This window comes from Triticum dicoccoides, chromosome 1B (assembly GCF_002162155.2).
Source record: "Triticum dicoccoides isolate Atlit2015 ecotype Zavitan chromosome 1B, WEW_v2.0, whole genome shotgun sequence".
Lineage (NCBI taxonomy): Eukaryota > Viridiplantae > Streptophyta > Magnoliopsida > Poales > Poaceae > Triticum > Triticum dicoccoides.
The window spans coordinates 560,040,084-560,112,172 of record NC_041381.1 but is presented as its reverse complement, the minus strand read 5'-3'; the positions used below and the strand labels follow the sequence as shown (position 1 = coordinate 560,112,172).

The window sequence follows — 72,089 nt, the reverse complement described above, 5'->3', positions numbered from 1 at the left end:
CTCTGGTGGTGACGCCGGCGTGGGCTCCACGATGACTTCCATCCTGCCGTTCTGCTGGTCTTGGTCTTGTTGCAAAATGGATGCCTTTGCTTGATGCTCTCGCCTGCGCTTGCCCCCTTTGCACCAAAGAGGAAAGAAGGACACAGTGTGGGCTGGCGCCCGCCTGGCGCCCTTGGTCGTCATGGCTCGCTTCATGGGCACCTCGCGAGGTACCCCGCCTTGATCTCTCTGCCTCCTCGCGAGCCAGCCTAACGAGGCCGTGCCTGAGGAAGCCTCATGTCGTCCGCCCCGCGAGGCTTGGCCCCTCGCGAGGGTCTTGAACTCGTGTTGATGAAGATGGGCCCTGCTGGGCCGGCCCTTGAGCCACGCCGCAGGCCGCAGGCAGGCAAGTCTTGGGACCCCCGTTCCCAGAACGCCGACAGTAGCCCCCGGGCCCAAGGCGAGCCCGGACTTGGCCGAGCAGATAGGCGAAGGGGCAAGTGCGAAGCGCCGCAGGCCCTAATAGCATGCGGCCTCGGGCGCCGCGTGGCAGCTGATTGGACATGGGCGGCCCCGCTCCCCCATGACGCCTCGGCAACTGTGCGAACCGCCAGGTCCCTGCATGCAAAGCGGGTCATGATTACCTGTGGTCGTGGAGGCAGGCGGTTGGCCTCCTCCGGCTATAAGTACGGGGCGGCGCCTGCCCTTCTGATCCATCCCTTCTTGCTTCTCCTTTTCTTTCATGGCTCCGCCAAAAAGGTTCTCGGCCGCAGAGAAAGGTAAGGCCCGCCAGGCGGAACTTGACTCTCCTCCACCCAAGCACGGTCGAGGCCGTCCCCGCAAGCACCCCGCGACCCCCATGGTGCCCCCCCGCGGTCGCGGAGGCGATCTTCCGCACGGCGAAGAGCGGCCGACCGCCGCTGGGGGACGCGTTACAGCCGTGCGACCCCCTAGGCCACGCTCCCACTCGACAGAGGTACTGTCGGAGTTCGTTGTGTGGGCGGCGGAACCGGCCAGCACCCGGCTCCAACTCCCCCGCTTCCTCCTAGGCGAGCTTCCGGCTGGGGCCGCGGGCGGCCTCTGGCTCCAGGCGGATGGCTGCTGCGGCCGAGCCTCCTGGGCTTCGCTGGAGGTCTCCTCGGCCGGGAGCTTGGCCCTGACTCGTGGCTGGCAAACGTTTGCCCGCACGCGTGGTCTGATCCGGCGGTGCACCCTGCACTTCTAGTTTGACGGTGATGCCACCCTCTACGTGAGGGTGTTCGTGGAAGATGGTCGCCGCGCTGGATGTTGCCCCGAGAGCGACGACCGCGGCCGTGGGTCCAGCCCCGACGATGATGAAGATGACAGCGCGCGTGCGGTCGGTGGCGGTCGAGGTTCGTCGAGCTTTGACGGCTCCTCTTCGAGCAGCGGCTCCTCCAGCAGTGGCCGCGATCAGCCTCCGCGCCGCCGCGCCCGCCTGGAGGGAGGTAGCGAGCCTGCCCGCCATCGCGCCTCGGTGAAGCGCGAGACGGAGTCCTCCTGACCTCCGGAGGCGGTTTGAGTCTCCCTCGCGAACTGATGCCGGGCGAGTCGCGCCTATTTTGTTTTCCCTTCCCTGCGCAAAAATACAGTAGTGTAGGGCCCTGCAAGGGTGTGCTAGGACTATTGCTTCTTAATTATTGTACTGCTTCTGTCATTTTGGTATTTGTGCCCTCATGCCGTATGCTAGTGCGCATGAATTACTTAACTTGGGGGGAGGGCCTGTCGCGACCCTTGCTTCTCGTGGCCGAGGCTTTGTCGAACGTTCCATGTCCTGCGGGGGTTAGTCTGGAGAGGTAGTTCCCGGCCTTAGCCGTGGAGGCGATCGACCCAGGCCCTGCGTTCGTGTCGAGATGCCTGAGGGGCACGGACTGGAGGGGTGCTCCTGTAGTGGACCCGGGTTGGGTAGCCTCGAATGACAAGGGCAGAAAACACTCACGAGGGTGCCTGTGGTAGCCCCTCGCGAGACTTGCGCGAGAGAAATCGGGGCAGGAGAGCAAAAAAGGCAAACGGTCACAAACCAAAGACGACAACAACTTCAACAAAACCTCGAATGGGGATGAACAGCCGACTGCAGAAAGGAAATGAGAAAAGCCGCGTCCGGCACCTAATCTAGTCTTCGACGTCTTCTCACCAGCGCGGAGCTAAGTGCTGCCACTGGGCATGGGAGGGAGTCCCAGGGCCTGAGGCCGGCGCTCCTGAGACTCCGGGGCATGTACATCCCCACTCATTATTACGTGAGAGTGTCACGGGCGGCGAGCTTCACAGGCACTGGCCTTCTTCACAGGCTCCGGGCCTTTCTCGTGAGGATAGACTTCACAGACATTCACCTTCTTCACAGGCTCCGGGCCTTTTCCAAATTGCGACAGCTTCACAGGCATTTGCCTTCTTCATAGGCTCTGGGCCTTTTCCAAAAGCAACAACTTCACAAGCGTTCGCCTTCTTCATAGGCTCTGGGCCTTTTCCAAAACGCAACAGCTTCACAGGCGTTCGCCTTCTTCATAGGCTCTGGGCCTTTTCCAAAACACAACAGCTTCACAGGCGTTCGCCTTCTTCGTAGGCTCTGGGCCTTTTCAAGGGTAAAATCTATGGAGGTGCTGGATGTTCCATGCATTCTGGACGGGCACCCCCTCCTGAGTCTCCATGCGCGCGGAGCCGGGCCTGGAAACATGAACAACCTTGAACGGGCCCTCCCACATGGGAGAGAGCTTATACAGTCCCTCCCTGGAGAGGACTCGCCTGAGCACGAGGTCTCCTACCTCGAGTGTCCTGGGGCGGATGTTGCGGCAGTGGTATCGCCATAGCGCTTGTTGGTATCTTGCTGCCCGGAGCGCAGCCTCCCGGTGACGCTCCTCCCCCAGTACGAGGTCCGTCCCCCACATGGAGTCCTGCTGCGCCTCGTCGAATGCCAGGACCCGCGCGAAACGACATCTAACCTCGTGAGGGAGGACCGCTTCAGCTCCATAGACCAGGAAGAATGGGGTCTCGCCAGTTGGCTTGGTTGTGGTCGTTTGGATGGACCACAACACAGACCGAAGCTCGTCGTGCCAGCCTCGGCCACAAGCCTCCAACTTCTTCTTGAACGTCCTAGTTTTGAGGCCCCTCAGGACCTCCGCGTTGGCCCGCTCGGCCCGACCGTTGCTCCGGGGGTGCACCACTGAAGCGTAACATATCTGTGTTCCAAGGTTAGCACAGTATGTTTTGAAGAGATTACTGGTGAACTGTGAACCGTTGTCGGTGATGATGCGGTTGGGTACCCCGAACCGGCTCATGATGCCCTTGATGAACTTGACCGCAGACCCCGCGGGGATGGTGCAGACAGCTTCCACTTCCGCCCACTTGGTGAATTTGTCCACGGCGACGTAGAGGTAGCGATAGCCCCCTGGCGCCCGAGGAAATGGGCCCAGGATGTCTAGTCCCCAGACTGTGAATAGCCATGAGAGGGGTATAGTTTGCAGACCTCCAGCCGGCTGATGGATCTGCTTGGCATGGAACTGGCAGGCCCCGCAAGCCTTCACCAGTTCGACAGCATCATTGAGTGTAGTGGGCCAATAGAATCCACTACGGAACGCCTTGCCAACGAGGGTCCGCGATGACGAATGATGCCCACAGTCTCCTCCATGTATATCCGCTAGCAGTTCCTTCCCTTGCTCCCTGGTGATGTAGCGCAGGCACACATCATTCGGTCGCCTGCGGTAGAGCTCTCCGTCCCTGATGCAGTATGCTGTGGCCTGCCGCGCCACGCGCTCCGCTTCCTCCTCCTCTGGCAAGATCCCTTGTGTCAGATAGCTCCGGAGCTCCGTGACCCAGCACCCCTCCTGAGGCTCCATTGTCAAGAGCAGACGCGCCCCTGAGGCCGGCCCGTAGACTGCGGCTCCCGAGGCTGGCGGCTGGGGGAGCTCCTCCCGAGGCTGCACCACGCTCGACAGTGATGGCGTGGCTGAGGGCTTGAAGAGCCGCTCTTCGAAGATGCCAGGCTCCTGAGGCAGTCGCCTGGACGCTCATTTGGCGATGTCGTCGGCCTCCTGATTGGTGCCACGGGGCACGTGCTGTAACTCCAGCCCCCAGAACTGCTTCTCCATCCCGCGGACCTCCGCAAGGTAGGCTTCCATGTGCTCATCCCTTGGCTCGTATACTTTGTTGGAGAAGTTGACGAGGAGTTGTGAATCACCTTTGATGGTAAGGCGTTTTACTCCGAGGGCGGCCGCGGCCTTCAGGCTCGCTATCAGGCCTTCATATTCTGCTATGTTGTTGGAGACCTTTTCTCCGTGTTGGAAACAGAGCTGCACGGTGTAGTAGAGCTTGTCTTGGGTAGGGGATATAAGTACCGCACCACCCCCCGCGCCATGCCTGGAGAACGCCCTGTCGAAGTACATGACCCAACCGTCCGGCGCCTCACTTCCCAGGGAGAGGGATTGGTCCTCATAAGCCTTTAGGCCCAGCGCCTCTGTCCACTCTGCCACGAAATCTGCCAAGGCGGCCCCCTTGATGACTCTGGTTGGGCTGAATTCGAGCTGAAACGCTTGCCGTTCAATGTTCCACTCAGTGACTCTTCCAGCTGAGTTGGGGCTCCTGAGCACCCTCTCCAAAGGGTATGATGAGACAACCTTGATGGGGTGACCCTGAAAATAATGCCACAGCTTGCGCGAGGCCACCAATAGTGCGAGGAGAAGTTTCTGAGGAATGGGATATCGCGCCCTTGCGCCCCGCAACACTGTGCTGACGAAGTACACAGGATGTTCAACTTGGTTGGGAGTGCTGGTGTCGATGGCACCCTTCGGAGACCGCGGCGCCTCCTGAGGCAGGGGAGCCCCCAGCGGCTGGTCGCTAGGGGGAGTGGTTCCCGCTGTCCCGAGCGTGTCCCCTAGCGGCGGCTGATCCTTCTCGGCTGTAGCGGTGGTCTGTGCCGGTCTTTCTTGTTCGTGCTCCGCCCGGACCCAGGTGGATGCCATGGCTCTGTTCCGACGCTCCTCCCTAACAGCCACTAGGGCTGTGCTGGCGGAGTAGGGAGTGGCTGCAAGGTAAAGCACCAGGGGCTCCTGAGGACGCGGGGCCACCATTACCGGTGGGCTGGTTAGGTATCTCTTGAGGTCTTGGAACGCCTTGTCTACCTCTTCAGTCCACTCAAAGGGTCCCTTTTTCTTCATCAGCTGGAAGAAAGGCAGCGCTCGCTCTCCCAGCTTGGAGATGAAGCGTCCCAGTGCTATCACACGCCCAGTGAGCTTCTGCATTTCTTTGAGGGTCTTTGGAGGGCTCGTGTCCTCGACCGCCTTGACCTTCTCCGGGTTAGCCTCAATGCCCCAGTGGGACACGAGGAAGCCCAAGAGCTTGCCTGAGGGGACCCCAAACACGCACTTCTCTGGGTTGAGTCACAGGCTCACGGCGTTGAGGCTCGCGAAGGTTTCCTCCAGATCTTGTATCAGGGTCTTGGCCTCGCGAGACTTCACCACAATATCATCGACGTAAGCCTCAACGTTTTTCCTGAGCTGTGGCCCCAAGGCGATGTGCATCAACCGCTGGAAGGTTGCTCCTGCATTGCGCAACCCGAACGACATGCACGTGTAGCAGTACACCCCACACGGGGTTAGAAAGGCAGTTTTCTCCACATCTTCCACCGCCATCTTGATCTGGTGATACCCAGAGAAGGCATCCAAGAAGCACAACAGGTCCCACTCAGCAGTGGAGTCGATGATCTGATCGATGCGGGGGAGCGGGAACGGATCTTGCGGGCAAGCTTTGTTGAGATTGGTGAAGTCGACACACATACGTTCCTTCCCTCCTTTCTTCGGTACGACGACTGGGTTGGCCAACCAATCCGGGTATCAGACCTCGCGAATGACCCCTGCAGCTTCCAACTTGCGGGTCTCTTGGATGATGAAAGCCCGCTTTTCCGTGGACTGCCATCTTGCCTTCTGCTTCATGGGTCGGACATTGGGGCACACATTGAGGTGGTGCTCGATTACACCCCTTGGGATCCCCGCCAGCTGATCGGGCTCCCATGCGAATACCTTCTTGTTTGCGCGCAGGAACTTGACCAGGGCCTCCTCCTGCTCGGGCTCGAGATTGGCGCCTATGGTGAAGGTGGCGTCAGTGGATCCATCCTCGTCAACCAGCATATGCTTGGTTTCTGCCTTGTCTTGGGTGAACAACTGCTTCTTCTTGGCCGGCGCAGCTCCCTTGGGCTCGGGGGTGTCTGAGTCGGCGGGCTGTGCCGACGCCGCCGTCTTGAAGGTGATCTTGAGCACTTGCAACGCATCCCCGGTGTCTCCACACACGGTGAGGACGCCACTGCTCCCGGGCATTTTCATGAGGTTGTACACCGGGTGAGTCGCAGCCATGAACCGGGCCAGCGTCGGGTAGCCTAGGATGGCGTTGTACGGGAGGCCGATGGGGGCGATGTCGAAATTGATTAGCTCCATGCGGAAGTTGTCGTAGGTGCCGGAGGTTACCGGGAGACAGATCTGACCCGCCCCCGACGCCCAAGAAGGGCCGGCTGGGCCGGAGCCGCTCTGGTGGTATGTGGAGGAGGCTGAAGGCTTCAACCGAGAGCACGCTGAGGCCCGAGCCGCCGTCGATGAGAGTCCTGGTGACGGCCACCTGGCAGATGGTGGGGGTGCACAGCATCGGGAGCGCGGCTGAGCAGGCTGAATTGGAGGGGTGGTCCTTTGAGCTGAAGGCCAGATCGGCCTTGGGCGCCGACCGACCTGAGGGAGCCCCCTGCCGCGTGGAAGCGGCGCTGACCTGGCGGACGAATGGCTTGACGTGGCGGCCCGAGGGCGGCGCCTGCGAGCCGCCCAGGAGGGCCACGACGACCGGAGCGGATGGCGCGCCGCTCATCGCAGGGCGAGTCGTGGTGTCGGCGGAGAGCGGGTCGGCGGAAGGAGAAGCTCCGGCACACCCCTACCTGGCGAGCCAAATGCCAGATTTCGGGTTCCGGCAGACCCTCTAGATTCGAACACTGGGGTGCGCGCGGAGATATAGTCCTCTGCCTACCTGCTCCTCACCGCCTCGCTATGAACTAAGTAATCAAAGGAACAACACAAGAGACGCATGGTTTATACTGGTTCAGGCCACCATTATGGTGTAATACCCTACTCCAGTGTGTGGTGTGGTGGATTGCCTCTTGGGCTGATGATGAACAGTACAAGGAAGAACAGCCTCGCGAGGGTCTGTTCTTGGCAGGTGCAATGAACTGCTCAGGGAGTTCAGTTGCTCTCTCTACCGGTTTCTAGGTGAGGGTCCGATTGATTTCTTCCTGCCCTACCTTGTGGGTGTCTAGTCCTACTTATAGGTAAAGGCCCTGGGCCTCTTCCCAAATATTGAGCGGGAAGGGCGCCAACAATTGGCCATTTTGAAGGGGAACATCTAGTACACTTATCCTGACTAAAGTTGGTCCTCACCTGCCAAAGGCTCTGGTGGTGACGCCGGCGTGGGCTCCATGATGACTTCCATCCTGCTGTTCTGCTGGTCTTGGTCTTGTTGCAAAATGGATGCCTTTGCTTGATGCTCTCGCCTGCGCTTGCCCCCTTTGCACCAAAGAGGAAAGAAGGACACTGCGTGGGCTGGCGCCCTTGGTCGTCATGGCTCGCGTCATGGGCACCTCGCGAGGTACTCTGCCTTGATCTCTCCGCCTCCTCGCGAGCCAGCCTGACGAGGCCGTGCCTGAGGAAGCCTCGTGTCGTCCGCCCCGCGAAGCTTGTCCCCTCACGAGGGTCTTGAACTCGTGTTGATGAAGATGGGCCCTGCTGGGCCGCCCCTTGAGCCACGCCGCAGGCCGCAGGCAGGCAAGTCTGGGGACCCCCGTTCCCAGAATGCCGACACCCACGCCCGTATTGATGAGAATCCCGGAATAAGGGGACACGATCTCTGCTTTGACAAGACGTGCCAAGGAAACCGCCTCGCTAAATGCGCTGAGGAGGGACAGTAAAATGATTCGAATAAAGGCTTGGCCGTGGCATGATGTCATGCTACGAAATACGTCAGCAGATTACATTTGTACAAACATTATTCTCTCTACGGTGGTACGTGGAACTTATTTTGCAGAGCCGGACACTATCCTTGTGTTCAAAATCTTCTATGAAGTATTCGGAGGAGGAACCCGCCTTGCAATGCGGAAGACAATTTGCGCGCCGGACTCATCGTCATTGAAGCCTGGTTCAGGGGCTACTGAGGGAGTTCTGGATTAGGGGGTGTCCGGATGGCCGGACTATAACCTTTGGCCGGACTCCTGGACTATGAAGATACAAGATTGAAGACTTCGTCCAGTGTCCGGATGGGACTTTCCTTGGCGTGGAAGGCAAGCTTGGCGATACGGATATGTAGATCTCCTCCCATTGTAACCGACTCTGTGTAACCCTAGCCCTCTCCGGTGTCTATATAAACCAGAGGGTTTTAGTCCGTAGGACGAACAACAATCATACCATAGGCTAGCTTCTAGGATTTAGCCTCTCTGATCTCGTGGTAGATCTACTCTTGTACTACACATATCATCAATATTAATCAAGCAGGAAAAGGGTTTTACCTCCATCGAGAGGGCCCGCACCTGGGTAAAAACATCGTATCCCTTGTCTCCTATTACCATCCGCCTAGACGCACAATTCGGGACCCCCTACCCGAGATCCGCCGGTTTTGACACCGACACCCAGTTTTTGCCATGAGAGTCCACCATACCTACCTATGGATTGAGTAAGATCCTTCAAGTAAGTTTTCATTGGTGCATGCAATAAAAATTTCTCTCTAAATATGTATGATCTATTAGTGTGAAGAAAATAAGCTTTATACAATCTTGTTATGGAAGCAATAAAAGCGACGGACTGCATAATAAAGGTCCATATACAAGTGGCAATATAAAGTGACATCCTTTTGCATTAAGATTTTGTGCATCCAATCATAAAAGCGCATGACAACCTCTGCTTCCCTCTGCGAAGGGCCTATCTTTTACTTCATGTCTTTTACTTTATGCAAGAGTCAAGGTGATTTTCACCTTTCCCTTTTTTCATTTTATCCTTTGGCAAGCACCTCGTGTTGGAAAGATCCTACTATATATATCCAATTGGATGTAAGTTAGCATGAACTATTATTGTTGACATCACCCAAAGGTGAATACGTTGGGAGGGAACACTATAAGCCCCTATATTTCTTAGTGTCTGATTAAAACTCCATAACCACAATTATTGCATGAGTGTTAGCAATTGTAGAAGACTATATGATAGTTGGGTATGTGGAGTTTGCTAAATCAAAGCTCTGACATAGACCCTTCCTGAAAATAAGATGAATTGCAATTGTTTGATGACTGATAATGAAGTTTGCTAGTTTTCAAGAAAGTTTATGGTCTATGCTCTAACATGTGAATAGCTTGTTACTTGATTGTGAGAAGTTTTTTGAGATGAGCTACTATTATGACATATAAACATGCTAGAAAATGTGATTGAAATTATCATTGATCAAACTTGTGCACTTGCTAGGATTCACACTTCATAAATTCTTTCTTTTATCATTTACCTACTCGAGGATGAGCAGGAATTAAGCTTGGGGATGCTGATACGTCTCCAACGTATCTATAATTTATGAAGCATTCATGCTATTATATTATCTATTTTGAATGATTATGGGCTTTATTATACACTTTTATATTATTTTTGGGACTAACCTATTAACTGGAGGCCTAGCCCATATTGCTGTTTTCTTGCCTATTTCAGTGTTTCGAAGAAAAGGAATATCAAACAGGGTCCAAACGGAATGAGACCTTTGGGAGCGTGATTTTTGGAACAAACATGATCCAGGAGACTTGGAGTTCAAGTCAACGGAGCTTCAAGGTGGCCACGAGGGAGGGGGCGCACCCCCCTACTGGGCGCGCCCCCTGTCTCGTGGGCCCCTCGAGCATCCCCCGACCGACTTCTTTCACCTATAAGTCCATATACCCTAAAACCTTAGAAGACGAAGATAGATCGGGAGTTCTGCCGCCGCAAGCCTCTGTAGCCACCAAAAACCAATCGGGACCCTATTAGGGCACCCTGCCGGAGGGGGGATCCCTCACAGGTGGCCATCTTCATCATCCCGGCGCTCTCCGTGACGAGGAGGGAGTAGTTCGCCCTCAGGGCTGAGGGTATGTACCAGTAGCTATGTGTTTGATCTCTCTCTCTCTCTCTCTCTTGTGTTCTCTCTATGGCACAATTGATGTATCGCGAGCTTTGCTATTATAGTTGGATCTTATGATGATTCTCCCCCCTCTACTCTCTTGTAATGGATTGAGTTTTCCCTTTGAAGTTATCTTATCGGATTGAGTCTTTAAGGATTTGAGAACACTTGATGTATGTCTTGCCGTGCTTATCTGTGGTGACAATGGGATATTCACGTGATCAACTTGATGTATGTTTTGGTGATCAACTTGCGGGTTACGTGACCTTGGGAATCTATGCATAGGGGTTGGCACACGTTTTCGTCTTGACTCTCCGGTAGAAACTTTGGGGCACTCTATGAAGTACTTTGTGTTGGTTGAATAGATGAATCTGAAATTGTGTGATGCATATCGTATAATCATGCCCATGGATACTTGAGGTGACAATGGAGTATCTAGGTGACATTAGGGTTTTGGTTGATTTGTGTCTTAATGTGTTATTCTAGTATGAACTCTATGATAGATCAAACGGATAGAATAGCTTCATGTTATTTTACTACGGACTCTTGAATAGATAGATCAGAAAGGATAACTTTGAGGTGGTTTCGTACCCTACCATAATCTCTTCATTTGTTCTCCGCTATTAGTGGCTTTGGAGTGACTCTTTGTTGCATGTTGAGGAATAGTTATATGATCCAGTTATGTTATTATTGTTGAGAGAACTTGCACTAGTGAAAGTATCAACCTTAGGCCTTGTTTCCTACCATTGCAATACCGTTTACGCTCACTTTTATCGCTTGCTACCTTGATGTTTTTATAATTTCAGATTACAAATACCTTTATCTACCATCCATATTGCACTTGTATCACCATCTCTTCGCTGAACTAGTGCACCTATACAATTTACCATTGTATTGGTTGTGTTGGGGACACAAGAGACTTTTTGTTATTTGGTTGCAGGGTTGTTTGAGAGAGACCATCTTCATCCTATGCCTCCTACGGATTGATAAACCTTAGGTCATCCACTTGAGGGAAATTTGGTACTGACCTACAAACCTCTGCACTTGGAGGCCCAACAACGTCTACAAGAAGAAGGTTGTGTAGTAGACATCAGCGCGCACGTGTCTTAGTAGAGGCGTGCACGTGTCGTAGTAGAGGCGCGCACGTAGCATGTACACGTACGTACAATGACTAGTGTGCAAGAAAGAAAATACGGCCACGTACGTACATATGGGCGGGGTCTCGAACACCTACTCGCGCATACGTACTGCCAGGGCTCGTGTACATGGCTGGGTCGGAACGGAGAAACAACATCGTCGTCGTGTTCATGGGGAGCCAACCGGCTGGGTCGGAACGGAATGCGTCGTCGTGTTCATCGGGAGGGCTTGGACGGAACAGGCGATGGAAACGAGGCCTAGCGTACCGCAGAATGGAGTAAATGGCCTTGTGTTCGACCGGCCACATTCGAAACGGGATCATGTTCATCGGGAGGGGTCTGGCATACCGCAAAACGGAGGAAACGAACCTCCTACGGTCGAATCGGGGGTCCTGTTGATCGGGAGGGGTGTGGCGTACCGCAAAACGGACGAAGCGGACTTGTGTTGGAGCGCTACGGTCGAAATGGGGGTCCTGTTCATCAGGAGGGGTGTGCCGTACAGCAAAACAGGACTCCACGGGATGCTATTCATCTCCACCATCGACCTCCTCCAGCCTCCACGGGCTACTATTCATCCACCGTCAACCTCCTCCAACCTCCACCTGCGACTGTTCATCCACGAGCTCCTATTCATCCAGCCTCCACCGCGCGCTACTCCACCGGCTACTGTTCAACCACCCCTCCACGGGCTCCTGTTTAACCACCCCTCCACGGGCTACTGTTCATCCACCCCTCCACGGGCTACTATTCATCCAGCCCTCCACGGGCTACTATTCATCCAGCCCTCCACGGGGTCGTCCGGTTCATCCAGCCCTCCACGGTGTCCTGTTCATCCAGCCCCAACCGGCTCGATCGATCGGGGTCCTATTCATCCAGAGGCACTGCCGCGGGTCTTGTTCATCCACCCCACCACTCACTGTTCATCCACCCCCCCGCAACGCTCACTGTTCATCCAAACCCCCCTACAACACTCACTGTTCATCCAGAGGCAGCATCAATCGGTTTTAGTTAGCAGCAGTAGCGAAGGAATCGCTCGATCTCTCGGGTTCAGTAATGCGTAGCCTGCAGTGCAATCGCTCGGGTTCAGTTAGGCGACGCCTCACTCGGGTTCAGTTAGAGCCCAACGCCTCGCACACACGCACGTACGTGTACAATAGAAACGCGCATCGCTCGGCCCCCGACCACCCACCATAACCGGGAACTCCCCGAAATTTTCCTCGCCCTTGCATCTACCACGGTTTTTTCTGTCATGGATGGCCCAAAGAATGTCATGCATCTGCGTCTCCGGCCCGCCCAGGACGTAAAGCCCATTTTCTGTCATAATTTTTTGTCATAAAAGTAGGAGCCCAGCACATCTATGATGATACCGGGTTTTGTCACAATTATCGTCATAGAAGTGTCATAAGTATGATAGAAAAAAAAATTTGGTTTGGCCCAAAATGTCACGGATGTGTCTTTTTTTTGTAGCGACACCTCGATCATATCGTCCTAGTGCTTAGGCGAAGCCCTGCGCCGGTAACTTCATCATCACCGTCACCATGCCGTCGTGCTGACGGAACTCCCGCTCAGCCTCAGCTGGATCTATAGTTCAAGGGACGTCACCGAGCTGAACGTGTGCAGATCGCGGAGGTGCCATGCGTTCGGTAGTTGATCGGTTGGATCGCAAAGACGTTCGACTAAATCAACCGTGTTACATAACACTTCCGCTTTCGGTCTTTGAGGGTACGTGGACACACTCTCCCCCATTGTTATGCATCACCTAGATAGATCTTGTGTGATCATAGGATTTTTTTTGAAATTACTATGTTTCCCAACACGTGCACCTTCCTGACTCTATATTCCTCCCATATACTTGTCCTGCAAGATAAAAATTCATTATATATACTTCATGTTGTTTTGACCTCTGTATCGCAAGTTTCTCCTCTATCATTGTTTCGGGCTATTTTTCTGACATGATTTTGAGTTCCCGCGCATCATGTCTTCCTCCTCCTCCAGAAACATGGAGGGTCATGCTTGGTTGCTGAAGATAGAGCTAGAAAGAGAGCTAACTTGGGAGATCATGATGGAGGAAGGATCAAGAGATTCTATGGAGGTGCAACCCCCACTTCGGAGCGAGGCACCCTGGTTGGCATCTCCACCACTCCTAATCCATGTCAAGCCATGAGGAGTATGAGAAGCCAACCATATCCTGATGTGCCAAAGGGGCCTGCTCTAAGGAGGCCCCTAGGCAGGTTACATGGAAAAAACTTTCAGAACTTAATTGATAATTATGGGGTTGAGAATACTTCCTGCATGCATATACCTTCCAATTGGGATCATCGTTTTTAAGGCATCTCTAAGGTGTCGCCTAGGCGAAGCTTAGGCGTCAGGGCGCCCTGCGAGCTCAAGGCGTCCAGCTTGCCTTAAGTGCTGGCGTAAGGTGTCCGCCTTAACCTTTAGAGCGTCTGAGGCATCTGCTTAGGCGTCCTGGTTGGTGCCTTAGTCCATATTGGACGCCTTAAGCTTGCCAGGGAAGCAGGGGAGCAGTTTAGGCAGGAAACATGGTTTTGGAGGGAAACAGAGGAAGTTGTTGGCACCAATAGATAAGAGGGGGAGAGAGGGGGAGAAACAGCCCCCAGTCCACTCGTTGCTCCCGTTCCTTCTCTCAAGTGGCTCATCTTCAGCAGATCTGATCCCTCCTCTGCAGCAGATCTTCTTCGGCAGCTCCTCCCCCTCTTCTCCAGCAGCTCCTCCTCCACCTCTCCAGCAGCTCCTCGTCCTCCTCCTCTCCTCATCCTCCTCCTATCAAGTAGCTCCTTCTCATCATCATCAGTACAACACCAACCACTCTAGTTGCTCGCCAAATTCTACTATATTCTGCTACTTAGAACTCTCTAAGGCGTCCACCTTGCCTTATGCCCTGGCACTTAGGCGGTGAGGTGCCCCCCAGCGCCTTGCCTCACCTTACCGCCTTAAAACATTGATTGGGATATCTCTCATCCAAGTGAAAGTGATGCACATAAAAGTTCTCGGTGTCCTAAGAATAAGCGCATAATGGCTGAAGTTCGAAACAATGCTGACTTGATTCAACACCAGCTTCGCGAGATCAAGAGCTTGAAGGAGATTCTTGAAGGAAATATGCACTAGAGGCAATAATAAAGTTGTCATTTTATATTTCCTTATTCATGATAAAGTTTATTATTCATGCTAGAATTGAATTGATCGGAAACTTAAATACATGTGTGAATTCATAAACAAATACTATGTCCCTACTAAGCCTCTACTAGACTAGCTCATTGATCAAAGATGGTTAAGGTTTCCTAACCATAAACATGTGTTGTCACTTGATAAAGGGATCACATCATTAGGAGAATGTTGTGATGGAAAAGACCCATCCGTTAGCTTGGCATATGATCATTCAGTTTATTGCTATTGCTATCTTCTTGTCAAATACATATTCCTTCGACTATAAGATCATGCAACTCCCGGATACCAGAGGAATACCGTGTGTGCTATCAAACGTCACAACATAACTGGGTGATCATAAAGATGCTCTACAGGTATCTCCGAAGGTGTATGTTGAGTTGGCATGGATCGAGATTAGGATTTGTCACTCCGTGTGTTGGAGAGGTATCTCTGGGCCCTCTTGGTAATACACATCATAATAACCTTGCAAGCAAAATGACCAAGGAGTTAGTTATGAGATGATGTATTACGGAACGAGTAAAGAGACTTGCCGGTAACGAGATTGAACTAGGTATGAAGATACTAACGATCGAATCTCGTGCAAGTAACATACCAACAGACAAAGGGAATTATGTATGTTGTCATAACAGTTCGAGCGGTAAAGATCTTCGTAGAATATGTAGGAACCAATATGGGCATCCAGGTTCTGCTATTGGTTATTGACTGGAGAGGTGTCTCGGTCATGTCTACATAGTTCTCGAACCCGTAGGGTCCGCACACTTAATGTTTGTTGACGATATAGTGTTATATTAGTTATATGATTTGGTGACCGAATGTTTTTCAGAGTTTTGGAGTGCACCGGATAGTCATCGGATCAGCGGAAGGGGTTTTGGACAACCCCGGGAGGTCTATGGGCCTAATGGGCCAAGGGGAGAGACACACCAGCCCACAAGGGGGCTGGCACGCCCCTCTCCCTGGCCGCCGGCCCTAGGGAAGGAAAGGGGGGAGGGTTAGCCCCTCCTGCCTTCCCCTCCTTGTGGGAGAAAGGAAAGGGGAGGGCGCCACCCTCCCCTGCCTTTCCCCCCGCGCTTAAAATGGCAAGGGGGCATGGCTAGGGGGAGGAGCCCAAGTGGGATTCGGCCCCACTTGGGGCGCCTCCTGGCTGCCTCCTCCCTCCCCCACCTATATATATGTGGGAGGGGGCGCCAGACAAAGCCTCGACAATCTCTTAGCCATGTGCGGCGCCCCTCTCCAAAGTTTCGTCCCTCGGTCATATTTTCGGAGTGCTTAGGTGAAGCCCTGCAGAGATAACATCATCACCACCGTCACCACGCCGTCGTGCTACTGGAACTCATCCACTACTTCGTCATCTTGCTGGATCAAGAAGGCGAGGACATCATCGAGTTGAACGTGTGCTAAACGGGGAGGTGTCGTACAGTCGGTACTTGATTGGTTGGATCGCGAAGAAGTTCGACTACATCAACCGCGTTACTAAACACTTTCGCTTATGATCTATGAGGGTATGGAACACACTCTCCCCCTTGTTGCTATACATCTCCATGGATAGATCTTGCGTGTGCGTAGAATTTTTTTTGTTTTCCATGCAACGTTTCCCAACAGTGGCATCCGAGCCAGGTCTATGCATAGATGATATGCATGAGTAAAACACAAAGATTTGTGGGTGGTGATAGTCATACTTCTTACCACCAACGTATTATTTTGATTCGGCGGTATTGTGGGATGAAGCGGCCCGGACCAACCTTACATGTCCACGCACATGAGACCGGTTCCACCGAATGGCATGCAATTTGTTTTGCATAAAGGTGGCTGGCGGGTGTCTATTTCTCCTACTTTATTTGAATCGAATTTGACTATGGCCGGTCCTTGAAGAAGGTTTAAACAACAAACTTGACAAATCACCGCTATGGTCTTTGCGTAGTTAAGAACGGTTTTTTCTAGAAGCCCGTAGCATCCATGTAAAACTTGCAATAACAAAATAGAGGACGTCTAACTTGTTTTTGCAGGGCATGTTGTGATGTGATATGGTCAAGACGTGATGTGATATACGTTGTTGTATGAGATGATCATGTTTTGTAATATCAACAACCGGCAGGAGCCTTAGGGTTGTCTCTTAATTATTATATGAAATGCAATCGCCATGTGATTGATTTACTTTATCACTATGTGTTAGCAATAGTTCTAGAAGCAATTGTTGGCGAGACGACCCCGATGCAACAATGGAGATCAAGGTGTCGAGCCGGTGACAATGGAGATCATGACGATGCTTTGGATATGGAGACCAAAAGCACAAGATGATGATGGGCATATCATGTCACATATTTTGATTGCATGTGATGTTTATCCTTTATGCATCTTATTTTGCTTAGAACAGTGGTAGCATTATAAGATGACCCCTTCACTAAATTTCAAGATAAAAGTGTTCTCCCCGAGTATGCACTATTGCCAAAGTTCGTCGTTTCGAAGCACCTCGTGATGATCGGGTGTGATAGACTCTATGTTCACATACAACGGGTGTAGGACAGTTTTGCACATGCAGAATACTTGGGTTAAACTTGATGAGCCTAGCATGTACAGACATGGTCTCGGAACATTGGAGACCAAAAGGTCGAACATGAGTCATATGGTAGATATGATCAACATAGAGATGTTCACCATTCATAACTACCCCATCTCACGTGATGATCGGACATGGGTTAGTTGATTTGGATCATGTATCACTTAGATAACTTGAGGAGTGTTTATTTAAGTGGGAGTTCATTAGTAATTTGATTAAATTGAACTTAATTTATCATGAACTTAGTCTTAATAGTTTTGCATATCTATGTTGTAGATCAATGGCCCGGGCTACATTCCCCTGAATTTTAATGCATTCCTATAGAAAGCTAAGTTGAAAGATGATGGTAGCAATTACATGGACTAGATCCGTAACTTGAGGATTATCCTTGATGCACTGCTAGGTGACAATCCCGCTCTCGCTAATCGAGACGTTGTGAACACCTGGCAAACGCGGTCTCATGACTACTCTATAGTTCAGTGTGCCATGCTTTACGGCCTAGAACCGGGACTTCAAAGACATTTTGAACATCATGGAGCATATAATATGTTCCAAGAGTTAAAGTTAATATTTCAAGCGAATGCCCGGGTTGAGAGATATGAAGTCTCCAACAAATTCTATAGCTGCAAGATGGAGGAGAACATTTTTGTCAGTGAACACATACTCAAAATGTCTGGGTATCATAACCACTTGACTCGGCTGGGAGTTGATCTTCCAGTTGATAGTGTTATTGACATAGTTCTTCAATCACTGTCACCAAGCTACAAAGGCTTCATGATGAACTATAATATGCAAGGGATGAGTAAAACGATTCTTGAGCTCTTTGCAATGCTTAACACCGCAGAGGTAGAAATCAATAAGGAGCATCAAGTGTTGATGGTTAACAAGACCACTAGTTTCAAGAAAAAGGGCAAGGAAAAGAAAGGGAACTTAAAAAAGAATGTCAATCAAGTTGCCACTCCCGAGAAGAAACCCAAAGCTGGACCCAAGCCTGAAACTGAGTGCTTCTACTACAAAGGGAATGGTCACTGGGAGTGGAACTGCCCCAAATACTTGGTGGATAAGAAGGATGGCAAAGTGAACAAAGGTATATTTGATATACATGTTATTGATGTGTACCTTACTAATGCTCGTAGTAGCGCCTGCATATTTGATACTGCTTCGGTTTCTCATATTTGTAACTTGAAATAGGAGCTGCGGAATAAACAAGACTGAAACAATTCTGCATCTAGTACTATTACTCCACACATCGACCGCTATCCAGCATGCATCTAGTGTATTAAGTTCATGGAAAATGGAGTAATGAAATAAAAATGATGACATGATTTAGACGAGATTCGTTTATCTATTGTGGAGATATAGATATCATCTTGTTATCCTTAGTAGCAACGATACATACGTGTCAGTTCCCCTTCTGTCACTGGGATCAAGCACCGTAAGATCGAACCCACTACAAAGCACCTCTTACCGTTGCAAGATAAATAGATCAAGATGGCCAAACAAAACCCAAATATCGGAGAAGAAATACGAGGCTATAAGCAATCATGCATATAAGAGATCAAAGAAGACTCAAATAACTTTCTTGGATAAAAACATAGATCTGATCATAAACTCAAAGTTCATCGGATCCCAACAAAGACACTGCCAAAAGACTTACATCATATGGATCTCCAAGAGACCATTGTATTGATAATCAAGAGAGAGAGAGAGAGGAAGCCATCTAGCTACTAACTACGGACCCGTAGGTGTACAATGAACTACTCACGCATCATAGGAGAGGCACCAACGGAAGTGGTGAACCCCTCCATGATGGTGTCTAGATTGGATTTGGTGGTTCTGGACTCTGCGGCGGCTGGATCAATATTTCTTCGACTCCCCTTGGATTTCTGACATATTGTGGTATTTATAGAGTAAAGAGGCGGTTCGGGGGCAACCGAGGTGGGCAGCACCCACCTGGGCGCGCCTGGGCCTCCTCGCGCGCCCTGGTGGGTGCTGCTCCCCTCAAGCATCCCCTCAGGTGCTTCCTTGGCCCACTGGCTTTCTTCTGGCCCAAAAAAATCCTCCAGAAGTTTTGTTGCGTTTGGACTTCATTTTATCTTGATTTCCCGCGATGTAAAAAACATGCAGAAAACACCAACTGACACTCGGCACTATGTCAATAGGTTAGTACAAAAAAATGATATAAAATGACTATAAAATGATTGTAAAACATCCAAGAATGATAATATAATAGCATGGAACAACCAAAGATTATAGATATGTTGGAGACGTATCAGTTACTGGTACAAACCCTCAGCCCCGAGGGTGGACTACTCCCTCCTCATCGTGGGGGCCGCCGGGATGATGAAGATGGCCACCGGTGATGATCTCCCCCTCTGACAGGGTGCCGGAACGGGCTCCCGATTGGTTTCCAGTGGCTACAGAGGCTTGCGGCGGCGGAACTTCCGATCTAGGGTCTTCCCGAGGGTTTTCAGAATATTTGGGAATTTACAGGGTGAAGAAGGGGTACAGGAGGCCACCGAGGTGGGCACAACCCACCAGGGCGCTCCTGGGGGCCCAGGCGCGCCCTGGTGGGTTGTGCCCCCCTAGGGGCACCCCCTAGGTGCTGCTCTGGCCCAATGGTTCTCTTCTGGTCCATAAAAATCGTCAAAAAGTTTCGCAGCATTTGGAGAACTTTCATTTCTGCACAAAAAACAACACCACGGTAATTCTGCTGAAAACAACGTCAGTCCGGGTTAGTTCCATGCAAATCATACCAAAACCATATAAAGTTATTTTAAACATTGCATGAATACTTCATAAATTATAGATACGTTGGAGACGTATCAGCATCCCCAAGCTTAATTCCTACTTGTCCTCGAGTAGGTAAATGATAAAAGAAATAATTTATGAAGTGTGAATGCTAGCAAAGTGCACAAATTTGATCAATGGCAATTTCAATCACTTTTCCTATCATCATAACATCAATTCTTTCTTATAAAACTTCTCATGTTATAGTAGCAACCAATTCACATGTTAAGGTCCAAACAATTAATTCTCTTGAAACTCAACAACCTATGTTCTCAGTCACCAAGCAATTGCAATTCAACTTATTCAACAGAGTCTTAGTAAGAGCTCCACATACTCAACCATCATATAGTCTTCTATGATTGCTAACACTCACCGCATACACATGAGCAAAACGTTTCAACTGGACACATAGAAAGATAAGGGCTTATAGTTTCGCCTCCCAACGTATTCACCTCAAGGGTGATGTCAACAATAATAACTCATGCTACCCATATTCAACTAGACAAATGTGCCTAGATCTTTCCTCACCACATGATGCTTTCCAAAGGAGAAAAATAAAAAGGAATAGAGAGAAAAACTTTAACTCTTTGCATAAAACTAAATACTGAAAAGTAAAAGATAAGCCCTTCGCAGAGGGAAGCAGAGGTTGCCATGCGCTTATTTGTTTGTATGCTCAATCCCTTAGTGCAAAAGAACGTCACGTTATATTGCCCCTTATGATAGCAACCTTTATTATGCAGTCTGTTGCTTTTATTCTTTGCCATCACAAGTTCGTACAACGCTCAATTTTCTCTTACACTAAATGATCTAACACTTTTAGAAGCCATTTTTATTGCCTTATTGCACCGATGACAACTTACTCGAAGGATCTTTCTCAATCCTTAGGTAGGTATGGTGGACTCTCAAAACAAGATTTGGGTTTAAGGGTTTTTGGATGCACAAGTAGTATCTCTACTTGGTGCAGAATTTTTGGCTAGCAAAGATAAGGGGCAAGCACCACATGTTGAAGGATCTATGACAATATAACTTCTATGTGAATATGAACAAACATAAATCATTACATTGTCTTCCTTGTCCAACATCAACAATTTTTGCATATAATATTTTGATGGGGGCTCACAATCACAAAAGATTTCCAAGATAGTGTATTTGCACGTGAAAGTTCTCTTCCTTATACTAATTATTCGTGAATTGCTTGTGTGACCAATATTGTGATTGTCAAGCATCAAAAGCTTTCACTTTCTAAACCCAATATGAAGCGACTACTAGGCATGATATGAACATTTAATTTCAACTTCATGATATTCAATTCATTCAACAATTTACTCATAGGATATAAGTGAAGCACAAGAGTAAATGACAAGCTACTCCAAAAAGATATAAGTGAAGATCAAGCGAGTAGTTGTGTAAAATGGGTAGCTATTTGATGACTCTCTCTTATTTAAAAAATTTCAAACCTAAGCATTCTATTAAAACAACAATCAAATCAAAACAAAATGACATTCCAAGCATATCACAACTCATGTGAAGAAGCAAAAACTTAGGCTCAACCGATACTAACCGATAATTGTTGAAGAAGAAAGGTGGGATGCCCACCGGGGCATCCCCAAGCTTAGATGCTTGAGACTTCTTGGAATATTAGCTTGGAATGCCTTGGGCATCCCCAAGCTTGAGCTTTTGTGTCTCGTTAATTGCTCTCATATCACGGTTTCCTTAAATCTCAAAACCTTCATCCACACAAAACTCAACAAGAACTTGTGAGATAAGTTAGTATAAATTAGTGCAAAACCTTATCATTCTCTACTGTAGAAAATTACTAAAACTATTATTCAACATTGCATACTAAATGCATCTGCATATTTAATACTCATGTCCACAAATAGAATCATTAAACAACCAAACATATGCAAACATAACAGCAATTTGCCAAAACAGTACAGTCTGTAAAGAATGCAATATTCATCATACTTCCCTAACTCCAAAAATTCTGAAAAATTACCACATTTTAGAAAATTTATCATAGATTATTTTGCAAGAAGTTTTAGCATTTTATCATATTCTGACTTTTCTAGGGAATTTTTGCTATAGCAATAAACTTTCTGTTTTGAAACAACAACATGTATACTTGTAAAATAAGCATGGCAAAGGCTATAATTGCCACTTTTATTGAAATAAAAGATGCAAAACATTATTATAAATAACAGAAAGCAAATCGTAACAAAATAAATTGATGCTCCAAGCAAAACACATATCTTGTGACGAATGAAAACATAGCTCCAAGTGAGGTTAGCGATAATGTTGGAGACGAAAGAGGGGATGCCATCTGGGGCATCCCCAAGCTTAGTTTCTTGGATATTCCTTGAATATTACCTTGGAGTGCCTCGGAAATACCCAAGCTTAGGATATTTTCACTCATTATTCTCGTCATATTGACATGTCATCCAAAACTGGAAAACTTTAATCACACAAAACTTAACGGAACTTCGTGAGATAGGTTAGTATGATAAAGAGCAAACCATTTCACTTTAGTACTGTCAAAGACAAGATTCATAATTGTTTCCACACAATTCCTACTGTAGCATATCATTTCCATAATTTATATTGAGCAATATAAGCTATAGAAACAAGGAAACAAGCAAACTATGCATTGAAAACAGAATCTGTCAAAAACAGAACAGTCTGTAGTAATCTGTACTAAAACCATACTTTTGCTACTCCAAAAATTATGAAAAAATTAAGACCACGTGAGAAATTTGTATATTAATCTTTTGCAAAACTAATCAACTAAAAATCACTCCTCTGTTAAAAATGAGAGTTATTTTTGTGAGCACAAATGTTTCTGTTTTTCAGCAAGATCAAATCAACTATCACCCAACATGATCCCAAAGGTTTTACTTGGCACTTTATTGAAACAAAAACAATAAAACATGATTACTACAGTAGCATAATCATGTGAACACACAAAAACAGTAGATAAAAGTGTTGGGTTGCCTCCCAACAAGCGATTTTCTTTAATGCCTTTTAGCTAGGCATGACGAGTTCAATGATGCTCGCATAAAAGATAAAGATTGAAGCATAACAAGAGCATCATGAATCATAAGTTCCTCTCTCATAATAATTTTCAGTAGCATAAAGAATAGATTCATCCATATAACCATCACATAAAGCATCGTTTTCATGATCCGAAAGCATAGAAAATTTATTACTCTTTATGGCATACATGTCATCATATTAATCATCATAAGTAGCAACTTTGTTCTCATCATAGTCAATTGAAACCTCTTTTAAAATAGTGGATGTATCACAAATAAATCCATGATCTCTCCAAATCCACTTTCATCAATATTTTAATAAGATTCAACACCCTCCAAAATAGTGGGATCACTACTACCTAGAGTTGACACTCTTCCAAACCCACTTTCATCATTGTAATCATCATAAATAGGAGGCATACTATCATCTAAATTTTATTATCGGAAGTCGAAGGAATCAAAGGATCATATTCATTATGCAAAGCATCCCCAAGCTTGGGACAAGCATTATTTTCAGCAAATAAATTTTCAAACATTTCATACTCATCAAACATAGCATCCCCAAGCTTGTGGTTTTGCATATCATCATAATCATTCTTATCATTAGCATGAATGGCACCAATAGCATAGTAAACATTATCATATTCTTCCAAGCAAGTGCCAAAAAGATTTTCAAGATCATAAGAGTATGAGACATTGTCTTCCCAATCATAATCATCACAACAAGAAGTAGGCATCACAAAATCATACTCAATATCATCATCCTCCATCAACATATTTGATTCACTTTCTTGAGGCACAATGGTGATAGGAGCAATATTACTTGGGAGAGTTACCTTTTTACCTCTATTTTCTATTCTTTTCTTTTTCTTCTTCACCACCTCACGTGTAGGTTTAATCAATTTTTTCGAGCTTCTTGTTGAAGAGATTGATTGGATAGGAAGCTCCTCCTTGTTACCCGATTCATCATAATAAACACTAGGAGGGTATTGGGAAATATTTTCCCTTTCATTAGTACTCTCTTCATACTCTATTTGTTTTCTTGTCTTTAGATAGTTGGCAATATAAGGATTCTCAATGCAATTTACCGCGCAGAACATATAAATTTCCTCTAGATCAAAATCAAGAAATCTCTCAGGGTTATATGGAATATTCTTAGTTATACATTTCATTTCTTCATAACCCAGAAGCAAACTAAGTTCATTATGATGTGCAAGGGAAATGAAGTCATCACAATTTTTGGACACGATTTGATCATGGAACAAATTGCATTGGAGATTTAAATGACCACTTTCATTGCAAAGTTCACAACGATGGCGAAAAAATTAAATTTTTCAGCACAACCATATAGCTTCTCTTGCAACCATTTTGTTTCTAAATACTTATGCCTCTTGCAAAATCTATCTTCCCTTTTTGGTGTGCTTTTGCACTCCCAATTCATTCCGCAAAAAATGACATTCTTATAGGAGACATCATTATCATGGCTAGTGCAATCATCATTAGCATTTTGTATATTCAAAGAATTCATACTAACAACATTGCAATCATGCTCATAATTGAAATAATTTGTGCCAAACGTTTTATTGACTTCTTCTTCTAAAATTGAGCACAATTTTTTGAACCATCATTTTCAAGAAAGATATTATAAAGATGATCAATAATATGATGCAACCTCAATTCCATTTTTATGTAGTTTTCTTTTATAAACCAAACTAGTGATAAAACAAGAAACTAAAAGATTCAATTGCAAGATCTAAAGATATACCTTCAAGCACTCACCTCCCGAGCAACAGCGCCAGAAAAGAGCTTGATGTCTACTATGCAACTTTATTCTTGTAGACTTGTGTTGGGCCTCCAAATGCAGAGTTCTGTAGGACAGTAGCAATTTTCCCTCAAGTGGATGACCTAAGGTTTATGAATCCGTGGGAGGTGTAGGATGAAGATAGTCTCTCTCGAGCAACCCTGCAATCAAATACAAGAAATCTCTTGTTTCCCCAACACACTCAATACAATGGCAAATCGTATAGGTGCACTTGTTCCGCGAAGAGATGGTGATAAAAGTGTAGTATGGATAGTAGATATGAGTTTTTGTAGTGCAAACAAAAAACAACAACGTAGTAAATAGTAAAACAGAGCAAATGGAAAATGAGGCCTAGGTTGCATACTTTCACTAGTGCAATCTCTCAACAATGCTAACATAGTTGGATCATATGATTATCCCTCAAAGTGCAATAAAGAATCACTCCCGAGTTCCTATTAGCGGGGAACAAAAGATAGAAATTATTTGTAGGGTACGAAACCACCTCAAAGCTATTCTTTTCGATCAATCTATCCAAGAGGTCATACTAAAATAACAACAAGCTATTCTTTCTGATCGATCTAATCAAGAGTTTGTACTAAAATAACACCATATGATGCATATCAACCAACTCTAATGTCACCTAGATACCCCAATGTCACCGCGGGTACCCATGAGTTAATTATATGATATGTATCAAACAATTTTAGATTAATAATACTGAATCCACACAAAGAACTACAAGGAGACCCCAAAGTTTCTATTGGAGAAAAGATAATAAAAACCTGCATCAATCCCTATGCATAGATTACCCGAAAGTCACCTCGGTAATCCTCAAGTTGAGTGCCATAACTTATATCAAGTGAATCAAAATAATACCCCATTGTGACCACGGGTATTCATATGCAAGACATATATCATGTGTTCTGAGATCTGAACATTCAATCCGACAAGACAAAACTTTAAAGGGTAAAGACTCAATTCATCACAACAAGTGTAGAGAGGGGAGAAACATCATATGATCCATCTCCGTTAACAAAGCCCATGATACATCAAGATCGTGACATCTCAAGATCATGCGAGAGAGAGACTAAATACATAGCTACTGGTACAAACCCTCGGCCCCGAGGGTGGACTACTCCCTCCTCATCATGGTGGCCGTCGGGATGATGAAGGTGGCCACCGGTGATGATCTCCCCCTCCGGCAGGGTGCCAGAATGGGATCCCGATTGGTTTTCAGTGGCTATAGAGGCTTGCGGTGGTGGAACTTCCAATCTAGGGTCTCCTTGAGGGTTTTCAGAATATTTGGGAATTTATAGGGCGAAGAAGGGGTACGGGAGGCCACCGAGGTGGGCACAACACACCAGGGCACGCCTGGGGGCCCAGGCGTGCCCTGGTGGGTTGTGCCCCCTCGGGGCACCCCCTAGGTGCTGCTCTGGCCCAATGGTTCTCTTCTGGTCCATAAAAATCATCAAAAAGTTTCGCGGTGTTTGGAGAATTTTCATTTCTGCACAAAAAACAACACCACGGTAATTCTGCTGAAAACAACATTAGTCTAGGTTAGTTCCATGCAAATCATACCAAAACCATATAGAATTATTGTAAACATGGCATGAATACTTCATAAATTATATATACGTTGGAGACCTATCACTAAGGACGAGGTGACGATGCACGTCGGGAATAGTTCAAAGGTCAATGTGATCGTCGTTGGCACGCTACCTCTACATCTACCTTCGGGATTAGTTTTAGACCTCAATAATTGTTATTGGTGCCCGCGTTGAGCATGAACATTATATTTGGATCTTGTTTATTGTGAGACAGTTATTCATTTAAATCGGAGAATAATGGTTGTACTATTTATATGAGTAATATCTTTTATGGTCATGCACCCTTGATGAATGGTCTATTCTTGGTAAATCTCGATCGTAGTGATACACATATTCATAATATTGATGCCAAAAGATGCAAAGTTGAAAATGATGGTGCAACATACTTGTGGCACTCCCGTTTAGGTCATATTGGTGTAAAGCGCATGAAGAAACTCCATGTAGATGGACTATTGGAATCACTTGATACTTGCAAACCATGCCTCATGGGCAAGATGACTAAAACTCCATTCTCTGGAACAATGGAGCCAGATAATGACTGCTACCTCTTGAGCTTGCGTTGGTTTTTCCCTTGAAGAGGAAAGGGTGATGCATCAAAGTAGAGTAAGTATTTCCCTCAGTTTGAGAACGAAGGTATCAATCTAGTAGGAGACAACGCACAAGTCACCGAATACCTGCACAAACAATCAACAACTTGTACCCAACTCGATAAAGCGGTTATCAATCCCTTCACGGTTACTTGTAGAAGTGAGATCTGATAGAGATAGATAAACGGTAAAGTAAATATTTTTGGTATTTTTGGTTTATAGATCAGACAGTAAAAGATTGCAAATAGTAGATTGGAAACTAGTATGATGTAAAAGAGAACTTATATGATGGAAAAGAGACCCAGGGGCCATAGGTTTCACTAGTGGCTTCTCTCAAGATAGCAAATATTATGGTGGGTGAAGAAATTACTGTCGAGCAATTGATAGAAGAGCGCATAATTATGATGATATCTAAGGCAATGATCATGAACATAGGCATCACGTCCGCGTCAAGTAGACCGAAAGATTTTGCATCTACTACTATTACTACACACATTGACTGCTATCTAGCATGCATCTAGAGTATTAAGTTCATAAAGAACAGAGTAACACATTAAGTAAGATTACATGATGTAGAGGAATTAACTCAAGCAATATGATGAAGACCCCATCTTTTTATCCTCGATGGCAACAATACAATACGTGCCTTGCTGCCCCTACTGTCACTAGGAAAGGACACCACAAGATTGAACCCAAAGCTAAGCACTTCTCCCATTGCAAGAAAAACTAATCTAGTAGGCTAACTAAATTGATAATTCGAAGAGACTTGCAAAGATATCAAATCTTGCATATAGAATTAAGAGAAGACTCAAATAATATTCATAGATAATCTGATCATAAATCCAAAATTCATCGGATCTCGGCAAACACACCGCAAAAGAATATTACATCGAATAGACCTCCAAGAACATCGAGGAGAACATGGTATTGAGAATCAAATAGAGATAAGAAGCCATCTAGCTACTAGCTATGGACCCGTCGGTTTGTGGTAAACTACTCGCGCTTCATCGGAAGGGTAATGGTGTTGATGTAGAAGCCCTCCGTGATCGAATCCCCCTCCGGCAGGACGCCAGAAAAGGCCCCTAGTTGGGATCTCATGGGTACAGAAGGTTGTGGTGGTGAAAAAGTGGTTTTGTGGCTCCCCTGGATGTTTTTGGGGTATAAGAGTATATATAGGCGAAGGAACTAAGTCAGGAGACCCACAAGGGGCCCACGAGGCAGGGGGTGCACCCTACCCCCCTGGGCGCGCCCTCCACCCTCGTGGCCGCCCTCTAAGTCTCCTGGTTTGCTTCTGGTCCAAGAAGGATCATTGCAAAAGTTTGATTCCGTTTGGACTCCGTTTGGTATTCTTTTTCTGCGAAACTCTAAAACACGCAAAAAAATAGAAACATGCACTGGGCTCTCGGTTAATAGGCTAGTCCCAAAAAATAATTTATAAAATAGCATATAAATGCCTATTAAACATCCAAAACAGATAATATAATAGCATGGGACAATCAAAAATTATAGATACGTTGGAGACGTATCAAGCATCTTGTCATGGAATTGTCACGGCAGATGTCCTAGCGTAAGGACTTATTCGTGGAGCCATCGCAACTAGGAAGCTTAAAGGGGTTAAACGGGACAAAGGACACGCAATTTATACTGGTTCAGCCCCTTGCGGTGAAGGTAAAAGCCTACGATCCAGTTTTGGGTGGGATTGCTTATGACTCAATAACCAGGGAGCGAATCCGCTTGACCTAGTTCTTGATGTGATGTTACTTGCCCTGAACCGTCGCCGGGTCGTCCCTTTATATACAGAGGTCGACGCCTAGCGGCTCACAAAGTCCCGGCCGGTTCATAAACTGTGTCCGGCTCGGTCTCTCTCTATTCCTGTCTTACAATACAAGTTATACATATATGGTGGTTTATCTCTACAGGCCTTAAGTCGCCTCTGGGCCTTGGGCCTTTAAGTGAGCCGCCATCTTCAAGTGTCTTCAGTGGGCTTCGTCATAGGTGTGATCCGACCCCTCCTGGGCGGGTCATGCCTAATAGTTATATCCCCAACATTAGGCCCCATATTGATTTGAACTGGTTCATGTCAATCTTCAACACTTAAGAAAAATCTTGTGCTCCCTGCTTGTGCGAGTACTTAACCCGCCGTGATGTCATCCTCTGGATTTGGGATAACCCGCCGTGACATCATCTTTCATCAATTTATGCTTTGTTCAATATATCTCAATGGATCCTTATCTTAAAGACCATCCCGAAAATCGAGGCGTCCTTGTAGTTGGATAACTTATGTTTTCGGCCTCCTCGTTTTTCGCGCCCACTTATCAATTTTTTCCTTATAAATAGACCCTACTAGGTCTTTCCCCATTCTTCTCCTTCCTGCGTCTTCTTCCTCTTGCACCCTACTGCTGCTCGAGCTCCGCCGCCGCCACCGCGCACCTCGTCTTCGTCGACCTTGGCCGCTGCATCAACCTGAACCTGTCCAGAGAACGGCGGCGAGCCTTCGCAACAACCCTGTAGTCATAAGTTTTCCTCTTCCCTTGCTTGAGATCTGCATAAGGGTTTGTAGGTTCTTTTGGTGTTCTATGCTATTCATCTCGGTTTCTTCGTAGTCTTAACACTGCAGCCTCCTTTGATCCAAAAATAGTATAAAACTTATGCGATAGCTGTTTCACACTCATTTTTGATACTAGCAGATCCCCTTATCTTGCAAAGAGGCCTTCTTAGAACTGATAAACTCATTTGTACTTTGCTTTTAGGTCTAGAATTTTTTCTTTTCTGAACAACCGTCTCATCCAAAATAGAAGCTGCAACTTTTGAAACTTGTTTATGCCACACTTAGGCAAAAAACTGTATCTGTTAGATCCCCCTAGCCATGGCAACTCTTATCACCGGCTTAAAAGATAATGCTTTAGTTGATAATCTTGACCCCCATGGCGGCTTAAATAATTGAACTGTGAATGATGCTTATGGTGGCTTAAATAATCTGTCATAATTATCCGTATACCATTAGGCCCCTAGATAAGCCACCATCTTGAATATGCATTGACATTTCCTCCGGCTTAAATTTGAACCGGAAATTTTTATCCTTTCTTAGGCTTCCATCGCCATGGCACCTAAGACAAGCACCTCATGCAACTGGGACCCATCCATTATCACTGAGCAGACCCTTGAAGATTTTGTGAAAGTCGGCTATCTACCGAAAAGGGATGTCATGTCGTACCGTGCCCCTGACCTGACAGAAGAAAGACCTCAACCCAAGGAAGGGGAGGTGATTTTTTTCACGGATCATATGAACCGGGGTTTTTCACCGCCTGGCTCAAAATTCTTTAGAGACGTCCTGCACTTCTTCGATCTCCGCCCTCAAGACATCGAACCCAATTCCGTGTCTAATATATGCAATTTTCAAGTGTTCAACGAGGTGTATCTTGGAGAAGAACCCAACCTGCTACTCTTCAGAGAGTTATTTTACTTGAACCGCCAAAATGAATGTGCCAGCGGACAGAGCTTGGAACCTGGCGGTGTCTCAATCCAGCGTCGGAGAGACGTCATTTTTCCTTATGCCAATCCGCCGAGCCATCCTAAGGGCTGGAACCAAACATGGTTTTATTGTCAAGACACTTCCTCGGCTAATGAGAATCCTCTGCCCAGTTTTCGCGCCTTGCGTCTGGATTCCAATCACCCACTGCCTGAAAAGATATCACCCGCCAAACACAAAACACTCGCCCCCACCTTAGCCAAAATCAAAGCTCTTCTAGGGAATGGGTTAAATGGCATCGACTTGGTCCGGGTCTGGCACGCCTGGCGGATCATTCCATTAAGCCGTCGCCCCGGTCTAATGTGCAAGTACTCATGCAAGAAAGATGATCCTCAGCGACACAACTCTGACAATCTGCCTGATCATGTCATCGATGACATGACCAAAAGTCTCCTCAATGAAAGCTTAATAGACCGCGGCAAGGTGGGCTTAAGCCCTTTCTGCACAACCAACCCGGCTCCAGTGGTAAGTCGCCAAGCTGAACAAATCATTTCCAATATTGATGTTTTGTCTGTACTCAGATTTTAGCTGACTTTGCAGGTTGATGACAAATTCTGGAAAGTCAACTACGACCACAAGGCCGCAAAAAGAGATAGGAAGGCCAGGAGAGCCGCCACAAAGAGACGCGGAAAGAAACCCAGTGCTTCTGAGCAGCTTCGGCTAGATGATTCTTCTGAGTTGGAGGTAGCCCTTGACTCCCTTGGCTCATTTTTTAATTACCTTATTGATACTGATTATGATCAGGATGACACGGGCACGAGCTGCGGGGTGGAAGAAGAGGTAACTATTATTTCCTCCGACTCAGAGCCTTTGTCGTGCCAAAAACTCCGCCAAGTAACCCGAAAAGTAAAATTCTCACATCCCTTAGCTTATCAAGATCCTCAATTTCTTTTGAAGTGACAGATTCACGAGAGCCCGAGGCAGACCCAGACCATGAAAGACGCGGAACTCTCCTCCGTTCTACCCAATACACCAAGAAAATGTCGGAATGAGGTCATCTCCGTCTTAGATTCCTCTTATCCTTTGGCGGGTTTCACTCGTCAGCCACTGAATCCTTCTGACTCGAATTACCAGGAAACCTCTCCTTCTTCCGGCGACTCAATTCCATCCAACTTGTCGGCTTTCAAGACCGCTCCAGGGTAATGATGACTTTAATTATCTTGTACTTTGAATTTTTATGCTTATATTGACCTTTTGATCTTTATGTAGCGGCAAAGCAAAGGTTAGCAATAAGGCTAAGAAGGACAAGCCTGTTGATGAGCCAACCCTCAAAGAACCGGCAATTTAGACGGTCATGCCGGAAACCTTTGCTACTGAGCCACCGCCTGAGCCAGCGCATGAACCGCCAACATTAGCCGCTGACCCGCCTGCTGAGAAAGCTCTTGATGGCTCTGAAAATCCTGAAGTCTCGAGCCCAGTCAAGACAAACGACCCTCAATAAGTTGAGGTTGAAATTACCAAGAACAGTTACATTGAGCCGGGAAGGCCTACTGTGCTTGCAGAATGCACTGCAAAGGAAGAACTCCAATAACGCTGTAAGGTCAGATTTGACCTTATGGATTATCTTCACATGAGTGCCAGAGAAGTTTTATCTGGCTATCTTAGCCAAGTGCACAGTAGCCGTGATGTTGAAATCGACATGGTGAAACAAATGCACCATAAATTTGAGGTATGATCTCTCTTTTCCCTGAATCATTCTTATTACACCATCCCCCAAGTCTACTACTTATGATGAATATGCTGTAGACATAGAATACGTCAAACAAGTATTAACAATGTCTTTATATCAAAAGCCTGTAGAAATCCGGCTTAATTTGTAGCCCCCAAGGGCCGGTTTAATCAAAATGAATGAGCCGGTCCTTCACATGCTTGTGTAGAACATATTACCTGCATAGTTTGAACTGCAATATGCATTAGCCCCCAAGTGCCAAGTAGTCTTGATTGCAAAGTGCTTGGGACTTTAATTTTGTGAATCGCCAATCTTATGAACCACCACTATAAATAGACTTCCGCGGTAGACATTAGCCCCCAAGTGTCAAGCACTTTGCTTGCAAAACGGTTGGGACTTACTCTCATGAACCGCCATTATAAACAGACTTCTGCGGTAGACATTAGCCCCCAAGTGTCAAGTGCTTTGCTTGCAAAGTGCTTGGGACTTGAATATGATATGCTAATAGTCATGACTTTGATCCGGTATTTGTGCAGGTTGCCACCAGTCAATTTCAATCAGAAATCTCTGACTTAAAGAACCGCTTGCAATCACAAGAGACAGAAACCCAAAGGGCCAACTCCAAGTTTGAATTCAGTGTATCTGAACAAGAGAAGCTGAAGACCGACTTTGAGGTGGAGAGAAAAGCTTGGGCTGATGAAAAGAATGCCTTAACTCAACGAGCTGACAAGGCAGAGGCGGCTCTTGAAAAGGCAACCAATGAATTGTCCGGCTTGAAATGCCACGTGACCCAGATGGTTACCGCAATCTTTGGTAAGTCGCACTTCAAGCTATAAATACTGTATACTTTTCAATGATCATATAAATTTGTTCATAATGCACCTGTCATTGTTGTGCAGGCCCCAGGAGCACAAATCGTAACCATGACATTTCATAAAGCTGAAGGCAGTTTATACACTAGTGGAGCAACTCTACACCGGGTCTCAGCGCGCCTTAGCCACCGTGGCCCTGTCCAATGAAGTTCCAACACTTTTGGCGGATGTGCTAAGGAAGATTTCCGTGCTACCCCAACAGATTACTGAACTGAAGTGATCGTCTGTGAGAGTCGAAGCTATAGCCCCGTTGAGTCGGGCCAAAGCTTGGCTTCTGGAACTAGACCCGGCCGACATTGCTATTGGGTATCCGAGCCTAAAAGAAGATGGTGCACCCTTTGAATAGGAAGATTTCACTGCTTGTGTGAAGGCAATACGCCCTGTGGCCACTCTGATTGCTGAAGAAGCGGATCTCTCCAAGTTCCAGGCGGGTTATGACGCAGAGAACCGGAGGATTCCCACGCCCCAGTACACTTTGACAAATCCGATTCCACCAATTCGTAAGCATACCTTCACCCCTGAAGTTGACCCAGCCGGATTAATTGATGACGAAGCTGAATTTAAAGCTTTGAGTGGCATTGAGTGGTCGTCATCAACCTTCCAGGACCGGGAATAGGACGAAGAAGTGGAAAGGGTTGATCCAGAAGCTTCAAGCCATCAAGAGAACTGATCCGCCGAGCGGCTCATATTTGTAGTCTTTGAAAAAACAATATTAATCCTTTTGACTCGGGGAGTCATGTAATAGGAGTAGAAATGACTTTGCTGTGCCGTGCCTTCGTGCAAGTTTGGTTGCCTTAACACTGTTTAAACCGCCATCATATATTTACTCCATATTACGCTTTTCTATTTTCCTTGTGCACAAGAAATCATGTAATTTGTCCTACACAGAGAGGTAGATCACGGAGACCCTCGGCGGCTTACCGCGGGGCGGGTCATAATTATCCGACATAATTATAAATGTGAAATATGAGTTATAAATAATTCTAATGAAAATCAGAACTTTTCAATATAACTGTGATAACATCATACCTGAGATGTCAAATTTCTACTGTTGGTTTAGATGACCTGTATAGTAAGGGTGATGACCCACTTTAGAAGTCATGACTTTAATTGGAGTTTTGTCATACGCCTGGCGACTGATTGTTCAAAGTCAAGCCGGCTCAAACAGAAACCTTATATGCCTTAGAACATGAACACAGAAAAGGTCCCAAGACAAATCCAAAGAGTGCTTTCAAAAAAGGCTTAAGAAAAAAGAACAGAAAGAAAAATTAAGGCTTCTGATTCGAATACGACCAGTAAACCGTCCCAAAGGGGTTAAGCTAGGGTTCGAATACGACCATGTAGCCCCCAGTGGCTTTGGCATTGCGCCGATCAAGAGGGTACCGACAACTATGTTCTCTTTGGTTCGAATACGACCTATGTTTAAACAGGAAGCCCCCAAATGACCTTGAGAATATTTAACGACTCTGATTCGAATACGATCTGGGTCGGACCCAAGAGGGATTAAGATATGATTCGAATACGATCAAGAAGCACCCAAGTGGGTTTTGGCATTGCGTCGATCAAGTGTTTACCGACAGCTATGTTCTCTTTGGTTCGAATACGACCTATGTTTGAACAGGAAGCCCCCAAGTGACCTTGAGAATATTTAACGACTTTGATTCGAATACGATTAGGGTCGGACCAGAAGGGGTTAAGCTATGATTTGAATATGACCCAGCCCCCAACTGATCAAGTTCGTTTGAATAGCTATGATTCAAATACGATCAGGAAGTTGTGCCAAAGGAGTTAAGCTAGATTCGAATACGATCAACCCCCAATGGTCTTTTTGAAAGTATGATAATGAAGACATATGATCTTTGAGGATGAAAAGGACAGAGGTCCTGCTTTATTATTGATAATATATACATCACCAAGATATGTACATCATGAGAGCCGGTGGCTCAAGTGTAGTAAGGCCGAAGATGAGCTATATTCCACGGCCGGCGGGTCTCCTCCTCCAAATTACGTGAGTCTTTGTGCTCTCGAACATCGATAAGGTAGTATGACCTGTTATTTAAATTATTGCTGACCACAAAGGGCCCTTCCCAAGGTGGGGATAACTTGTGTGCATCAGTCTGATCCTGGATGAGCCGGAGCACCAAGTCGCCTTCTTGAAAGGTTCTGGATTTAACCCGGCGGTTGTGATAACGCCGCAGGTCCTGTTGGTAAATCGCCGAGTGGGCTGCTGCTAAGTCACGCTTTTCATCCAACAGGTCAAGTGCCTCCTGACGTGCTTGCTCATTGTTAGCTTCCACATAAGCCGCTACTCGGGGCGAGTCATGGCGGATGTCACTAGGAAGAACCGTCTCTGCTCCATAAACCATGAAGAAAGGGGTATAAACCGTAGATCTGTTGGGGGTAGTATTGATGCTCCATAATACTGATGGTAACTCCTCCACCCAACAACCTGGCATTCGTTGCAAAGGAACTAAAAGCCGGGGCTTGGTACCCTTCAAAATCTCCTGATTGGCTCTTTCTGCTTGACCATTGAATTGGGGGTGAGCCATTGATGAGACATCAAGCCGGATATGCTCACGTTGACAGAACTCCTCCATAGCCCCCTTGGACAAGTTAGTGCCATTATCAGTTATGATGCTATGGGGGAAACCAAAATGGAAAATCACCTTTTTCATGAATTGAACCGCAGTCACCGCGTCACGTTTACTGGTCGGCTCTGCTTCCACCCACTTTGTAAATTTATCCACTGTCACCAAAAGGTGGGTCTTTTTATCCTTGGATCTTTTGAAAGGCCCAACCATGTCAAGCCCCCACACAACAAACGGCCAAGTAATTGGTATCATCCTCAATTCTTGAGCCGGCACATGAGCTCGTCGGGAAAATTTCTGACACCCGTCACATATACTGACCAGATCTTCTGCATCAACATGAGCCGTCAACCAATAAAATCCATGATGGAAGGCTTTGGCCACGGGGGACTTTGAACCAGCATGATGGCCACAATCTCCCTCGTGAATCTCACGAAGAATCTCTTGGCCTTCTTCAGGAGACACACAATGTTGAAACGCCCTAGTGACACTGCGATGATGTAATTCTCCATTGGCAATCATCATTGACTTAGACCGCCGAGTTATCTGTCTAGCCAAGGTTTCATCCTTAGGTAATTCTCCCCTTGTCATGTAAGCCAAATATGGCACTGTCCAATCCGGGATGACATGAAGAGCCGCCACCAACTGTGCTTCCGGGTCAGGTACATCCAAGTCTTCCTTTGTAGGTAACTTGACAAAAGGATTATGCAAAATATCCAAGAAAGTGTTTGGGGATACCGGTTTACGCTGAGATCCAAGCCGGCTTAAAGCATCAGCTGCCTCATTCTTCCTGCAATTGATGTGTCCCACTTGATAACCCTTAAAGTGTCCAGCAATAGCTCAAGCTCACGGCGATAAGCCATCATGAGAGGATCTTTGGAATCCCACTTGACTGAGACTTGTTGAGCTACCAAATCTGAGTCACCGAAGCACCTTACTCGGCTTAAGTTCATCTCCTTAGCCATCTGAAGACCATGGAGCAAAGCCTCATACTCAGCTGCATTGTTAGTACAGGGAAACATCAACATTAGCACATAACAAAATTTATCACCTTGAGGGGAAGCCAAAACAACTCCAGCCCCCGAGCCTTCCAATTGCCTGGATCCATCGAAGTGAATAGTCTAGTATGTGTTATCCGGCTTCTCTTCAGGCGCCTCCAACTCTGTCCAATCGTTGATGAAATCCACCAGTGCTTGAGACTTGATAGCAGTACGCGGTACATATTTTAAACCATGAGGCCCAAGCTCGATAGCCCACTTGGTGACTCGTCCCGTAGCCTCTCTGTTCTGGATGATATCCCCTAAAGGAGCAGAACTGACCATAGTGATGGGATGACCCAGGAAATACTGCTTAAGCTTCTGGCTGGCAATGAACACCCCATAAACAAGCTTCTGCCAATGCGGATACCTCTGTTTGGATTCAATGAGCACCTCATTGATGTAGTAAACCAGCCATTGAACTAGATATTCCTTACCAGTCTCCTTGAGCTCCACCGCAATGGCCACACTGATAGCACGTGCATTAGCAGCCACATATAACAACAATGGCTCCTTATTAATGGGAGGAGCAAGGACCGTCGGCTCAGCCAGTTGTCTCTTCTAGTCCTCAAAGGCAACGTTAGCAGCATCACTCCAGACAAAGTCGTCTATCTTCTTCAGCATCTGATACAACGTTATGGCCTTCTCACCTAACCGGCTTATGAACCGACTTAAAGAGGCAATGCGACCCGCCAAACACTGAACATCATTGATACACTTGGGTTTTGCCAAAGAGGTGATAGCCTTGATCTTCTCTGGGTTAGCCTCAATGCCTCTGTTAGAAACCAGAAATCCCAAAAGTTTGCCTGTCGGCACACCAAAGACACACTTTGCCGGGTTAAACATCATATTGTAGACCCGGAGGTTATCAAAGGTATCCTTGAGATCATCTATCAGTGTTTCCTTCTCTCTGGACTTCACCACAATATCATCCACATAAGCATGCACATTGCAGCAAATCTGAGTACGAAGGAAATTCTGCACGCAACGCTGATAAGTCGCCTGGGCACTCTTGAGCCCAAAAGGCATAGAAACATAACAGAAGGCTCCAAAGGGAGTAATGAACACCGTCTTCTCCTGGTCCTTAACCGCCATCTTGATCTGATGATATCCAGAATAAGCATCCAAAAAACTCAGACGCTCACATCCCGCCGTGGCATCAATGATTTGATCAATACGCGGGAGAGCAAAGGGATTAGCCGGACAAGCCTTGTTCAAGTCCGTGTAATCCACACACATGCGCCAAGTGATATTCTTCTTGAGCACTAGCACGAGGTTAGCCAACCATTCAGGATGAAATACCTCAATAATGAACCCGGCTGCCAAGAGCCTGGCCACCTCCTCACCAATGGCCTTGCGCCTCTCCTCGTTAAACCGCCGAAGAAACTGCTTGACCGGCTTATACTTAGGATCAATATTGAGAGTGTGCTCAGCGAGTTCTCTCGATACACCCGGCATGTCAGAAGGCTTCCATGCAAAGATGTCCCGATTCTCATGGATGAACTCGATGATCGCGCTTTCCTATTTGGGATCCAGATTGGCACTGATACTGAACTGTTTAGATGAATCGCCAGGAACAAAGTCAACCACCTTGGTGTCCTCAGCCGATTTAAACTTCATCTCCGGTTCATGCTGTGTGGTGGGCTTCTTTAAGGATGTTATGTCTGCCGGATCAACATTGTCCTTAAAATACTTTAACTCTTCTGCAGCATAGACTGACTCAGCATAAGCCGCATCGTCTTCCTCGCACTCTAGAGCCACCTTTCGACTGCCATGAACCATAATGTTCCCTTTATGACCCGGCATCTTTAGCTACAGATAAACATAACATGGTCGCGCCATGAATTTGGCGTAAGCCAGTCGGCCAAACAGAGCATGATATGGGCTCGTAATCTTGACCACCTCAAAAGTTAACTTCTTGGCCCTGGAATCATACTCATCTCCAAAGGCTACCTCCAGCTTGATCTTGTCCACTGGGTATGCCGACTTACCAGGAACTACGCCATGGAAAACAGTATTGGACTATTTCAGATTTTTATCTGTTAACCCCATACGATGGAAGGTCTCATAATAAAGGATATTGATGTTGCTGCCTCCATCCATGAGTACCTTAGTGAACTTGTACCCCCCAACTTGAGGTGCTACCACCAAAGCCAAGTGACCCGGATTGTCAACCCGGGGCGGGTGATCCTCCTGACTCCATGTAATGGGCTGCTCAGACCATCACAAGTATCGAGGAACTGCCGGCTCAACGGTGTTCACTGCCCTCTTGTGAAGCTTCTGGTCCCGTTTACATAAACTTGTGGTGAAAACATGATACTACCCACTGTTCAATTGCTTTGGATGACTCTGATACCCAGACTGTTGTTGCTGTTGCTAGCCCCCCTGGCCAGATTGTTGATTGTAGCCGCTTTGGCTACCCTGATTGAAATTGCCTTGATTATTCTGGTGGCCCTGAAAGCCGGAACCATAACCTCCACTTCCATTGTTCGGGCCAGGAAAGCCGCCGCCTCCTGAACCGCCGCCCGGCCCATGATTACCATTGAATATGTTAGAATTCTTGGAAGCCCTCATGATAGTGCAATCCTTCCACAGGTGAGTAGCCGGCTTCTCTTCAGTGCCGTGCTTCGGGCAGGGTTCATTTAACAACTGTTCGAGAGTAGGACCTGACCCGCAGATCGAGGAGGTGGCCTCCCCTTACGCCGCTGATTGTTGCCTTGTGCATTGGTGTTATCCACAAACTCTGAGATACCATCTGCCTTACATTTATTATTGCCGCCTTGATTTGCCGAGCCAGGCTGAGGACCTTTAGCATTGCTGCTCTTCTTTCCCTTCCCTGCCTTCTCATTGTCAGACTCGGATCCTTGGTACTATCAGAGTCAGCATATTTGACGAGAGCCGCCATCAGCTGGCACATGTCAAAACACTTGCGCTTGAGTCGCCCCAACTTCATCTTCAGAGGCTCAAAATGGCAATTTTGCTCTAACATTAATACTGCAGAGCCGGCATCCATCTTATCAGAGGAATGTATTATTTCCTTGACCCATCGCACCCAATGGGTCGTAGACTCACCCTCCTGTTGCTTGCAACTTGTCGAATCCACAATCAACATGGGCTGCTTACATGTATCTTTAAAGTTCTGGATAAACTTCTCCTTTAATTCTTCCCACGAACTAACGGAATCAGGCGGCAATGCCTTCAACCAATTACGAGTCGTTCCATCCAGCATCATGGTGAAGTACTTGGCCATTGCAGCATCACTAACTTCCAGTAATTCCATGGCCATCTCATAACTTTCGATCCATGCCCCAGGCTATAAAGCAGCCATGTAATTAGGTACCTTACGAGGCCCCTTAAAATCCTTGGGCAAACACTCGTTACGCAGAGCCAGCACCAAACAAGGTACACCCCCGGCCCTGGTGACCACACCTGCCTCAACTGACGCTGTCGGATAAACTGGCAGGGGTTGATAAGCCGCCTGCTGAGCCGCCTATTGAGCTGCTATTTCTGCTGCCTGTTGAGCCGCCAGCTGCGCTGCCTGCTGAGCCGCCTGCTCAATTTGCTGACACACTCTGTCCTGATTATGCACATTAGGAGCCCCACCCTGAGCCGGGTCGTACCCGCGCGGCTGATCGCGACGCTGGGCATTGCTTGAAATGGCCGGTGAATCTAGGTGCCTGCTATAACTCTTGCTCCGGCTCGGACGTGGGGTTGAATGAATCATGTCTCTACGGTAAGAGTATGCCTCCTGATGTGCTAAGGTTGTCTGAAGAAGAGCTCTGACCCTTGATGTTTCAACCACCGTTGGTGAATCGCCATCGGCTGGGAGAGCCGCCAGTTGTGCTGCCGCTGCGATCATGTTCTCCAGCAGGTTAGAATAATGACCTGATGGTGTCGGCACATAAGGAGGCGGAGCAGTACTCAGATGTGGGGGTCCCATAACCTGTGGCTGAATCGGCGTATTGGTCTCGGGTACTCCGACCCGGTTTACTCCCGGTGGGTTACTAGGTCCTGCTCCGGGTGTGTGGAAAAGGTTCCTAGGATCATAGACCGGAGGCAGACGAGACTGAGTCTTTTGGTACCTTATCCTCATAACCTCATTTGATGCGTTCTGATCCATCGTGAGCTGGAAAGCCTGTGACTGGATCTGCTGAGCTCGAGCATCCAGAGCAACCCGCTCAGCGGTCATCCTGACGTCTTCTGCTGCCAGGTCTTCTTTAGCTTGCGCTATATCAAGCTTTAACTGTGCCACCTCTACATCATGTTGTGCCTAATCCGCCAGGTTGACCACGGTGGTTAACAGGGTCATCAACTTGTCCATGAGATCCATCAACACCTGAGCCGGCGAGCGCACAGGGCCTCCTGCCCCGGCTGCTGCGGTCCCGGAGGTCATTGCATCCACAGTTGATGAATTTAACACAGGTTGGGTACCTGCCATGAAGATTCCGACTATGCTTGGCGGCTCAAAGGAGTCTGAAATACTGCTGCCATCGGAACAACCTCCAAGCCCGCCGTCTTGCAGTTGATAGAACAAATTCGTCTCACTTGTGGATGACTCACCATCAGAGTAGATGGCCGTCTCACCATCGAAAACAGATCCTTCAGAAAATTCCCCTCCATGGATGCATCTCACGAAGGCATGCCTCACGGCGGGTTGAGCCCGGGCGGGTGTCGCACGCTGAGCCGTCTCGATGATGTCAGTGCAGATGTCCAGCTCAGGGCCCGGTTCGCCGATCTTGCCAATGAAGACGTGGATTCCGCCGAAGGGGACCCGGTACCCGTACTCAATTGATCCGGCGTCGGGGCCCCAGCCTGCATCTTCGATATAGAGCTTGTCACGATGACTCTTGGTCATCCGACCCACAATGTATCCCTTGAGCCCTTTGAAGTTGCCCTTCAAGAACTCAAATCCACCGTGTGTTGGCCCCACGGTGGGCGCCAACTGTCGTGGAATTGTCACGGCAGATGTCCTAGCGTAAGGACTTAGTCATGGAGCCATCGCAACTAGGAAGCTTAAAGGGGTTAAACGGGACAAAGGACACGTGGTTTATACTGGTTTGGCCCCTTGCGATGAAGGTAAAAGCCTACGATCCAGTTTTGGGTGGGATTGCTTATGACTCGATAACCAGGGAGTGAATCCGCTTGACCTAGTTCTCGATCTGATGTTACTTGCCCTGAACCGCCGTCGGATCGTCCCTTTATATACAGAGGTTGACGCCCAGCGGCTCACAGAGTCCTGGCCGGTTCATAAACTATGTCCTGCTCGGTCTCTCTCTATTCCTGTCTTACAATACAAGTTATACATATATGGCGGTATATCTCTACAGGCCTTGGGCCTTTAAGTGAGCCACCATCTTCAAGTGTCTTCAGTGGGCTTCGTCATAGGTGTGACCCGGCCCCTCCTGGGCGGGTCATGCCTAAGGGCATCTCCAGCCGTTGGCCCCCCAGGGGGCGTCTAAAAGCGCCGCCTGGGGGTGAGCCGGCGCAAAAAATGGCCCTGTGGGCGATTCGGTCCCCAGCCATCGGCCCCCAGGCGCGTATAAAAAAAAGAACGGCCGTTCGGCGAAGTTATGATAGAAAGTAGTTAAATTTCGGCTAAACATGGCAAAGTTCGGCGAAATTCGCGCATTTTCATTACATTAACCTAATCTAAAAAAGAAAGGGGTTGAAGTCGTCGCGCCATCGTCGTCGTCGGCCTTCTCCTCCTTGACGCGGGCGCCCCTGCTGGACCCGGCGTCGCCATGGCGGGCTGGCGGCGGCGCGTCGTCATCGTCGTCATCGCTGTCGCGTAGGACGATGACCCCGTCTTCATTGCGGCCGCGTCGGCGCTCCTCGAAGCGGCGCAGGGCGGCGCGCTGGCGCTCCTTCACCTTCTCCCGGCGCGCCTTCTCCATCGCAATGGAGTCCTGGCGCGCCCATTCTAGGGCCGCGTCATCCTCGTCGAACTCCGCCTTCACCGGCGCCAGCCCCGGCTCCGTCTTCACCGGCGCCAGCCCCGGCTCCGTCTTGGGCTTGAGGAAGCACGAAGGAGACGATGAGGAGGAGGCATGCCGGCCGCCCTCATTGATGACGATGCCGGCGCTACGAACGCGCCGGCCGAGCGGCGACTCCGCCGCGGGCTCAGCCTTGACGCTGAGCAGGGCCGGAGTGCCGGAGGAGTGCGATGAGGATCAGGAGGAGGAAGAGGAGCAGGAGGACCCGAACCTCCTTGGCGCCCATGGCCCGACGCGTCGGTGCTGCACCGAGGGGTACGCCAACGACGGGTCGTTGCCGCCCTCGAGGTGCGTGAGCACGCCCTCGAGTGTGCGGCCGGGGACGCCCCACCAGAGGTGGCGCCCCTCGCTGTTCTGCCGACCGCCGACCAACGGCGCGCCGTTGGTGGACGCCAATCGCTGCTGCTGGCGGTGCTCGAAATACGCCGCCCAGGCCGCGTCGTTGTTGGCGGCGTACTGGGGGAGGGAGAGTTGGGCTTCGGTGAGGGACGCGCGCACCATCTCGACCTCCTCGGCGAAGTACTTTGGCTTCGCCACGGCGTCGGGCAACGTGGGAATGGGCACCCCCCCGGCGCTGAGTCTCCACCCCGTCGGCCTGGCGCGCATGTCCGGCGGCGCCGGGATGTTCGCCTGGAACAGGAGCCAAGACTCCTGTTCGCGGAGCAAACGGCGGCCGAAGCCGTTGGCCGCCGCCTCGTCTCCGGGGAAGTGTTCTGCCATGGCGATGGCGGGGCTAGGCGGGGCTGGGCGGCGGCGCTCGGGAGAGGCAGGAAGAGGGAGAGGGAGGGGCTGGACAGCGGCGAGGGCGGGGCTGGTGTGGGCACAGGCGAGTGCAGGGCGCCGGCTTTTATAGCCGGGCCGCGCGCCATGTGTACGCGTGCGAGGGAGGAGAGGCGTCGGCGCGCCGCCCCGTGAAGCGCCGCCCGTGAGGAATCAATGGCAAGGCTGACCGGCGGCAGCCTTGCCATTGATTCCCCGCGGGAACCGAGGCCGTTGGGGGAAGACAAGACGCCGAGTCACTAACGCGGCTGACCCGCGTCTTTTTCGCGCCAAAATAGCTCGCCCCGGCGCCCCCAGGCGCCCCCCAGCGCGCCGGGTTCGGGCTGGGTCCGCCGGTGCTGTTTTCGGCCCAAGCCAGCGAAAATCGGGCTCCTGGGGGTGCGACTGGGCCGTTTTTTCGGCGCCGGCGCGAAAAAATCGCCTGGGGAGGCCTTCCTGGGGGTGCGGCTGGAGATGCCCTAATAGTTATATCCCCAACACATCCCCAAGCTTAATTCTTGCTCGTCCTCGAGTAGGTAAATGATAAAAACAGAATTTTTGATGTGGAATGCTACCTAACATATTTATCCATGTAATTTTCTTTATTTTGGCATGAATGTCACATCCGAAAGATTCAAAAAAAGTTTAATATTGACATAAAAACAGTAATACTTCAAGCATACTAACAAAGCAATCATGTCTTCTCAAAATAACATGGTCAAAGAAAGCTATCCCTACAAAATCATATAGTCTGGCTATGCTCTATCTTCATCACACAAAATATTTAAATCATGCACAACCCCAATGACAAGCCAAGCATTTGTTTCATACTTTTGGTGTTCTCAAACTTTTTCAATCTTCACGCAATACATGAGTGTGAGGCATGGATATAGCACTATGGTGGAATAGAATATGGTGGTTGTGGAGAAGACAAAAAGGGAGGAAGATCTTCTCACATCAACTAGGCATATCAACAGGCTATGGAGATGCCCATCAATAGATATCAATGCGAGTGAGTAGGGATTGCCATGCAATGGATACACTAGAGCTAGAAGTGTATGAAAGCTCAAAAAGAAACTAAGTGGGTGTGCATCCAACTTGCTTGCTCACGAAGACCTAGGGCAATTTGAGGAAGCCCATCATTGGAATATACAAGCCAAGTTCTATAATGAAAAATTCCCACTAGTATATGAAAGTGACAAAATAGGAAACTCTCTATCATGAAGATCATGGTGCTACTTTGAAGCACAAGTGTGGAAAAAGGATAGTAACATTGCCCCTTCTCTCTTTTTCTCTCATTTTTTTGTTTGGGTGAGGGAGTCCCGGACTAGCGGGTGTCCGGATAGCCGAACTATCATCATTGGACGGACTCCGAGACTATGAAGAAACAAGATTGAAGACTTCGTCCCGTGTCCGGATGGAACTTTCCTTGGCGTGGAAGGCAAGCTTGGCGATACGGATATGTAGATCTCCTACCATTGTAACCGACTCTGTGTAACCCTAGCCCTCTCCGGTGTCTATATAAACCGGATGGCTTTAGTCCGTAGGACGAACAACAATCATACCATAGGCTAGCTTCTAGGGTTTAGCCTCCTTGATCTCGTGGTAGATCTACTCTTGTAACACACATCATCAATATTAATCAAGCAGGACGTAGGGTTTTACCTCCATCAAGAGGGCCCGAACCTGGGTAAAACATCGTGTCCCTTGTCTCATGTTACCATCCGCCTAGACGCACAGTTCGGGACCCCCTACCCGAGATCCGCCGGTTTTGACACCGACATTGGTGCTTTCATTGAGAGTTCCTCTGTGTCGTCACCGATAGGCTCGATGGCTTCTTCGATCATCATCAGCGACACTGTCCAGGGTGAGACCTTCCTCCCCGGACAGATCTTCGTATTCGGCGGCTTCGCACTACGGGCCAACTCGCTTGGCCAACTGGAGCAGATTGAAAGCTACGCCCCTAGCCGTCAGGTCAGATTTGGAAGTTTGAAATTCACGGCTGACATCCGCGGGGACTTGATCCTCGATGGATTTGAGCCACAGCCAAGCGTGCCGCACTGTCACGGCGAGCATGATTTAGCTCTGCAGCCGGACAGTACCCTAGAGGCCACACTCGAACCCGCTCTGATCTTCAATTCGGAGCTGGCTGCGCAGGTCGAGGACGGATGGCTAGACACCGCCTCGGGGGCTGCAACCTCTACGGCGATAGAGCCGAACACTGACCTTGTCCCTCATGAGGCTCGTGACTCCGAGGTGCCGGACTCCTTGCCGGACTCCGAACCTCCCGCGCCCCCTCTGATCGAACCTGATCGTGCGCCGATCATGGAGTTCACCACAGCAGACATCTTTCAATACTCACCTTTCAGCGACATCTTGAGTTCGCTAAAGTACCTCTCGCTATCAGGAGAGCCCTGGCCGGACTGCGGCCAGGACGGTTGGGATGCGGATGACGAAGAAATTCAAAACCCACCCACCACCCACTTGGTAGCCACTGTCGACGATCTAACCGACATGCTAGACTACGACTCCGATGACATCGACGGTATGGACGACGACGCCGGAGACGACCAAGAACCAGCACCCATCGGGGACCGGAAAGCCACCCCAACGCACGACGTATACATGGTGGATACACCAAAAGGAAGCGAGAACGAGGAAAAATGGGACGTGGCGAAGGACAACTCCCCCAACAAACAACCAAAACGACGACGCAAGCGCCGCCCGAAGACCGGCCCAGATAAAAATGGCACCCATACGGACCCGGCCCTAGAGCAGGGCGAAGCAGCGGACGACGAACATGCCAGAAAGCAAACCATCTCCGGCGAAGACGATCTCACATCACCAGAGCATATGAACCTCCATAAAAGGCTCGTTGCCACTGCAAGAAGTTTGAAGAAGCGAAAGCGGAAGCTCAAAACAGCGGAGTACGCACTCAGAATGAAATGGAGCAAAATACTCAACACCACAGATAAATACGGCGCTAGTCATCAGACAAAGAGCTACCCGAAGCGCAAGTTGTTGCCCGAATTTGACGAGGAGGCCTTAGAGCCCCCGCAGTCAAAAAAGAAAGAAGCCGCCTGGCCGGATAGACGACCAGATGATAGGCCAAGAACAGCAAGGGGCGCCGCACACAAGCCGGCACACGATCAGCACAAGGATCCTCGGAAAAAGGATGACCCGGCCAGGTCCATCTATGGGCCAAAAAAGAAGACTCCAGGAAGCAACATAACCCGCCGAGCATTTGAAGACAACGGCACACCCAAATACAGGGGCGCCGCACATCCATTGTGTTTCACCAACGAGGTACTGGATCATGGATTTCCAGCGGGATTCAAACCCGTAAACATAGAGGCATATGACGGAACAACAGACCCCGGAGTCTGGATTGAGGATTATATCCTACACATACATATGGCCAGAGGAGACGATCTCCATGCCATAAAATACCTACCCCTCAAGCTCAAAGGGCCAGCTCGGCATTGGCTCAAAAGCCTCCTAGAAAATACCATTGGAAGTTGGGAAGAGCTTGAGGATGCGTTTCGAGCAAATTTTCAGGGGACTTATGTCCGCCCTCCGGATGCAGACGATTTAAGTCACATAACTCAACAGCCCGGAGAGTCAGCACGCAAATTCTGGAACAGGTTCCTCACTAAAAAGAACCAAATAGTGGACTGTCCGGACGCTGAAGCCTTAGCAGCCTTTAAACACAACGTCCGAGACGAATGGCTCGCCAGACACCTCGGCCAAGAAAAACCAAGAACAATGGCCGCACTAACAAGCCTCATGACCCGCTTTTGCGCAGGGGAGGACAGCTGGCTGGCTAGATGCAGCACCAGCGACCCGAGTACATCCGAAGTCAGGGATGGAAATGGGAAATCACGATGCAGAAAAGATCAGCGCCGGAACAAGGAAAATGGCCCAAATAGTACGGCGGTCAACGCCGGATTCAAAAGCTCTCGGCTGAATAACAAAACACTGCCCCTCAAGGACAACAGTGACAAGCTATCCAACCTAAACAAGATTCTGGACAGGCTAGGTCAAATACACGGTACCTCCGGAAAGCCTGCAAACTATACCCACAGAGATTGTTGGGTCTTCAAGCAGTCTGGCCGACTTAACGCCGAACACAAGGGGCTCGACACAACAAGCGAAAGTGACGAACCCCAAAAGCAGCACTCCGGAAAACATAAGACTTTCCCACTAGAAGTCAAAACAGTGAACTCACTTCATGTGATAACACGAAAACACAGTGCGGCACCTGCCATACCAGGACACCGTCCGCAGAATGGGGATAGACCCTACCAACATTCACCATAACAGCACTTCCTTCAAAGGAGTGACGCCAGGCCTTTAAGCCAATTTTACGGGCTCTGTACCACTAGAGGTTGTGTTCGGTTCATCCGACAACCTCCGTCGCGAAAGGCTCACTCTTCGTAGCGCCCCATTTTTATAGTGGCCGTCAAGCACTACTGGGACGCAAAGCTTTCGCCCACTTTAACACCATACCACACTACACGTCTCTTATACTTACAATGCCCGGTCCACGCGGCATAATCTCATTAAAGAGTACCTACGAATGTTCCTCGAACACGGAGAGCGTGGGGCTGCCTTGACAGCCACTCCGACCTTGCAGGTCAAGGCCCCTAACCACAGGTCATTCAGACCCCGGACACGGTTAGGCGAGTCCGGCGTAAATAAACAAGGGGCTTCCCAGCCGCATACCCCCTTTATAAGGGGCCGTGCGTATAAATGATGAGAGCCAATAAAGCTCAACTTTATTCATCTTCCAAATTATACTTTATTTTAATACAACTTTTGCACGATATTTCTTAGAAACTAAGTCCTTCTCTTTTACAGATGAAGCACGTGCTACACCCGTCCAGGATACAGCACAACGGAGACACAGGCGCAGACGTGCAGCAGGGACCCGTTGCAAGGATTCTTTTCAGATTAAGACCCTGCGTAAACCTTTCTTACTGTCGCTTGTTGATACACATCCCCCGGTTTCCTACCATAGCCGAGGAGGAGGCTGGCGTTTTGGCATCGGCCGCGCCAGAGGTTCCCGCCTGTACCTGGACACTAGGGGCTTAGGGCATTATTCTGCCCGGTATCATAAAGATCGAACACCTCAGGAAGTGTTCGGCGTCTCGAGTTAGGCCTTATATGCATCAGCTCCGAATCATGTCTTTGGTCAAATGTTGGGTTTGCCCGGCTCCTGTTTCCTGCCTTACGTTCCGTATCATCGGCTAACGCGGCACCAGGAGAACTACTGCGATTGTGCCCCGGTTCGTCCGGGCGAGCACCTCAGTAGAGAAAACCGAAAACTGATTGTCATGATATAGCGAGAGACTGGTCAACCACTCGATCGACCATTGGAATGTTTAGAATTCCTCCGCTTTGACGAAGGACCGCTTCCCGGTCAGGCACATACGCGCCCCGAGTTCAGGGAAGAGCGGTGCCGCTAGGGGCTATATAGTAGCCCCACATTCGAGCTCCTATGGCTAAGTGAAAGTGATGAAGCGTTATAGTCCTGTTGCCTAGTTTGCTACGCTATCACCTCCTTAAAAGGACCAAGACGTTGGATTAAGTGTGAAAAAGCGCTTTTCTTTTTGCAAACACCCCCCGCACCATGTGCGTGGGGGCTGAAGCCAAAGACTGCCATCTTTCAGATTATACATACGGCCGCACAGGAGATAGTTCAATACTTGCACGCACAAGTATAAAAAGCTATTGCATTATAAACATGATCTCACAAATTATACATGTCATTTGAACATGACATCTTTCGAGCACTGCGACTCTATTAAATGAGCGCCCTGCAGGACTTCCTCAAAATAGTGCTCGGCGGGTAATCGGCTCTTGTCCGAACCCCGGGATGCAACAGCGGTGGCATCCATGTCCGCCCAATATGTCTTTACACAGGCGAGAGCCATCCGTGCACCTTCTATGCATGCCGACCGCTTCATCGCCTTGATATGCGGCACCGCCCCAAGGAATTGATGCAACAAGCCAAAATAACTCTTCGGCTTGGGCCTTTCCGGCCACAGATGAGTGATCACATCCGTCATGGCAAGTCCAGACAATCTATTCAGCTCAGCCCACTCAGCCAGCCGATCAGTCAATGGAAGTGGACGCTCCGGACTATGGAATTGAGACCAGTAAAGTTCTTCCATTTCGTGATCCTTCTGGCCTCGGAAGTGCACGACTGCGTCCGCGGCACTCGCCGCCAAATCAAGATAAGGATCCTCCGCACCACACAACTGGCCTAGCTAAGCATACTTCGGATCCGTGAATTTCCTACGCAAAAGAAAGGGCTTTCCAGCCGCAATGTCTCCGGCCTGACGCAGTTCCTCCTTCATAGCCCGCATCTCACTCCGGGCATCCTTGACTTCGGTGCCGGCCTTCTTCAGGCCCTCTTGCTCCACTCGGCGTTCTCCTTCAAGAACCTCACAACGGTCGGTAGCATCTTTTAATTTCAAGGCCATTCCGGCCAACTCTTCCCTGCTTCGGCAGTGAGCAGCCTTTTCGGCTTTTAGCTCTTCCGCTGCCTTCAAGGCAGCCGCATTACTTATCCTGGCTTGCTCCTTGGCTTGAGCAAGCTCTGCTCGAAGATCTTCCACAACTGCGGCGCCATCTGCATCAAGCATACAAATTGTAAGGAACGGGCACCAGCTCCCTTACTAGGCAACCGCGGAGCAACCACCTACCTTGTGACTCACTAAGTCGATTATTGACCAGCGCGATGTCCGCATCCGCAACATCGAGTTGCCTCTTCAGTTCGGCAACTCCATCAGTCCGGCTGGCCACCGAACGTTCTGCCACCTGTATAGGAAAGGCGACATTCTATAACTGAGATTATGATCCTTGGCACGCTATCGCTTTCGACAGCATACCAAGTCTTAGGGGCTACTATCTCTACAGGGCGCACCTCACGTGCAAAACTGTCAAAAGGTATGTCATTTTTTGCGTACCTCAAAACCCGTCAGCAAGCTTCCGACGGCCTCATACAACCCGCTCTCGGCGGACGAGATCCTTTCAATCACCGTACTCATTAAAGTGCGGTGATCTTCCGAGATGGACGCCCTCTTAAGCAAATCCTGCAGCTCTACCGGCCGTACTCCAATGGGTGCCGAATTCTCTGGCCCCGCCGGACTCGGGGAGACCCTCCGCGGTGACACCTCAGGGTCGTCCGCCCCGCACGATGGGGCGGCAGATGGAGGCGTTTCGCTCTCTATCATCTCCGGACGAAGGTCTCCCGAAGATGAGCTGTGCTGAGACGAGCTGAGATCCGAACTACAAGGTGAAAACTTCGGTTACCCTTAGAAATTAAGCAAGGGTGTCCACTATTACAAAATTCCCCCTTTTTACTTACGGCTCGCTGGAGGGCTGATTCCTCTGAGGAGACAGTGCGGCCGGGGCTCTTCCCGGCACTGGACCTTCCGGTACAGATTTCTTTCCCTGCTTTGAGGCCTTGGCCTCCGGGTCTTCGGAAGCTGTCCTCTTCCCCCCCTGGAAGGAGGGACTCTCGATTCCTCCCTTACTGAAAGCCTCCTTGGCAGAGGTGGTAGTTTCCCTGCGCCCCCCTTCGCCCTCCTCCGAAGGTGCAACCTCCAACATTTTAATTAACACGGGATCCTGCATGGTCTCAGGGAGGGGGGTCGGACACCGTATTAGTTTTGCTTGCGCTATCCACTCATGTCCAAGGGATAGCAGGTTAAAAGGCAAACCCACGATAAATAAATGGACAATGTGTCCGGACACAGGGCTACTTACTTGAGTATCCGGGCGATTGCAGCTTAGGCTAGCGTCCTCGGTCAAGTCCGGACGCATCTCTTGCGATCCGAAGAACAGTTTGTACATCTCCGTGGGTGTCAAACCCATGAAGTGTTGAAGAGCTCGTGGCCCCTCCAGATTAAATTCCCACAGGCGGAGGGGATGACATTTGCAGGGCAGTAGGCACCGGATCAGCATAACCTGTACTACTACGACTAGATTGATCTCCCTTTCTTGGACGCCTCGAATCCGGTCCTGCAACAGGGGTACGTCTTTGGATGGCCCCCAGTCGCGCCCCTTGTTGACCCATGACGCCAACTGTTGTGGAGGGCCCGAGTGGAAGACGGGCGGCGGCCTCTGCCTGCTGCCCCTAGGAGCGGTGATATAGAACCACTCCTGTTGCCACGAGCCGAGCTCCTCCTGAAAAGAGCCCTCGGGCCATGGAGCATTGGCCCTCTTGCTTATGACCGCCCCTCCGCACTCTGCCTGACGCCCCTCAATCATCTTCGGCTCCACATTGAAGGTTTTGAGCCACAAGCCGAAGTGAGGGGTAGTGCGGAGGAAGGCTTCGCAAACGACAATAAACGATGAGATGTGGAGGATGGACTCCGGAGCCAAGTCATGGAATTCCAGCCCATAGTAAAACATGAGCCCCCTCACGAAGGGGTCCGTCGGGAAGCCTAAACCCCGACGGAGGTGAGACACGAACACAACGCTCTCGCCAGGCTTGGGAGTAGGAATAACTTGCCCTCGGGCGGGCAGCCTATGCGAAATCTCGTAGGTCAAGTACCTGGCGTCTCTCAGCTTTAACACGTCTTCTTCCGTGACGGAAGAGGGCATCCACTGGCCCCGTAGGTCGGAGCCGGACATTGTCGAAGGTTGAAGGTACCTGAATCTAGAGCCCTGGGTGTTGGAACTCGGGGGCGAGGGGCGGATTCGATTGAGGATTGAAGAAAAATAACTGGCCTTAGTCTCGTTATAAAGAGGAAGAATACCGAGAGCCGTCGCCGTGACCGTTTGAAACCCGCCTTCGATGGAGGGGGCGTGGCAACGGCCGCGGTTGGGTTACCCACGTCCGTATTTATGGGAATCCCGGAATAAGGGGAACACGATCTCTGCTTCGACAAGACGTGCCAAGGAAACCGCTTCGCTAAACGCGCTGAGGTGGTACAATGAAAACAATTTAAGTAAAGTCTTGGTAGTGGTGTGACGTCACACCATCAAATACGTCAGCAGATTGAACTTGTGTAATGTTATTTTCTCTACGGTGGTGCGTGGAATTTATTTTGCAGAGCCGGACACTATCCTGGTGTTCGCAATCTTCTATAAATTATTCGGAGGAGGAACCCACCTTGCAATGCCGAAGACAATATGCGCGCCGGACTCGTCATCATTGAAGCCTGGTTCAGGGGCTACTGAGGGAGTCCCGGACTAGGGGGTGTCCGGATAGCCAAACTATCATCATTGGCCGGACTCCAAGACTATGAAGAAACAAGATTGAAGACTTCGTCCCGTGTCCGGATGGAACTTTCCTTGGCATGGAAGGCAAGCTTGGCGATACGGATATGTAGATCTCCTACCATTGTAACCGACTCTGTGTAACCCTAGCCCTCTCCTGTGTCTATATAAACCGGATGGCTTTAGTCCGTAGGACGAACAACAATCATACCATAGGCTAGATTCTAGGGTTTAGCCTCCTTGATCTCGTGGTAGATCTACTCTTGTAACACACATCATCAATATTAATCAAGCAGGACGTAGGGTTTTACCTCCATCAAGAGGGCCCGAACCTGGGTAAAACATCGTGTCCCTTGTCTCCTGTTACCATCCGCCTAGACGCACAGTTCGGGACCCCCTACCCGATATCCACCGGTTTTGACACCGACATTGGGACTTTCTTTTTTTTGCCTCTATTTTTCTTCCGGAGTCTCATCCCGACTTGTGGGGGAATCATAGTCTCCATCATCCTTTCCTCACATGGGACAATGCTCTAATAATGAAGATAATCACACTTTTATTTTCTTACAACTCAAGAATTACAACTCAATACTTAGAACAAAATATGACTCTATGTGAATGCCTCTGGCGGTGTACTGGGATGAGCAATGACTTAAGAGTGACATGTATGAAAGAATTATGAACGGTGGCTTTGCCACAAATACAATGTCAACTACATGATCATGCAAAGCAATATGACAATGATGAAGCATGTCATAATAAACGGAATGGTGAAAAGTTGCATGGCAATATATCTCGGAATGGCTATGGAAATGCCATAATAGGTAGGTATGGTGGCTGTTTTGAGGAAGGTATAAGTGAAGTACTAGAGCAATATTGTCTAGCTCAAAAGATATAAGTGAAGCACATAGAGTATTCTAATAAATCACGATTCATGCACGTCTCTCCCAAAAGGTGTGTACAGCAAGGATGATTGTGGTAAACTAAAAATCAAAGACTCAAATCATACAAGACTCTCCAAGCAAAACACATATCATGTGGTGAATAAAAATATAGCCTCAAGTAAGGTTACCGATAGACGAAGACGAAAGAGGGGATGCCTTCCGAGGCATCCCCAAGATTAGGATTTTGGTTGTCCTTGAATATTACCTTGGGGTGCCTTGGGCATCCCCAAGCTTAGGCTCATCAAATCCTTACCCAAAACATGAAAACTTCACAACACAAAACTCAACAGAAAATCTCATGAGCTCTGTTAGTATAAGAAAATAAACCGCCACTTTAAGGTACTATTGCAAACTCATTATTTATTTATATTGGTGTAATATCTACTGTATTCCAACTTTTCCATGGTTCATACCCCCAATACTACCCATAGATTCATCAAAATAAGCAAACAACACGCAGAAAACAGAATCTGTCAAAAACAGAACAGTCTATAGAAATCTGTAACTCTTGAATACTTCTGTAACTCCAGAAATTCTAAAAAATTATGATGACCTGAGAAATTTGTGTACCAATCCAGAACAAAATGAATCAGATCAAAATCACGTTTCTTGAATTATGGAAATTATTTTCCTGGGTGCAAAAGTTTCTGATTTTCAGCAGGATCAACACAACTATCACCGTAAGTTATCCTAAAGGTTTAACTTGTCACAAACACTAACTAAAACATAAAACCACATCTAACCACAGGCTAGACGCATTATTTATTACTAAACAAGAACAAAAAGCAAAGAACAAAAATAAAATTGGGTTGTCTCCCAACAAGCGCTATTGTTTAACGCCCTTAGCTAGGCATAAAAACACGAATAGATCTAAGTATTGTCATCTTTGGTATGCAATCCATAAATAGCTCTCATAATAGATTCATATGTCAATTTAATTTTAAGTTTTCCATGCCTTTCCTTAACGGAAATTGGAATCTAATGTTTCCTTCTTTCATATCAATAATTGCACCAATCGTTCTAAGGAAAGGTCTACCAAGAATAATAGGACATGTAGGATTGCAATCTATATCAAGAACAATGAAATCTACGGGCACATAATTCCTATTTGCAACAATAAGAACACCATTAATCCTTCCCATAGGTTTCTTAATAGTGGAATCCGCAAGATGCAAATTTAAAGAACAATCATCAAATTCACGGAAACCTAACACATCACACAAAGTTTTTGGAATCATGGAAACGCTAGCACCCAAATCACACAAAGCAAGGCATTCATAATATTTAATCTTAATATTAATAGTAGGTTCCCACTCATCATAAAGTTTTCTAGGGATAGAAACTTCTAATTCAAGCTTTTCTTCAAAATATTGCATCATGGCATCAACACTATGTTTAGTAAAAGCTTTGTCTTGAGTATAAGCATGAGGAGTATTCAACACGGATTGCAACAGGGAAATACAATCTATTAAAGAACAATTATCATAATTAAATTCCTTGAAATCCAAAAGAGTGGGTTCATTGCTACTTAAAGTCTTGTCCTCTCCAATCCCACTTTTATAAATTTTTGCATCTAGATCTAAAAACTCTGAATCATTGGGACACTTTTTAACTAAAGTTGACTCACCTTCAGTCCAAATATATCAAGTTTAATATTAGAAAACAAAGAATCAATAGGAGTCACATCAATAACTTTTAGATCTTCATCATTATTATCATGAAAGCTAGAAGAACACGCTTTTACAAACCAATCTTTTTTAGCACGCATCTTAGCGGTTCTTTCTTTGCACTCATCAATGGAAATTCTCATGGCTTTGAGAGACTCATTGATATCATGCTTAGGTGGGATAGATCTAAGTTTCAAAGAATCAACATCAAGGTAAATTCTATCCATGTTCCTAGTCAAATTATCAATCTTGAGAAATTTTTCTTCAATCAAAGCATTAAAATTCTTCTGCGAACTCATAAATTCTTTAACACTATTCTCAATATCAGAGGGCATCTTATTGAAATTTCCATAGGAATTGTTGTAGGAATTACCATAATTATTGGAGGATTTACTAGGAAACGGCCTAGGATTAAAATCACCTCTACTAGTAGACTACCCGCGTGTTGCTACGGGCTTTTGAAATATTTTGCTAGTGTTATATAAAGTTAATGCATGTTAAATTTCACATGTAGAGACAATATAGCACGAACACAGTCGCATAATAATTTAAGTCCACTTCACTTACAATAATTGATAACAAAAAGGCAAATTGATGATGTATACATATAGAGAAATGATCCAACTAAAACTCCATTACAAATTATGAAGATCTACTACTTGATGCGCTTAAGAAATTCTCGCCCAATGGAAAGGGTTCTTTAGTTTCATTCGCACGATGTTTTAGAAAGTATAATAAAAACTGCCTCCTCAATTCATATTCAGCCCACACAAGCAAAAAAATGCAATTAGCACGAGTACTTCACATCCAAGGTCTTAAAACATTTAATAGACAATACTCATCGTGCAAACCGGCTTAACCGGTTCTTTACCGTTCCACCGGAGCATAAAATGAAAACCAAAATAGCGAGACACATCCCCGCAATTTCCAAAATTAATATTATATTATGTATAGTGATGACAAAAATAAATGTTTGTATTCCGAATTTGTTACCCGCCTATGCTCATTCGAATACCATACAGATATAAACGTTGTTGTTCAGATATATCGGAATCCCAGTCAGCTTGCTTTATTTCGAGTGCTTGTGTATGTATGATATGGGCTACAATATGTATAAATAAATCAAACAAATGATTAAGTTCACCCGCGTTTGCTTTATTTCGAGTGCTTCTTTATGTATGATACGCTCTATAGTGCATATAAATAAATCAAATAAATGATTAAGGCCGTTTCCAAGGTTGAAATTCATTTCTCTTACATCCGGGCATGTTTGAGCATCAAACAAGCGCCTAACAGGCTATCCAAAATCCAACCATCTGGACAGTCCATCCACCCCAAATCCAGCCGATATGTGGGGAGACATATGGTTGTCCGCACTATCTGTCATGTTATCTTAAACAGGTGGTCCCAAGTCCCAACATAAAAATTCCACCCCATGGCGCACCCTTCCCTTTTCCTGCAGGACCCTCCCTTCCCGCATGATTTCTTGTTGTAGCGGGACATTTCTCACTGGAGCACTCTCCTTCAAAGGTAGATGATGCCCACATCACCATCGCAATGACACCTCTCTCCTTCACGCCGTACTTCCTCGCGGACTGCTAATAAAAAGTCCACCACCAACCGCCCTACTCTTTGCCCTAATCCTCCCTCCCCATGCTCACGCCGATCCCACCGCTAGCAAGGGGGGCGAGGCATGCGCCGCCCATGATACCCCCGAGCCAAGAAGCGGATCCGATGTCTCCTGATCCATTGCCATGTTGTAACACACAAATGAATGTCGTGTATTACGATGAAACGAAAATATGATATAGTTGTTGGCATGCAATTGATACACCACCGTGTCCATTATTAACTCTTGAAGCAACCCCCCAATGCATATACCCTTTCATCCTGACAAAAAAAAATGTATGACTTAATGAAAAAAATACGAACCGCTCGCTCATGCAATTTGTTGCAGTGCTATCTCTAATTAAATGCACTTTGCCATATTTTCTAAGGTATGGAATTATTCCGCCCAGATAGCCATAACTGAACAGATCAACCCAAACAACTATCCCACCCACTCTTAAACCTCACTCTTATAACAAAATCCACTAACTCGTGTTCAAATTGAACCAGTGATCGACGCCGCCTTGGCAAGCCACCAACAAAGGACAAGGGCAGAAATCACCTTCCTATCTTAGTGCTAGTACCACCTGCTTATATACTGGACCCACCCTTCATGACGGGCTCTACCACAATGACGACACATAAAATATATCAGAATAATGTACCACCATTTATGTTCTTCAAGCATGGCGGTGTGAGCTTTTCAGTGGAGCCAGACACGGTGATAAGGATACTAACAGCTTAATAAACGGGATCAACTATGTAAGCTACAAGGAACATAACCTCCAAGAGAGTGAGTAGACAATTCAACCTTGGTAACACACACATTTATTGAGACACTTCCTCTAAGTTTAATGACTCCTTATCCACCTTCACCCTGTAGGAAGGCTCTTCTTCCAGTAAAGTGGGCAGAGATCATGCGGCATGAAAAATTGGAAAACACACATTTGACAGTTCTGATTGCATTCACCAATCTTATCTGACTCTCATGTGGATCTGTGATTGCATTCACCTTATCTTCGACTCTAATGTGGTCTATGTTTCCGGTTTCACTTCCCTTGAGACGGACTCCACCTGTAGCTTACACATTATTCTCCGCTATAAGGTCCACTTTCTATTTAAGGATTTTTTAATAGGAATTTAAATCATCAGCACTTAGAGCTTTGGCATCACAAGATTCATATGGATTTCATTCCTATCAGTTTTGAAAATATAAATCAACAAGGTCAATGATATCACAGTAAAAGAAATGTGTTTGTCTATCCACACTTCATTGCACCCATATTGAAGGATACAACTGAACTGAAAAAAAACAGTCGTGTGAGGCATAGGCTATCACTAATTAATTACAGGCAAACAAAATTGCTGATAATATAATCTTGTTTCAGTGAATCCATATGGACATTTTTTTTTGTTAGGAAAACACAACTCATAAGCTCTAAAAAAGGTTGCTACAGGGAAAGCGTAGAGAACTGGACATTAAGTAATGCAGCATCCTGGTATGCATTGCCTTTTTTTAGAATGACATACCTTGCCTTCATCCATTTCTTATATTGGAATGCCTTGCCTTTGTCCGTTCCCATAATGCTTATCGAGATGGATGTGCCTACGCCAAATTACTATTATTGCATTGCATCTTCACACCTCTAAAAATGCACAGTTATCCAGTACAAAGGAACAACAAAGAAATTGTAAAACTATTTGCTCTTGCATCAGTGTAGCTCCGCCACAAGATCGGCTGACATAGATGCAGTGGAGCACATTGTCGGATGAGATGGACACAGTGGAGCTCAGCGACCAGCACGCAGGAGCTGGATTGCACAATTTTTGTTCATGAGCAATAAAAGAAATTACCCTTCCGACAAACAATTTGGAAAATGTACAACCTTATCAGTTCAACAAGATTTCAGGTGCTAATCAAATCAGATACACACAACAAACAAAATACACTTTTCCTTTACTGTTGAGCATTTTGTTACAAATTCTTCAATTGAAACGCTAAGCAAGGTTGACTTTCACTCAATGTAAATCCTAAACCAGAACTTACATTTTCTTATAACCATCAGAATATCGAAGAACAATTGGTTTAAGGAATATATATCCACAAATTAAAACAGAATCTAAGTTAATGGGTTCGAAACAGGAGGTACATCCAAAAGTAAGTGTAAATGTCCTTCACTTCAAAAACAGGAGGTACATCCAAAAGTAAGTGTCAATGGCTTTCAAACAAGTGCTTGCAAACACTAACATTCATAAAAAAATCTTTTTTAGGAAAAACATATTTAAGCTACTAAATACGTGCAACGGTGCAAGGGGAACTTACTTTTTTATTTTCTTCTAAGGCCCTTATTTGCTTCAAACAAGATCCGTTCGGCCAATTATCAGTGTTCTGTTTGGAATAGTCAATTTTATATATGAACAAACATCTATGAGAAAATTTATGAATACACATTGGCATACCTTCCTCTAATCATTGCCCAAAGAAATCATTTATTTACTGCGCCTTAGAAATATGCTTGCAAAAACCAGCAAAACAATCAAACTCGCCTCTGTTCATTTATTTACAGCGCCATATCAGACAAAAATAATCATTATGTATATACAATGTCATAGTGAGTACGCATGATGTTTGCCATGTATAGCTTTACATATATCTGGAATCCCTCGGTAATGTAGGTCATCTAGATGGGGTAGAGGTACATCTGAAGTTGTTCTATGTTCCGGTGCCTTGCTAGTTGAATTTCCATATTGACCGATGAAACCAAATAGTACAACGTACTGTTCTGATGCTTGACCTGTGCCTGCAGTTTTAGTAGTACAACTTATTATGATGAAACCAAGTTTTGTAAACATTTGAATGACAACTTATTATGGACATATGAAACCAAGTAAGCTAGTACAACTTATTGTGAATGACAATCGCATGTCATCTTTCTTTTCAGGCTCGGCGTCACATTAGGCAGATTTGCCAGCCATCAGGTATAAGAACATTTAGTATGACATTCACACTGTCATAGTTGCTGGTGAAAACTTGCTGGATGAGAAGGTATGCAGAGGCTTCAAACAAACTTGCTGGATGTCTCACCTCCAAACAAACTTGATGGATGTCTCACCTTGAAACATACTTGGTTGATGTACCACCTACTCCCTCCGTTCCTAAATATAAGGTGTATTAGTTTTTCAAAAAGTCAACTATTGTCTATGTTTGACCAAGTTTACAGCAAAATATATAAAGATTTATAATACTAAATATATAAAATGTAAAAATATAGTTCATGATGGATCTAGTGATAATGATTTGGTATTCTATATATTGATACTTTTGTCTATAAACTTGGTCAAATTTAGAAAAGTTTGACTTTTTGGAAAAATAATACACCTTATATTGAGGAACGGAGGGAGTATAACGTAGCTACATCTGTGCACAGCCAAAGTAGGAACATTACGCAAAAGTATGAACATCGGCCAAAACTTGATGCGTTCTAGCAGACAAAACATTGCCTATTTGAATGCTCAGATGACAGCTGAACCGCCTTAATGTCTTCTACTTCAGCCCATAGCATACAATTAGTGTTCTACACTTCTACTTCAGACCATAGCATAGATGTCACTTCTACTGCTCCCACGAAATGGCATGAGATGATTGTGCCCTTTCTCATTACTGGAACATAAGCTTACTAACTGCTATTGAGTAAGATATATGTAGCACGTAGCAAACACCCTACAATGTACATTCCTTCTTTATATCATCACACTACAAAAATATCATTGCACAATAAATAGAAATCTATGTAAAATTGGATGGCGTCCACAACTATTCTTGTAACTTAACAATAAAGTATGTGACATATCATGTTATATATTTTCTTCAAGCCCACAGAACATGTTGTATATTGTCCAAAATATTCCGTAGGGATATTTCCTACCTGAAAAGTGCTGAAAAACATCTTTGTTCTATTGAAATAACTACTAATGACATGAATCAAGAGGTCGTCAAAATTATGAATGAACGTCTCCGAAAATAAAATTTCATCGGATAGTACATCAGAAAATATTGCTTTCAAATATATAATGTGTTATAGCTAGCATATGAATCTTCATGTTCATTAGGAGGTCACAAATTAGGGGTGAAAAATATGTTGGATGAGAAAGGATGGTGCACGTTTTTTAAACGCTAAAAAGATGTCTCACCATGTGTTGGATGCTTCAGTGCAGTGCAGAACTTGCACGGGAGAAGAACATTACCGGCGGCTAGCTTCGATCTCGCTCGGCCATGTAGGACAAACCTGTGCCAGTGAACCACATAAAGAATCAAAATGATGATGTTTCAGCCCAAACCAGAAATAGAGTGGGGGCAAAAGACTCACGGAGAAGATGTTGATACAACAAAAGTACAGAACCTCCATACACGACTCCCCTTTCTCCCTGCTCTTCTCCAGCCTCCTGCACAACAATACAGAGAACAAACACCAGTCAAGACTAACAAACACGGTATATCAGAGTCGTGGACATTGGAGAGGAGGTGGCTAAAGGTATGCACGACTCAAACGCGGATCTGCTGAAGTGCGGGCGTGGGAGCGACAGGGCGGCGCCGCGATCCATGCCGTCAGAGCCTGGCATAGAGAGCATGTCGGGCACCATGAGGAGCGGCAGTGCCACTGACGCCATTAGCAACGCCGCCAGGATCGCCATGGACGGCTTTCCCCGCCTCCCGCCCCGCCCCGTCATCCTGTTTGCCATGTAGTTTATGAGCTAAAACTGAGCATTTACTAAACTGAGGTAAAAAGCATCAAGCATCATCATCTATAAAACAAACTACATTTTCCTAATAAGATGGCACATGCATGAAATACCCATTGAACCAGTCATGAGAAATCTGAACCTTCGTCGGATTGCCGTTGTGTAAATAGGAGGCTTTTTTGTCTATGTAACCTTGAGTGCACAACACCGAGCATGAGAAGTCTGAACCTTCCTCAAGTTTCCTTTGTGTAAATAGGAAAATTGAAATCCTTTGCCACACATCTGAACCTTCAGAGAAGCTGCTATCAGGGTTACATAGAGGCAACAAAAACTAATCTCAAAATTTCATCGATAGGCACATATATTGGTCCTGAGAACAAAATAGACAGTCATGTAATTATTTGACAAAAGAATCTGGCATATTTACCTCAGTTTAATTAAGCTTCCAACAGAGACTAACAAATGATGCAGCCATCATTCCAAAAGCTTCGCCAGCATCAAAAGTTGGAGCACCCAGCTGAAATGGATAAGATACTCTTATCCTGTCATTATAGTAGAAGAAACAGAGGCGTACATATTACTAAATAGGAAGGTTGGTGCAAATGGAATAAGCACAACAATGAAAAACTGCAGCGGTGGTCAAGAATACCTAGCGCGACAGTCGCCTGAGTACGGTGGCTTGCCATCTGGGCGGCCATTCTAAGGATGAAGGCGTTGGGCACAAACTTAAAAATGACTCCATGATAAGATAACATAAACCTGTTATCTGAGGATGAAGCTATCTTACTTGGATTGCCCTAGCTTCAAGTATCCCTGCAATGCAAGCTCACACAAAACACTCGAAATCTTTTGGTCAAAATCCTAGTTCACAAGTGCTCTGCATATAAAATAAGTGCTACAAACTTTCCACAGTGATGTGAGGTTGGGTTGGATGAAGTCAACTATTTTGGGTAATCCACCTACTAAACAGATTCGGTCTTTCCAAATCCTCTATCAAAAACTGCATAATTTTGACTTGGACTCCAAACATAATGTGGAGATCAATCGCAAAAAAAAGGAGAGATACGTCCCATGCTTTCTACAGACTATCTATTTGCACTATTTTGATGTACGGTTTAAAAGTAGCAGTCCAATTTAGTTTCACAGTCCAAAAATTAATCTTTATGTGATTCTGTGTACAGTAACCTTGTATGCGGACTTAGACCATGTTACTGTTCGAATTAAACTATGCGTTCAACATGTAAGTTGTAGATATCTTTAGTGGTGAGTAGAACTAAAAGTGCATGGACAGACTCACTAAATATTAAAGAGACCAGTCAGGCAAGTTTCCCTAGGTTCTGAAACTGCTGCACGCACTCTAACCTTCTGCAGGTTTGGCTCTTGTGCAGATTACAATTAGCTTTTATACTTAAAAAATATTAACAAATCAATATGTTAACCAATATCACCATATAAAAGGTCTACTAGAAACTGCTACTATCTTTGCTGATTTGAGGACACTACAAGTTCTATTGGACACTGAAAAATCACAACATGATGATTATCAACAGGACTTCGTGATCATCATCCCGCTAATCAGACCAATACTATGCTAACGCTCTGCTAAATTAACCACTGGCTAAAAGGAGAAAATATAGTTTTTTTTAATCTAACAAACATGAAAATTCTCATAAGCATATATGTGTAATCTATGACAAGATAGCATTATTTTTTGTGGCAAAATTGGACCAAGTAGTATCTTAAATCGGCCAGAAGAGGAACATTTGAATCTCCTTGAAAATTTACAATGGACAACCCGCAACAAACTGGTGGGGTGAGAGTAATTGGGAGAGAGATGCAGAGTTGGGGCTCATCCAGAGGAGGTTGGTCTCCATTGGAATGGCAAGAGTGCAGTAAGCAAATCGGGAGGGTTCGGGATGAAGAAAACTCACCCCTTTGCGGTCGGTCAGATGGGGCGGAGCTCGCGCTTGGTGAAGACGTGATCCTCGGTGGCGGCGGCGGCGAGGAGGAGGCGGAGATGGCCGACTCCAGAGGGCCGAACGGGATCTGCAGCTAGCTCCACCTAGGGAGGAAGGATACCTTCCTGGATCCATCCATCCATGCTTGCAGCTTAGACGATCGGCCGTGGGTGGATCTGCAGCCATGGTGGCTGGGGGAGAAAACCGCGGCCGTGGGCGCCATCGCTTGGGAATGGAGGTGGTGGAGGAGGAGGAGGAGGAGGAGGCAGCGGCAGCGGCATAGGGCATGGATCTCTGGTTCCTGCGAGGGGGCTTGCTCCCTCTTCGTACGGTGTTTTCCATTCGTACGGCTGTCTTTGCTCGTTTTTTTTCGAGCGAGCGGGACATAAAGTGAGAGGTGGGACGAGGACGAAAAAACCGACGAAAAAAAACAACGAAAGTGGAAGGTGGGAGGAAGGACGAAAATAAACCGGTGTTGGGGGGACAAATTTTAACCGACGGAGACTACCAACTGAGACATTAGAGTAGAGATACGTGTTGTTACCAAAATTGTTCCTACCAACAAAATTCACATCCATAGATTCATTATTATTCTCAATCAAAGTGGACAAAGGCATATCATTGGGATCAGAATAAACACTCTTATTAGCAAATAATTTCATAAGTTCATCCATCTTTCCACTCAAAACATTAATCTCTTCAATCGCATGAAATTTTTTACTAGTGGAACTTTTGGTGTGCCATTGAGAATAATTGACCATGATATTATCGAGGAGTTTCCATAAAAGTGCCCCCCGTGGCCGAATCTAAAAGATTTCTAGAAGCAAAACTCAATTTGACATAAATTTTTGTATAGTCATCCACAAATTCAAACCATGTGTAGGGCATTTCGTATCATCAATTTCATCCTCTCCTGAGATTGTGCAACATGCTCATGATCAAGTTGCTTAAAATTCATAATATCGTTCCTAAGGGAGATGATCTTAGCGGGAGGAAAATACCTAGAGTTGAAAGCATCTTTACACTTATTCCATGAATCAATACTATTTTTAGGCAAAGATGAAAACCAAGTTTTAGCACAATCTCTAAGCAAAAACGAAAATAGCTTTAATTCAACAATATCATTATCCACATCTTTCTTCTTATGCATATCGCACAAATCAACGAAATTGTTTAGATGGGATGCGGCATCTTCACTAGGAAGGCCCGAAAATTGATCTTTCATAACAAGATTCAGCAAAGCGGCATTAATTTCACAAGATTCAACATTAGTAGTGGGAGCAATCGGAGTGCTATTAAAATAATTTTTGTTGGTATTGGAAAAGTAACACAATTTGGTATTATCTTGAGCCATCGTGACAAAGCAAACAATTCAACACATAAGGACACAAGAAGCAAGCAAAAAAGATGAACGGAATGTTGGGGAACGTTGCAGAAAATTAAAAAATTTCTATGGTTTCACCAAGATCCATCTATGAGTTCATCTAAGCAACGAGTCATGGGAGAGAGATTGCATCTACATACCACTTTGTAGATCGCGCGGAAGCGTTCAAAAGAACGGGGTTGAAGTAGTCGTTCTCGTCGTGATCCTATCACTGGAGATCCTAGCGCCGAACGGACGGCACCTCCGCGTTCAACACACGTACGGTCAGCGTAACGTCTCCTCCGTCTTGATCCAGCAAGGGAGAAGGAGAGGTTGATGATGATGGCTCCAGCAGCAGCACAACGGCGTGGTGGTGATGGAACAACAGCAATCCGGCAGGGCTTCGCCAAGCACGTGACGAGGAGGAAGAGGTGTAGCAGGGGGAGGGGGCGCCAGGACTTCAGGGTGCGGCTGCCCCCCTCCCCCTCCCTTTATATAGGCCCCCGGGGGGCGCCGGCCCTGGGAGATCCAATCTCCCAAGGGGGGCGGCGGCCAAGGGGGGTGGAGTACCCCCCAAGGCAAGTGGGGCGCCCCCCCACCCTAGGCTTTCAACCCTAGGCGCAGGGGGTGGGCCTAGGGGGGCGCACCAGCCCACTAAGGGCTGGTTCCCCTCCCCACTTTGGCCCTTGGGGCCCTCCGGGATGGGTGGCCCCAGCCGGTGGACCCCCGGGACCCTTCCGGTGGTCCCGGTACAATACCGGGTGACCCCGAAACTTTCCCGATGGCCGAAATACCACTTCCTATATAGTTTTCTTTACCTCCGAACCATTTCGGAACTCCTCGTGACGTCCAGGATCTCATCTGGGACTCCGAACAACATTCGGTATGCTGCATACTCATATTCATACAACCCTAGCGTCACCGAACCTTAAGTGTGTAGACCCTACGGGTTCGGGAGACACGTAGACATGACCGAGACGGCTCTCGGGCAATAACCAACAGCGGGATCTGGATACCCATGTTGGTTCCCACATGCTCCTCGATGATCTCATCGGATGAACCACGATGTCGAGGATTCGAACAACCCCGTATACAATTCCCTTTGTCAATCGGTACGTTACTTGCCCGAGACTCGATCGTCGGTATCCCAATGCCTCGTTCAGTCCCGTTACCGGCAAGTCACTTTACTCGTACCGTAATGCATGATCCCGTGACCAAACACTTGGTCACTTTGAGCTCATTATGATGATGCATTACTGAGTGGGCCCAGAGATACCTCTCCGTCATATGGAGTGACAAATCCCAGTCTCGATCCGTGTCAACCCAACAGACACTTTCGGAGATACCTGTAGTGCACCTTTATAGTCACCCAGTTACGTTGTGACGTTTGGTACACCCAAAGCACTCTTAGGGTATCCGGGAGTTACACGATCTCATGGTCTAAGGAAGAGATACTTGACATTGAAAAAGCTCTAGCAAAACGAACTATACAATCTTGTGCTATGCTTAGGATTGGGTCTTGTCCATCACATCATTCTCCTAATGATGTGATCCCGTTGTCAATGACATCTAATGTCCATAGTCAGGAAACCATGACTATCTGTTGACCAACGAGCTAGTCAACTAGAGGCTCACTAGGGACATGTTATGGTCTATGTATTCACACGTGTATTACGATTTCCGGACAATACAGTTATAGCATGAATAAAAGACAATTATCATGAATAAGGAAATATAATAATAACCCTTTTATTATTGCCTCTAGGGCATATTTCCAACAGTCTCCCACTTGCACTAGAGTCAATAATCTAGTTACATTGTGATGAATCGAACACCCATAGAGTTCTGGTGTTGATCATGTTTTGCTCGCGAGAGATGTTTAGTCAACGGATCTGCGACATTCAGATCCGTATGTACTTTGCAAATATCTATGTCTCCATCTTGAACATTTTCACGGATGGAGTTGAAGCGACGCTTGATGTGCCTGGTCTTCTTTTGAAACCTGGGCTCCTTGGCAAGGGCAATAGCTCCAGTGTTGTCACAGAAGAGTTTGATCGGCCCCGACGCATTGGGTATGACTCCTAGGTCGGTGATGAACTCCTTCACCCATATTGCTTCATGCGCTGCCTCCGAGGCTGCCATGTACTCTGCTTCAGATGTAGATCCCGCCACGACGCTCTACTTGCAGCTGCACCAACTTACTGCTCCACCATTCAACATATACACGTATCCGATTTGTGACTTGGAGTCATCCAGATCTGTGTCGAAGCTAGCGTCGACGTAACCCTTTACGACAAGCTCTTCGTCACCTCCATAAACGAGAAACATGTCCTTTGTCCTTTTCAGGTACTTCAGGATATTCTTGACCGCTGTCCAGTGTTCCTTGCCGGGATTACTTTGGTACCTTCCTACCAAAGTTACGGCAAGGTTTACATCAGGTCTGGTACACAGCATGGCATACATAATAGATCCTATGGCTGAGGCATAGGGGATGACGCTCATCTCTTCTTTATCTTTTGCCATGGTCGGGCATTGAGCCGAGCTCAATCTCACACCTTGCAGTACAGGCAAGAACCTTTTCTTGGACTGATCCATTTTGAACTTCTTCAAAATCTTATCAAGGTATGTGCTTTGTGAAAGACCTATGAGGCGTCTCGATCTATCCCTATAGATCTTGATGCCTAATATATAAGCAGCTTCTCCAAGGTCCTTCATTGAAAAACACTTATTCAAGTAGGCCTTAATGCTGTCCAAGAATTCTATATCATTTCCCGTCAAAAGTATGTCATCTACATATAATATGAGAAATGCTACAGAGCTCCCACTCACTTTCTTGTAAACGCAGGCTTCTCCATAAGTCTGCGTAAACCCAAACGCTTTGATCATCTCATCAAAGCGAATGTTCCAACTCCGAGATGCTTGCACCAGCCCATAAATGGATCGCTGGAGCTTGCATACTTTGTTAGCATTCTTAGGATCGACAAAACCCTCCGACTGCATCATATACAGTTCTTCCTTAAGATGCCCGTTAAGGAATGCCGTTTTGACGTCCATCTGCCATATCTCATAATCATAGTATGCGGCAATTGCTAACATGATTCGGACGGACTTAAGCTTCGCTACGGGAGAGAAAGTCTCATCGTAGTCAATCCCTTGAACTTGCCGATAACCCTTAGCGACAAGTCGAGCTTTATAGATGGTGATATTACCATCCGCGTCCGTCTTCTTCTTAAAGATCCATTTGTTTTCTATTGCTCGCCGATCATCGGGCAAGTCAGTCAAAGTCCATACTTTATTTTCATACATGGATTCTATCTCGGATTTCATGGCTTCTAGCCATTTGTTGGAATCTGGGCCCGCCATTGCTTATTCATAGTTTGAAGGTTCACCGTTGTCTAACAACATGATTTCCAGGACAGGGTTGCCGTACCACTCTGGTGCGGAACGTGTCCTTGTGGACCTACGAAGTTCAGTAGCAACTTGATTCGAAGTACCTTGATCATCATCATTGTTTTCCTCTTCAGTTGGTGTAGGCATCACAGGAACATTTTCCTGAGCTGCACTACTATCCCGTTAAGAGGTAGTACTTCATCGAGTTCTACTTTCCTCCCACTTACTTCTTTCGAGAGAAACTCTTTTTCCAGAAAGGATCCGTTCTTGGCAACAGAGATCTTGCCCTCGGATCTTAAGTAGAAGGTATACCCAATGGTTTCTTTAGGGTATCCTATGAAGACGCATTTTTCCGACTTGGGTTCGAGCTTTTCAGGTTGAAGTTTCTTGACATAAGCATCGCATCCCCAAACTTTTAGAAACGACAGCTTAGGTTTCTTCCCAAACCATAATTCATACGGTGTCGTCTCAACGGATTTAGACGGTGCCCTATTTAAAGTGAATGTAGCTGTCTCTAGAGCGTATCCCCAAAATGATAGCAGTAAATCGGTAAGAGATATCATAGATCGCACCATATCTAATAGAGTGCGATTACGATGTTCGGACACACCGTTACGCTGAGGTGTTCCAGGCGGCATGAGTTATGAAACGATTCCATGTTTTCTTAAGTGTGTACCAAATTCGTGACTTAAATATTCTCCTCCATGATCCGATCGTAAGAACTTTATCTTTCGGTCACGTTGATTCTCTACTTCATTCTGAAATTCCTTGAACTTTTCAAAGGTCTCAGACTTGTGTTTCATCAAGTAGACATATCCATATCTACTCAAGTCATCAGTGAGAGTGAGAACATAACGACATCCTCCACGAGCCTCAACGCTCATCGGACCGCACACATCGGTATGTATGATTTCCAACAAGTTGGTTGCTCGCTCCATTGTTCTGGAGAACGGGGTCTTGGTCACTTTGCCCATGAGGCATGGTTCGCATGTGTCAAATGATTCATAATCGAGAGATTCTAAAAGTCCATCAGCATGGAGCTTCTTCATGCGCTTGATACCAATGTGACCAAGGCGGCAGTGCCACAAGTATGTGGGACTATCGTTATCAACTTTACATCTTTTGGTATTCACTCTATGAATATGTGTAACATTACGTTCGAGATTCATTAAGAATAAACCATTGACCATTGGGGCATGACCATAAAACATATCTCTCATATAAATAGAACAACCATTATTCTCAGATTTAAATGAGTAGCCATCTCGTATTAAACGAGATCCTGATACAATGTTCATGCTCAAACTTGGCACTAAATAACAATTATTGAGGTTTAAAACTAATCCCATAGGTAAATGTAGAGGTAGCGTGCCGACGGCGATCACATCGACCTTGGAACCATTCTCGACGCGCATCGTCACCTCGTCCTTCGCCAGTCTCCGCTTATTCCACAGCTCCTGCTGTGAGTTACATATGTGAGCAACGGCACCGGTATCGAATACCCAGGAGTTACTACGAGTACATGTAAGGTACACATCAATTACATGTATATCAAATATACCTTTAGTGTTGCCGGCCTTCTTATCCGCTAAGTATTTGGGGCAGTTCCGCTTCCAGTGACCCTTCCCCTTGCAATAAAAGCACTCAGTTTCAGGCTTGGGTCCATTCTTTGACTTCTTCCCGGCAACTGGCTTACCGGGCGCGGCAACATCTTTGTCGTCCTTCTTGAAGTTCTTCTTACCCTTGCCCTTCTTGAACTTAGTGGTCTTATTGATCATCACCACTTGATGTTCTTTCTTGATTTCAACCTCTGCTGACTTCAGCATTGAAAATACTTCAGGAATGGTCTTTACCATCCCCTGCATATTGTAGTTCATCACAAAGCTCTTGTAGCTTGGTGGGAGCGACTGAAGGATTCTGTCAATGACCGCCTCATCCGGGAGGTTAATGTCCAGCTGGGACAGGCGGTTGTGCAACCCAGACATTTTGAGTATATGCTCACTGACAGAACTATTTTCCTCCATCTTACAACTATAGAACTTGTCGGAGACTTCATATCTCTCGACCCGGGCATGAGCTTGGAAAACTAGTTTTAGCTCCTCGAACATCTCATATGCTCCGTGTTGCTCAAAACTCTTTTGGAGCCCCAGTTCTAAGCTGTAAAGCATGCCGCACTGAACGAGGGAGTAATCATCAGCGCGAGTCTGCCAAGCATTCATAATGTCTTGGTTCTCTGGGACGAGTGCATCACCTAGCGGTCCTTCTAGGACATATTGTTTCCTGGCAGCTATGAGGATGATCCTCAGGTTCCGGACCCAGTCTGTATAGTTGCTGCCATCATCTTTCAGCTTGGTTTTCTCTAGGAACGCGTTGAAGTTCATGTTGACATGAGCATTGGCCATTTGATCTACAAGACATATTTTGCAAAAGTTTTAGACTAAGTTCATGATAATTAATTTCATCTAATCTATTTAATGAACTCCCACTCAGATTAGACATCCCTCTAGTCATCTAAGTGTTACACGATCTGAGTCGACTAGGCCGTGTCCGATCATCACGTGAGACGGACTAGTCATCATCGGTGAACATCTCCATGTTGATCGTATCTTCTATACGACTCATGTTCGACCTTTCGGTCTCTTGTGTTCCGAGGCCATGTCTGTACATGCTAGGCTCGTCAAGTTAACCCTAAGTGTTCTGCATGTGTAAATCTGTCTTACACCCGTTGTATGTGAACGTAAGGATCTATCACACCCGATCATCACGTGGTGCTTCGAAACGACGAACTTTAGCAATGGTGCACAGTTAGGGGGAACACTTTCTTGAAATTATTATAAGGGATCATCTTATTTACTACCGTTGTTCTAAGTAAACAAGATGCATAAAACATAATAAACGTCACGTGCAATTATATAGTAGTGACATGATATGGCCAATATCATACAACTCCTTCGATCTCCATCTTCGGGGCTCCATGATCATCTTTGTTACCGGCATGACACCATGATCTCCATCATCATGATCTCCATCATTGTGCCTTCATGAAGTTGTCACGCCAACGACTACTTCTACTTCTATGGCTAACGCGTTTAGCAATAAAGTACAGTAATTTACATGGCGTTCTTCAATGACACGCAGGTCATACAAAAAATAAAGACAACTCCTATGGCTCCTGCCGGTTGTCATACTCATCGACATGCAAGTCGTGATTCCTATTACAAGAACATGATCTCATACATCACAATATATCATTCATCATTCATCACAACTTCTGGCCATATCACATCACATGACAATTGCTGCAAAAACAAGTTAGACGTCCTCTAATTGTTGTTGCATCTTTTACGTGGCTGCAATTGGGTTCTAGCAAGAACGTTTTCTTACTACGAATAACCACAACGTGATCTTGTCAACTTCTATTTACCCTTCATAAGGACCCTTTTTCATCGAATCCGCTCCAACTAAAGTGGGAGAGACAGACACCCGCCAGCCACCTTATGCAACTAGTGCATGTCAGTCGGTGAAACCGGTCTCACGTAAGCGTACGTGTAAGGTTGGTCCGGGCCGCTTCATCCCACAATACCGCTGAAGCAAGATAAGACTAGTAGCGGCAAGCAAGTTGATAAGATCTACGCCCACAACAAAATTGTGTTCTACTCGTGCAATAGAGAACTACGCATAGACCTAGCTCATGATACCACTGTTGGGGAACGTTGCAGAAAATTAAAAAATTTCTACGGTTTCACCAAGATCCATCTATGAGTTCATCTAAGCAACGAGTCATGGGAGAGAGATTGCATCTACATACCACTTTGTAGATCGCGCGGAAGCATTCAAAAGAACGGGGTTGAAGTAGTCGTTCTCGTCGTGATCCTATCACCGGAGATCCTAGCACCGAACGGACGGCACCT

General features: G+C 46.8%; 2 long non-coding RNA genes across 3 annotated transcripts; both read right to left on the bottom strand.

Annotated features, from left to right (window-relative positions):
* Nucleotides 1-59,360: 59,360 nt before the first annotated feature.
* On the bottom strand, nt 59,361-61,446 carry LOC119308421. Its single transcript, XR_005150098.1, has 4 exons — nt 61,095-61,446; nt 60,919-61,013; nt 59,813-59,883; nt 59,361-59,528 (listed from the first exon to the last, which is right to left on the bottom strand). It is a non-coding gene; the product is annotated as an uncharacterized LOC119308421 (long non-coding RNA).
* A 195-nt stretch (nt 61,447-61,641) lies between these two features.
* On the bottom strand, nt 61,642-62,411 carry LOC119308412. 2 transcript variants are annotated; one of them, XR_005150089.1, is made up of 3 exons: nt 62,117-62,411; nt 61,895-62,009; nt 61,642-61,766 (listed from the first exon to the last, which is right to left on the bottom strand). It is a non-coding gene; the product is annotated as an uncharacterized LOC119308412 (long non-coding RNA). The 2 variants fall into 2 exon arrangements; XR_005150096.1 differs by having other exon boundaries at nt 61,660-61,755.
* Between the last annotated feature and the right edge of the window lie 9,678 nt (nt 62,412-72,089).